The sequence below is a fragment of the Phoenix dactylifera genome, chromosome 7 (genome assembly GCF_051530095.1).
Source record: "Phoenix dactylifera cultivar Ajwa chromosome 7, Ajwa_hap1_PhDact_Kaust_v1.1, whole genome shotgun sequence".
Classification (NCBI taxonomy): domain Eukaryota; kingdom Viridiplantae; phylum Streptophyta; class Magnoliopsida; order Arecales; family Arecaceae; genus Phoenix; species Phoenix dactylifera.
Window position 1 is genome coordinate 30,525,749 of NC_143196.1, and position 51,327 is coordinate 30,577,075.

Genomic DNA, 51,327 nt, shown 5'->3' on the forward strand with positions numbered 1-51,327 from the left:
AGAAAAGGGTTAGTCATCATCTCCATATTGGCTCTGGGCTCGACATTCCTCTCTCTCAAGGGTTCAATCTTGGTATTCATCTTCTTGATCTTGCAATTGAGGTCGGCCTCCCTCCTAGGGTGCCTCTCTAGTTGGAGGGATGAAGAGCCATGCAGGCTAGTGCTCTTCTTAGCATTGAGTTTTTAGGGCAATGGTCAATGTTTTGCTCTAGACCATCTTGGCAACTCTGTTGACCGATTGACTACCTGGCATTCAGTTGTTGCATGTTCTACACATGGCCGTTAAGGTCTACACTTGCCATATCAGCAAATTGAGTTGCTTAGCAGTGACAACCTCAAAGGTCCATTGAGGGGCATAAGATCTCCAGAGGTTTTGCTGGTAGCTATTAGACTCCTATTGAACTTGATTGGTGGTAGACTGATGATTGTTTCTTCTGCACTTCATCTCATTAGATCTTCAGTAAATCTTAGTCCCCTTTCTCTAGTACCAATCAGTTGTTGCCCAAAATCTGACCTAGAGGAGTTGGCGTTCTAGCAGAGACTAGCTACGCCACTCATCTAGAGCTAGGCTGCATGGTACAAGAGCCAACCTGTTACGGGGGAACTTAGCCACCATGCCCCACGTGACCGGCACGCGCGCCCAGGAAGACTACGGCAGCCCCTTGATCCAGCAATCCGACCCCGAGTCGGACATCTTCGGCTCCGCAGCCCGACCCCGAGTCGGCAGCCCCTTGATCCAGCAATCCGACCCCGAGTCGGACATCTTCGGCTCCGCAGCCCGACCCCGAGTCGGCAGCCCCTTGATCCAGCAATCCGACCCCGAGTCGGACATCTTCGGCTCCGCAGCCCGACCCCGAGTCGGACATCTCTCGACAACGACAGGCTATTCCCCAGAGGCACGCCGCGGCCCTCTGCTCCACTACACCCAGCAACAGTCGTATCCGGCGCTGCTCCACGATCCCCTGTAACAGCCGTACAAAGCGGAGCTCCACTACGCCCTGTCATGGCCGTACCCAGCGCTGCCCCACGACGCCCTGTAACGGCCATGTCAGTGGCAGCTCCATCGTGCTACACGATGACCAACCCCCCAAAAGGACCCCCCAGCCTGGTATATATGCGGCTGGGGGGAGAAGGGGGGGGTAAGCAAGAACTTCCAGAGCATTCTCTTACTTGCTACTATTATCTCTCCTTCTCCTCCAATCTCCTCTGACTTGATCGTCGGAGGGCCCCCACTACCCCAGTGGTGGTGCGAGGCTTGCTTGCAGGTTTTCCGGTGGAAGGTGGAGCGCAATCAACACCAACCAAGGCAACTCAAACGGAACCCCGTTCACACCGCTGTGCCAATCGTTCTCGGTTTGGACCACCAGCAACAGTTGGCGCTAGAAGGAGGGCCGAATCTCAGAGCGATCGTAATGGCACGGCGAGGTGGTCGTGGAGCTTCCAATGCCTCTGGTCGCGAGGCCTCTCGCGCCTCCGGCCGGGAGGCCGCTGCGTCTCCAACACATTCTCAGCAACACTCCACCGCTCCACCTCCCATTCAGATGGTCGAAGCCGCTCAGTTCGACCAGTTAGCCCAGCAGGTTCGCACCCTCGCGGAGGCAGTGCAGAACCTGCAGGGTGTGATGTCTCGGGCGCCGCAGCGGGCCCAGGAGCCGCTGCTCCCTGAGCGCTCACCTGTCCTCCTCAACCCGCGCTCCTTCCTCTCCCATGGGGAGGAGCGCCGGTGCGAGGAAGATTCTCGAGCACGGTCCATTCTGCCGGGACCTTCCCATCGGAGCTGCGCGGGGTACGAGAGGCGGGCCCGGGCGCGTTCCCAGACCCCCCAGTCCTCAAGGAACCCGTGCTCCAGTCGGTCCCCCTCTCGGTGCTCCTTGTCTCCCACCCATCGGTCGCGCTCCCTGGACCGGCGGGTGGACGATCTCCACCGACAACTCCAGGTCCTGAAGGGCCACTCCAAAGATCCCTTCGCCGACTTGGAGATCTCCTCCCAGCCGGCGCTTGCCTCGAGGATCCTGCGGACCCCGAATCCGCCGGAGTTTAAAATGCCGGCGATCGAGCCCTATGACGGGGCGGCGGACCCGCGGGATCACGTCGAGAGTTTCAGGACCCTTATGCTCCTCCACGGAGCATCAGATCCTCTCCTCTGCAAGGCCTTCCCGGCGACCCTCCGTGGCCCGGCAAGGGCGTGGTTCGCCGGCTTGGAGGCTAACTCAATCCAGTCCTTCGACCAGTTTACTCGCCTCTTCATCACCCGTTTCGCCGTCAGTAACCGGCGGCGACTGGTCTCCGACTCCCTCTTTGATGTCCGGCAAAACGAGGGAGAAAGCTTGCGGGATTATCTTACCCGCTTCAACAAGGCTACGCTGGAAGTCCGGAACCTGAGCCAGGAGGTGGCTCTTTCAGCCCTGAAGCGTGGCTTCCGAAAGGGCAGACTCACCTTCTCCCTGGACAAACGCCTGCCGCGAAGCTTCCCGGAGCTGTTGTCCCGGGCGAACCAGTATGCGGACGCCGAGGAGGCGGCCGCCCACCGGAGCAAGGAGGCCGCCGAGATCCCTCCAAAGCTCGGGAAGAAAAGGCGAAAAGAGGCACGCCAGAGGAGGAGCCCGACGCCTCAACGTCGGCGCAGAAGCCTGTCGCCGGCGAGGAACCACGGCGCCCTACGCCCTCGTTCTCCGCCCCGACATTTAACCGGTACACTCCTCTCCTGACTCCCCGGGCCCAGATCCTCATGGAAATCAAGGGGCGGGAGGACCTCCCGATCCCGAGACAGATGAAGAAGATTCCTGGGAGGAGGCCCTCTCGGGCGTACTGTGAGTACCACCGGGACCACGGCCACGACACCGAAGACTGCTTCCAGCTTCGGGACGAGATCGAGGCTCTCATCCGCCGGGGGCGTCTCGGACGATATGTGAACGACCGACGTCCCCCCGCGGACCCGCGTCCAGCCGACCCGGCTCCTCCGGAGCCTCGGGAGCAGAATCGACCCGTTGCGGGCGTGATCCACACTATCACTGGGGGCTGCTCACGGCCCGTGAGGAACGCAGGGGGCTAGGTCCTTAGCGCACAAGATCATGAGGCAAGGCTATTATTGGCCTACCTTGTTGGAGGACTCGAAGGATCACGTGCGGAAATGCGGCGCCTGCCAGCGCCACGCCAACGTCCAGAGAGTCCCTTCTGTCCCCTTGGCCCCGATCACCGCACCCTGGCCCTTCGCACAGTGGGGAATGGATATCCTCGAACCATTCCCCGTCGCTTCAGCCCAGCGGAAATTTTTGATTGTTGCAATCGACTACTTCACCAAGTGGGTAGAAGCAGAGCCGCTGGCCACTATCACGGAGGCGCAAGTCCGGAAGTTCGTGAAGAAGAACATCATTGTCCGATTTGGGGTACCTCGGGTCCTCATCTCGGATAATGGTCGACAGTTCGACAACAAGCATTTCCGTGACTTCTGCGAGGAGTTCGGGATCGAGCATCGGTTCACATCTGTGTCGCATGCCCAAACCAACGGTGAGGCCGAGGTCACAAATCGGACGATCCTCCAAGGAATTAAGGCGCGAATCGGTCGGACAGGGCAAGCTTGGGTCGAAGAACTCGAGAATGTCCTATTGGGCGTATCGGACCACACATCGGACCCCTACCGGGGAGACGCCATTCAGCCTAACCTATGGCACGGAAGCGGTCGTCCCCGTGGAGCTCGGACTCCCCTCACCTCGGGTCGCCGCGCACCGACCCGAGGTCAATTCGGAGCAGCTCCGAGGGAACCTGGACCTCTTGGAAGAAGCAAGGAAAATGGCGCAGGTTCGGATGGCGATGTATCAGCGGAGGGTGGCCCGATATTACAACTCCAAGGTCCGACCGAAGCTTTTCAGAATCGGAGATCTGGTGCTAAGGCGAGCTAAAGCATCTCAACCTGCGGAAGGTGGGAAGCTAGCGCCAAATTGGGAAGGCCCGTATAGGGTTCGCTGGGTAAACCGACCTGGCTCCTACCAGTTGGAGGCCCTAGATGGTCGAGAAATTCCAAGGAGCTGGAATTCCGCTAACCTGCGGATGTATTACCAGTAGAACGACAATGCCAGAAAGACAGTTCAAAAATGTATAACACTTTTTATTTCAATAATTTCTGGTTACAATGGCGTGCTCGTGTGATTACAAGGAATTCCCAGAGGAAAATTAGGGTGTAAAGAAAGTAAAGAAGAGGTGGAGACTCCGAGGAGCTGAAGATCTGGGATCCCGAAACCTCCATCCGAAGCGGCTGCAATCCCACCGGAAGTGGGTGCTTCCAACCGGAGGCGCCATCGACGTCTCACGAAAAAGACGAAGAGCCGGCGCGGATGAAGAAGAAGTGGACGAAGGAGAAGTCCACACTGCTCCTACCCAGAGGCGCCATCCACGCTTCACGAAAAAGACGAGGAGCCGCCGCAGAAGAAGCTCCCGCTGCCTCCAGGGGAACGCCACCTCCAAGGGATATTCCGGTCCTCCCCAGTGTTAGGGGAGAGAAGGGATACAAGGGAGAAGAGCATATGGAGGCGCGATCCCGGATGGAGCGTCTGGCGCAGAGCTCAATCGGGAGGGGGGACTGAAAGGAGGGGGGATGTGATCCCGGATGAAACGCCTAGAACGGAGTTCCGCCGGGGAGAACCTCCTTGTTGATCCCAAATGAAATGGCGGAAGTCGCGAAGGGCGCGCCTCCCGTTCCTTCGGTAGGGGTCTCTCAACCATGCGCCGGAGAGGAGGCCCACGATCCATGGCAACCTGAACAGCTCCGGCTTGGCAGGCTCCATCGCACCTGCACTTATATTTATAGCCAAACTGCGGCCCCCCGGTCGTTCCGATGCGGGTGGCTCCAATAAAGGCGGGCGCACCGAATCCGGAGCCGTTCCGGCTCTCGAGGCGTATTCTCCCACGATCTCCTAAGCGTCGTTCTCCTTAATTGCATTCTTTGTGCAGGACACTCCGGGCGGCATGTATCCCTCGGTCCACGTATCTCCGCTCGCGCCCAGGCCGCATCCGCCTCGAAAAACGCGCGTATCGCGGCCGCTTAACTGACACTCCTTGCAAGCAGCAACTGGCGGTCCGATTTCCCAGGTAACGCTTCAATTAGCATTTAATGCCCTTTTGGTGTTCCCCAAGCGACGCTTGGAGAGGAGGAGAAACACGATCGTAGCTGGACACGGAGAAATCCCGTCGAGTGGCAAGCGACAGGCGCGTGGCCAACGAGCGGAATTTCCCGAGGCTCGGCCCTCGGATGCCAGGCTAACCCGATGACCATCCCGGGAGCAGACTAGCCTGAAGCCCCGACCGGTCGCCTCGGCTTGCGCCAGCCTTGGCCGACCAACGAGCGGAATTTCCCGAGGCTCGGCCCTCGGATGCCAGGCTAACCCGATGATCATCCCGGGAGCAGACTAGCCTGAAGCCCCGACCGGTCGCCTCGGCTTGCGCCAGCCTTGGTCGACCAACGAGCGGAATTTCCTGAGGCCTGACAACCCTCAGATGCCAGGCTAACCCGATGATCATCCCGGGAGCAGACTAGCCTGAAGCCCCGACCGGTCGCCTCGGCTTGCGCCAGCCTTGGCCGACCAACGAGCGGAATTTCCTGAGGCCTGACAACCCTCAGATGCCAGGCTAACCCGATGATCATCCCGGGAGCAGACTAGCCTGAAGCCCCGACCGGTCGCCTCGGCTTGCGCCAGCCTTGGCCGACCAACGAGCGGAATTTCCCGAGGCTCGGCCCTCGGATGCCAGGCTAACCCGATGATCATCCCGGGAGCAGACTAGCCTGAAGCCCCGACCGGTCGCCTCGGCTTGCGCCAGCCTTGGTCGACCAACGAGCGGAATTTCCTGAGGCCTGACAACCCTCAGATGTCAGGCTAACCCGATGATCATCCCGGGAGCAAACTAGCCTGAAGCCCCGACCGGTCGCCTCGGCTTGCGCCAGCCTTGGCCGACCAACGAGCGGAATTTCCTGAGGCCTGACAACCCTCAGATGCCAGGCTAACCCGATGATCATCCCGGGAGCAGACTAGCCTGAAGCCCCGACCGGTCGCCTCGGCTTGCGCCAGCCTTGGCCGACCAACGAGCGGAATTTCCCGAGGCTCGGCCCTCGGATGCCAGGCTAACCCGATGATCATCCCGGGAGCAGACTAGCCTGAAGCCCCGACCGGTCGCCTCGGCTTGCGCCAGCCTTGGCCGACCAACGAGCGGAATTTCCTGAGGCCTAACCCTCGGATGCCTGGCTTAGCGCCGGAAGAAGTTCCTGAGGCCTAACCCTTGGATGCCTGGCCTAGCGCCAGAAGAATTTCCTGAGGCCTAACCCTCGGATGCCTGGCTTAGCGCCGGAAGAAGTTCCTGAGGCCTAACCCTCGGATGCCTGGCTTAGCGCCGGAAGAAGTTCCTGAGGCCTAACCCTCGGATGCCTGGCTTAGCGCCGGAAGAATTTCCTGAGGCCTAACCCTCGGATGCCTGGCTTAGTGCCGGAAGAATTTTCTGAGGCCCAACCCTCGGATGCCTGGCTTAGCGCCGGAAGAATTTCCTGAGGCCTAACCCTCGGATGCCTGGCTTAGTGCCGGAAGAATTTCCTGAGGCCTAACCCTCGGATGCCCGGCTTAGCGCCGGAAGAAGTTCCTGAGGCCTAACCCTCGGATGCCTGGCTTAGCGCCGGAAGAATTCCCTGAGGCCTAACCCTCAGATACCTGGCCTAGCGCCAGAAGAATTTCAAGAGTCAGGAGTCAGCGAGACGCTACCAAGAGTTAAAAAGAGGAAGGATGTCCGCCGAAATCCGCAGACTGCCAGATCAGCGACAACCGCTATACGCCATAAAAGAGGCGGGGAGCTCGAGGTGCGCGCGCCTTTCCGAGGGATGGCGGCAATCTCGAAGCATCACTCCCTTCACCCGTTCCCCTTCTGGTTCCAGGCTCGGAAGTGGGGGGCTACTGTTACGGGGGAACTTAGCCACCATGCCCCACGTGACCGGCACGCGCGCCCAGGAAGACTACGGCAGCCCCTTGATCCAGCAATCCGACCCCGAGTCGGACATCTTCGGCTCCGCAGCCCGACCCCGAGTCGGCAGCCCCTTGATCCAGCAATCCGACCCCGAGTCGGACATCTTCGGCTCCGCAGCCCGACCCCGAGTCGGCAGCCCCTTGATCCAGCAATCCGACCCCGAGTCGGACATCTTCGGCTCCGCAGCCCGACCCCGAGTCGGACATCTCTCGACAACGACAGGCTATTCCCCAGAGGCACGCCGCGGCCCTCTGCTCCACTACACCCAGCAACGGTCGTATCCGGCGCTGCTCCACGATCCCCTGTAACAGCCGTACAAAGCGAAGCTCCACTACGCCCTGTCATGGCCGTACCCAGCGCTGCCCCACGACGCCCTGTAACGGCCATGTCAGTGGCAGCTCCATCGTGCTACACGATGACCAACCCCCCAAAAGGACCCCCCAGCCTGGTATATATGCGGCTGGGGGGAGAAGGGGGGGTAAGCAAGAACTTCCAGAGCATTCTCTTACTTGCTACTATTATCTCTCCTTCTCCTCCAATCTCCTCTGACTTGATCGTCGGAGGTCCCCCACTACCCCAGTGGTGGTGCGAGGCTTGCTTGCAGGTTTTCCGGTGGAAGGTGGAGCGCAATCAACACCAACCAAGGCAACTCAAACGGAACCCCGTTCACACCGCTGTGCCAATCGTTCTCGATTTGGACCACCAGCAACACAACCTATAACCAAAGTAAAGAGATCAGAGGTTGCTGAAACGGTGAAATATATCCAATAGAGATCGTCTGATGCTTAAGTTGGGCAAAGTTTTAAGAAGTAACAATAGGAATCTGAGAAGAATGACAAGGTGAGAGCAAGGAGAAAAGTCTCATACTTGAAGTCCTCTGGTTTGGTTTATATAGAAAGAAGGGTGAGAATCGTCACAATTTTGGTCACGCATGCTGGCCGAATAGTGCCTAGGAATTGTTATGTTGCAATTTTAGATTTTCCAAAATAATGTTGTAAATAAAAAATCCATAAAAAGAAAACTAGAAGATTGAAAAAGCCTTGCCTAGATCGAGCCATATGGTGAACACTACCCTAAGAATATCATTCACCCTCTTCATGTGAGTTAGTGGCGATATCGTCCCCAAGGTGCAGCAAACCGGCTCAGCTCGATCCTTTTCTAGATGAGCATGATCACTGTGAAGCTAGACCTATATAACTCTTTCAGTTGCCTAGAAAATGAAAAAAAAAAGTGGAAGAAAATTAGAAGAAGAAAAGCAGAAAGCAGTGGAAATAGTCTCTATCTCGGAACAGTCTCAGATTACAACAGAGAGCATAAAGATAATAGCAGTGAAAACAGAGTCCTAGAGAGCACAGAGATAGTGGAGGTGTGTTAGGATATCTTAGGGCGTTCGACCCAGAATTTATTTATAGGCTCTATTCGGATGATCGACAAGATACTAAAAATATGAGGTTTTGAATTGTTTTACAAACATTGTAACCTAATCCAACAGCGCACCTCGCCTCACCCGATCCAATTACGCCTTGCTTTCACGTATCCGATGTAGAACTAAAACAAAAAAAAAAAAAATATGATAAAGCATGTCAACCAACTAAAATATAGAAGCTAAGGTTAGTTTTATTTTTATAAATTAAAAACTTCAATTGTACGGTCTCAGGATGGGCCGTTATTTTCTTTTCTTGTCTGCTGCTCTGCATAGTTAAATTCTTTCTTTTTTCTTGATATGCCGACTTGTAACCGTCTGGATTATTTGCTCGGCTGTTACCCGTCTATTTTCAGCGGGCGGCGAATCCGAGCCGTATCATGCGGGATTCGAACGAGAGTAATGGTGGTGATGACGTGGCATCTCCATGAGCTTCACCTCCCGGCGCTCTCCTCCTCTGGGGTTAGCTGGCTCTAGGGTGTGGGTTTGGGGTGCGCGGTCGAGTGCTTGTTCCCTCGGATTGGAGCGGATTTGGGGCCGCCGGCGGCGGTGGACGGGGCGATGCTGCGGTTTTGGTACCAGTACCAATCCCACAAGGGCGGCGCGTTCGCTGCCCTTCTGGTAGTCCTTCTCCCGGTGTTCTGCCCTTCTCTTTTCTTCCCTCTCGGCCACGCCTCTCCTTCCATCTTCTCGGTGAGTTATGCCCTTTATCGCCCTCTTTCTCCCATCTGGAATCGTTGTGATTGAAGTAATTCAGAAATTTAGTGGATAGTGGTCTTTATTATTACAAATCTGATGTGATTTCTTCGTTTTTGGAGTTGTGAACGATTCTATCGTCATACAGGTTCTATTGTCATACAGGTTTTAAATTTGTCTCAGTCACTAGCCACAGGATGCATTTATAATATTTTATATTACTAATAATTGTACTTGTCACGCCCCCGCCTCTGCGAGGCACGTGAGGCACCTAGTGCCCACGTGGGGGCCACATGAGGGGGGAACACGGGGCTCCCCTGCTAGATATTGTCCGGTTCTGGGGCTTCACGCAAGCGTCCTTCACCCCTCCCCGGTTTTGTTTTCCACCCAAAACGCGTCTGCAGGATTTGGAGACACCCGCCTCATATGCCCAGGCTCTAGAACGAGTCTTTCCGATGTGGGACTATTGGGCCTCACACCCTTCCCACCATCGGACAAGAGCCGTCCTCGGCTCTGATACCAAATGTCACGCCCCCGCCTCTGCGAGGCACGTGAGGCACCTAGTGCCCACGTGGGGGCCACATGAGGGGGGAACACGGGGCTCCTCTGCCAGATATTGTCCGGTTCTGGGGCTTCACGCAAGCGTCCTTCACCCCTCCCCGGTTTTGTTTTCCACCCAAAATGCATCTGCAGGATTTGGAGACACCCGCCTCATATGCCTAGGCTCTGGAACGAATCTTTCCGATGTGGGACTATTGGGCCTCACACCCCAAATCCGAAATTCTACTTTGTGAGTAAGCACTCTCTGAGCGAGACTACTTTGGAGCTCGAGAATGATATTATGGTTACATACCTTCAAAGTTTGAAGGTTCAAGTAAGTTAATTTCGAGGACGAAATTTCTTTTAAGGGGGAAAGAATGTGAGAGCCCAGTTCATTAACCGGCCCGCATACAGCTAAACCAGTGGGCCAGGCCTATTGGCCGTTGCGGCCTCTAACTCTTCGGGGGCTATAAAAGCTTCGAACGTCCTTCCTCAGCGATAGGGTTTTCTGAACCTACGTTGATGCCGCCGGAGAGGGGCGTCATAGTTCATCCCCGAAGCCAGGTAAGCCCCTGACCACCTTGTTTTCTTTCCTGCATTTCCTCCTCCCGATCCACATGGGAGGATAGATCAATTACAAAAAAAAAAAGAAAGAAAAGAAAAGAAAAGAAGAAGAAGAAGAAGAAGAAGAAGAGGAAGGGAAGGGGAAGGGCTTTACCTGTGGTCTTCGACGGCGGATCCATCGCGGGAAGCGGTCGCAGGCTCAGCCACAGCCGTCCTGCGGGCGCTGCTGGCCGGTCGCGGGCGTCGTCGGCCTCGGCCGATCACCTCCCAAGCGATCCGGCATGGAGGTCTTCCCCTTTTGCTTCGCGGGAAAAGAGGGGAGATCTAATGAATCGTGAAAGGAAAAGAAGAGAAGAAGAAAAAGGGAAGAAGGAGAAGGCCAACCGTCGCGGCTTTTCTTCTTCTCCCGTGCGCATCTCCTCCGCGGGAAGAAGGAGAGGGCCGATCGCCATGGACGCCGCCGGCCATGGTTCAGCTCCTGCAGACCTCGCCCTCCTCCCTTCGTGGGAGAAGAATGGAGAAGAGAGGAAGGAGGAGTCGGGAGAAGAGAAGAGGAGGAGAAGAAAAAGAAAGAAGAAAGCAAGGGAGAAGCTTCGGGAAGAAACAGGAAGAGAAGAAAAGAAAAGGAAAGAAAAAGAAAAAGAAGGAAAAAGAAAAGAAAAAGAAAAGAAAAGAAAAGAAAATAAAAAAAAAGATAAAGGAAAGAAAAAAAAAGAAAAGAAAAGAAAAGAAATAAAATAATAATAAATAAATATAATAAAATAAAATAAAATAAATAGTAAAGTTGAGAATAGCAAATAATTGATTTTATATGATATTAATAGGTACAGTGGAGTTGCCCAACTGTACTTAGGGATTCGTGAGCGAATCAATGTAAGTAATCTTGGCACTGATCTTAAAGTTTTTAAATTACTGTTTATTCATCATTATGAAAATGTATTGCTTATGATATATTTTTCTCAAAACTAGGATCAAGTATATGATTGCATGTAATTCATGAATTTGATTAAAGAGCATCCTTCATGAATATTTGATGGTGTATGAGTTATGAAATTATGATTATGTTAGACTGTATGAAAAATGATATTTGAGGCATGTTTATGCATTTTAAATTATATAATGCCATTTATCATTTTCAAACCTATTTATGATGATTATGATTTATGAAAGAAAAAGAATATGATTTATGAACTCTCAGATAGCTATGACCACCTCTAGAAATAGAGGCCAGTCGACACCCTGGAGCTAGCATCCAAAGAATAACAGGCCCTCTGCTAACGGGTTAAAGTTGGTAACGAATAACAGAATTAGTCGACTAAGATTAACAGGCCCTGTCACGGGATTATAGTGACCATAGCAGCACATCCGTCTGAGAGTATGTTTTATAAAGTATGGATAAATGGCAATATTTTTATATGACTTGCATTATCATGATTATGAACTTTTATGGATAGAACATGCATTGCTTTATGACCTGATTTGTGTATATCATCTATAAAATGTTTTATTTTACATCAACTGTTGGCTTTTTAATCACTGCATTGGCATAATTGTACTTGATCCAATAAGATAGTACCTGGTTACTTACTGAGCTGTGTAGCTCATACCTTTTTATCTACTTTTTTTCCTACAGATGATTAAGACCACTAGAAGCAGGGAGCTTGATGTTATTCAGGGTTGGGGTAATTGAAAATGTTATGTAATAATCAGATTTTAGAAGCTCTGTACTGTTCCAACTTCTTCACTAATGTTATGACATTAGTAAATGAAACTATTTATTTTTATTATGAAATTTTATGTGGCTTCGTGTTATTGTGTGCATAAGATAGCAATAGCACGGCCGTGTCATGATCCGGATTTGGGGCGTGACCGTACTTTTGGCTTCGGCTTTGAGTTTGGGAAGTATTAGTAGTGTGCCACGAAAGCATCACTTTCGCAATTCTAGTGTGGTGGAGTATTTTAGTCAGTAGAGAATAGTAACATGGTTAAATCTTAGATGCTTACATCCTATGGGGTCACATAACTATCAGTTGGCTTGTTTGTGCAAGAATAATAGCGCTAAAGTTTGATGTGGTAACTTGCTATTAGGTTATATAACCATCAATTAGCTTTTATGCACCCTAAAACTTTGTTTTGTAGTATCTGGGCCTGGTTGGTTGTTAATCAGTCGTTAGCAAGAGGAGCCAGAGAGCTGGATGGTCTGAGGAAAGAATTTCTTTGGGCTACATTTGATCTGTTTGATGTACGGTCTTCCCATGAATTTACTGTACTTGAGAAGGATTTGATTTGGTTGTGGGCACGTTAATTGAATGAGTTACTTTGTGAAGAGGTCGAAGTTCTTAGAGTGTAGACTATTGTTAATTAGTTATTTTGTATAGGGAACTATTTGATTGTGGGTGCCATCAAGGGCACATTCCAAACCTGATTAGCATTCAATTTTGGATATTTGGTTCTACATATCACGCTTATTTTTAGATTAAGGTTTGGTAGGTCCCCTTTTTCATTTAAACATATTAAGCAAACCGGCTTTAAATCCACGCTCTCAGGTATTGACTTGATATGAGAGATTGCAGTTTGTTCATACACTGGTCTACATGTATTTTTGGTCCAGACCCAGCTCCAGGAAACATAGAGCTAGTTGACTGTGTGATCCCAACCCTGGCTTATGTTGTGCTTTCAGTTTGTTGTTTAATTTGCTAAGATGTCTGGAAACACACACAGAGGAAGCAAAAATGAATTTCAGGGATTCTCATGTATGCTGCAGGCTTAATGTATGTATGGTTGGTTTTGTAAATTTTGAAGATTGTGTGGACCATATACTTAAATGACTAAATATCTAGTTTCAGTGGTTTGAGTTGGTTAACTCTTTTTTCCAATGTTTTAGTAGTTTGTTTCGCAAGCAATGAACTGCAGACAGTTTTAATGCATATAGCTTTTGTTTGCAATTGTAATTTGTATGCATGTTTTCTTGCTCAATGGTATTTATGGTTCTTCCACTTATGATTCTCGTATAATGGAGGAAATTCTTTATTCCAGGAGTGGAATGCCCCTAAACCTAGGCAGATGTCTCTTCTGATGGGTGCTTTACAACGCCAAATAGTGAGTAAGCTGTTGAATTAGCAGTAAAATTCTTTCATTGAGCTTATACATCACTTTGCATCCATGGCTCTGATTTTTTTTTTCCTTTTTTTCCTATAGTCGGATGAGCAGAATTCTGAGCTCTGGCCCCCCTTGGCACACAAAAGATGGGGACCATGTATTGAAACTGAAAACAACCCTGGTAAGTACCTGATAACAGCAAGAGCTCAATCACTTTCCCAACTTAAGTGGTAAGTTAAAAAAGAGGTAGTTTTAGGTACTTTTTTGCTTTTAAGCAATATTTGTTTGATCTTCATGAAATGCTTATCTTTCTACAGACATTTTATTTTATTTTTAAATTGATTTGCAGTATTGATACCTACTAAGTCATCTGATATATTCAAGTATTCCTTGATGGCGGGTTGAACCAACAGAGAATGGGGTAGGCTATTTACATCATCTGAGTCATCTGAGTGGACATCTGATATATGAACATATGTTTATGGATAAGAGAAGCCATATTTGTTCATTTTCTGGGAAAGCAAGCCATGGTTTACGTATCGAATATTTTTGTCTTATAGATTTGTGACGCAGTTGCTGTTGCTAAAATTTTAAATGCAACCCTTGTGATACCTCACCTTGAAGTGAATCCTGTTTGGAAAGACTCAAGGTACCTCTAAGTAACATCTTGTTCTTGTTGTTCTTTCAGTTGCTAAGTAGGGCATTTGGACTACAAGCATTTAAATTAACTTGCATTTGCTGCTGCAGCTCCTTTGAAGATATTTATGATGTGGATCACTTTATTAATGTGTTGAAAGATGAGATATCAATAGTTAGAGAATTGCCTCAAGAATTCTCATGCAGCACAAGAGAGTATTATGCTTTGGTTATTCGAGCTACTAGAGTTAAAACTGCATCAGTTGATGCTTCAGCGAAATGGTATATTGAGAATGTTGCTCCCCTTCTTCAGAGGTTCGTAAAAATGATGAATATTATATTGGTAGCTGACAAATAAGTTACTGATAAAACTTTTACAGTTATCTAAAATTTTATGTTTGTTCTCATTTCGTTTTATTATTGTCTTGATCATTCTTGATGTTAACTCCTGTATTGCCAGATATAGTAGGTTACCATTTTTATTACTGTTTGGTTGGTGATGGAAATGATGAAAATTGCTATTCTGAATTATTTGGGCCATCTGATTTTGGAAGTTAGCAGCTTTGTCATACCTGTATTGCAGGTTGCAACATCTTTATTCATCAAGAAGAAGATTTAGTTCTTGATAAGATGGCTCATGTTTGCATGAAGGGTTAGGTTTGAAACAATTTGATCTTAGTCTGTATCTATCCGAGTTAGTGAACTTTAGTGAACTCTGTGAGAGGAAGTCTAAAGCTTGACCTTTAGACAACATTGGCTTTGGTTTTCTAGAACTACCTAATATGGTTTTCTTTTCTTCCTTTTTCATGGTTTTTTCTTGCTGGTTCTGTTGTTGTTTTCATCCTCTATTGACACCCATCCCAAACATGACCACATTGAGTATTGAGAATGCTCTCGGTAGTTCATCTTTGCTTGTCATGGGCATCAAAAGTCAATCGTTCTGTTGAAGAAATGCTCTATGACATTGTTTCATACAATTTTCTTCTGGGTTTGCTTGGACACATTTCTTCCCTTATGTTGATTATTCTTCTCTATTGTTGAGTTGCAGAAATTGGCTAATCTTCATCAGTCTTCTTTTCACGTGACTGAACCATTTCAACAAATTTTGGTTCCCTTCACTTAAAGTGATGCAGCTGATCAGCTCCTGTCATGGATTCTTTTCTAAATTTCCTCTTTATAAGCATCCAACTCGACATTCTCATCTAATTTTTGCATTGCATATGCACCATTTTTTGCCCCCTAGCATAGTGAATGATGACCCTGGGTTGACTACAGGTTCTTGCCATTCTTAAACCCGAAATTCAGGATAAAGCTTTCCTTCCATTGTCTAAGTACATCCAAACGAAGAGAGATTGGACCTCCAGCCTACCCATGGAATTGTATATTTACACGAGGCTGTATTGGCTTTTAGGACAATGGATTACAGTGGAGGCTGACAATAAATCTTCAGTTAATAACAATGGTATATTTGTAAGTTGTAACCTTTCTTATAGAATGGTATCACCATACAGATTCATTCATTTGGCATCACTTTATTCTGAAATTATATCATCTATGTCATTTGCCCTCATATTTTCATAATTTCTTGTACTTATTCTATTCCATTTAGTATCCATGCCTTGTCCTTGTGGATCCTTTCATAGCTTTATCTACTTATTCTATCCCATTTCATTTGCTATATACATGTGACACCAAATGTCCATTTTATTACTAATATGTGGTTTTTTTCTTTTACTTTTCCTTTTTTTGGTGGTTAGAAACTGTTCCGCAGATATTTCTGTTCAAGGCTTTTCTAGATACTTTAGAACAGGGAAGCAAAACAAAGTCTGATAGACAAATCAATGATGATACATTGAATCAGTTGGGCCAGAATGCATGCTTGGGACTTCAGCTGGCAGGCCACAACCAATATCAGTCGGATGGTCTGAATTTGATTTGTGAAAAGAAGTTCAAACCTCGAGCTGAAGTTAAACTACAAGAAGCAAACCTAGATTTCCAAATGAATGGCTTTGAGCTGCCCAGGCCCAGATATGATGCCAGTATTCAGATATGGACTTCTACCTGTGGTCCGTGTGGTCTTCCTGTATTTGCTAAGAACTCTTACCCCCAAGTAAGTTCTTGTGGATTTACTTTATAATTTTGTTTATGTCAATCATTTGCTAAGATCATTTGATATTGGTAATATGAACAACTAAAATGGGGGAGCTATGCAAGGTGACAACAGTAAGCATAAGAAATAATATGGCATCACGAGTAACCAAAGCTTTTGAATACTTGAAGTACATGAAGTAGCAAGTACAACTGAAGTAATTCGTACAAAGTATATGCTTTTCAACCTTTTTTTGATGTTAAACTCAGCAAGCATGGTTTTGCTGGTGACTGGCGTTGGCAAAAGTTACACTTCAGCTGCTGGCACAGATGCAGTGCTTTATTCCCTTTTCCTGCTGAAGCCAATTTTAGTTGCAGTCACATGGGCATGACTATGAATTGCCAAGCATTTCTGCCAGACATTCCTTGTCATATGATCATATTGATGTTTTTCAATATGACACCCCTTTTAATGATAAACTGGGAAAATGGCATATGACTGAATCAATCAATTTCAGAATCTACATGCTTAAGCCTTCATTTAACATTGGGCATATATTTGCAATCTCAGCATGCATGCATACATTGTTGAGTTCTTAATACTGCATTTTTCATGTCTTCATGTTACTTCCTTGGCTTATTTTTTCTTGTAAGGGTGTTCCCCTAGTATCTTAGGTCCCAGTTAAATTATCATCATAAGAAACATGAAATGCAAAACAAAGTTCCAAGCTGGACGCATAACATCTAATGTTCTGACGTATTAGGGAAGAAACTGAATATATTTATGTGTTCCATTTGCTTCAATTAATATTTTTCAGTGATCGTGTAGTATAAAGTTACTGTGACTCTCCGACACATAATTTTGACAGGTACCAAGCTGCTTCCTAGGAATGCATGCACAGGTGGATTGCTAGGACTATGGTTTCTGAAAAGCTCTTTATCTGGATGTGAATGGCCTTGTCTTCCTGTTGCTGATGATTACTTAATCTACAAATTGGTCTCCAATTTCAGTTTCTATTGAGGTTCGTATTACTTTCCTTGCAGCAACCAATAGGACTTCATGACTTGTAGCATAGTTGCATTGCGAACTTGGTACAAGCAGGTTTGACGGCATTTACTGCTGCTGATTGGCACAACTCTCCAGCTGTTGTCAAGATTTTTCCCCTTCTCTCTTTTTTCATACAATCATCGGAAAAAAGGGTACATATACTAATGGTAATTATGTTCTCATTGTTATGCTTGTTCAGCAACCTGGCCAGCATCAAAAAAAAAAAAAATTACATACTGCTTCTCGGATCGTCTTAGTTATCATACCTCTTATCTGGAAAGATCCTTGTAAATTATATTATAATTGTCTCCTCTTGGCCTGCTTACATGGCCAGAAAGTTTTTGTTCTTGTAAATTATACACAAGCAGAAAAGCTTCAAAGCCTGTAATACATGTAAAAAGAGATGCCCCGACAAACTGACCGGAGCTGTAAACTAAATTCAGGTGTAACTGAAATTTATATATCCAATTCTCTTTCAATACTTTAAATGTAAGGATGCTTCCTGTGAATCTTAATGCTTTAAGAGGATCGATGGTCTCTCCTTGCAATTCCACGCTCTGCATGATCAGTTTTTCCTCATTTCTTGATCAATGAATATCCACTGCAATCCTGTATTTGCTTCTTATTCTCTTAACTATAGTTTGTCATTTGAGAAGAACATCGAATAAATTTATCCTCAATAAGCGCAACTAAAGGTGAAAATAGAGAAGAAGATGTAGATGGCATTACAATAATATTCAATATCCCCTGTACATGGCAGTTTTTTTTTTCTTTTGTTTTACATAGTGGCCCTTCTGACTCAAAAAGGCCATCTTACCCTTCTGTTACACAAGACAAGAACCTAGCCCCGGAGTGTTTGAATAATGGTGTTGTGCCATGGGTCAGAAAGGTGTTGCAGGAGGTTGTCAAAGGGACCTTGACCAGTAACATTGTGCTGAATAATAAACCCCAGGAACGCCAGCATCGCCAATCTCCCTGCAGATCAGTCAACCCAGGACTTAGCAATCCACACTATAAAGAAAGCTTTTAATGGGTGCTTTGATGCTGAGAGGTTACCATTTGCGAGCTCCTTCTCCTTGGCCTCAACCGTGGGGTCGAAGTTGAGGGGGTTGAAGATTATGCCCCCAGGATAGCCTACCTCATTGGGTGGCAAGCTGTAGTTCTTGAAGATGGGGTCCTGGTTGACGCAGCCTGGGTTCTTGATGTCCTGCCACCTTCTGATCTCCACGTAGTGGAACAGGATGAATTCGATCACGAAGAGGGTGGAAGATGATGCGAAGTATTCAGCCTTGCCGGCGTCATACCACTTGGGCACGTTGATGATCCCGATCTTCGTGAAGACCTCCGGGAGGAGCATCCCGACGACGCCCAGCATCGCCCACCGGCTATTGACGAGCTCCGCCTGCACGTACCACTTCAGGTTCTCTGGATCCTCAGCTAGTCCAAGTGGGTCGAATCCATTGTCCCCGGGGAGGCTGCAACAAAAATTACAAGACAGCTTTGAGAAGATCGTTAACGGACCAAGTAACGGTAATGTTGGTCGAACTCGCAATTGGATTTGAGACATGGTATTGACCTGCCATTTAGGTAGGCAGGTGAAGGCAGGCCCGGGAGCCACTCGCCCTTCTTTGCCTCCACCTTGAGTGAGGTGGTGGTCTTGGAGCGTGCTGTTTTGGTGGCGAAGTCTCGGGCGAGTTTGCCGGAAGAGCCTGTGAGAAACCTGGCTTTTGATGCCTGGGGCCGGAAGACGGCAGCCGAAGCCTGAGTTGTGACCGTCGCCATCTTTCCGACCAACCGACCGATGAGTTCCGGCGAGGGATCAGAACTGCCTGATGATGGTGTTTTAGTCCCTCTTCATTCCTTTGTATTTCGCTGGAGAGGAAGCTTTGTGGTCTGGATTCATGGATAGGACGCACGGTTGATGGTATGAAGTTTGGGAGATCGAACGGGTAGGATCTGCATGGGTTTTAAGGGAGCCAATGAGAACTTTTGGTCCTTATCCCTTCTTATCTGAATGCAAGATCCCAAGTATTAGTTGAAGCCCTGCTATTGGCCAGAGAAAGCCTCGTGGGACAACTCTGATGGCGATTCCTCTTTCGATGCATAACAAGCGACTGACTGGTTCTGGTTGTTCTTGCTGAAGGGTTGGGCTAGAAAAATCTTGTGGGCCTACCAGTTCCGTGGCGTAATGCTATTGGTGGCAGATAATGGACGGCACTCAACCAGGAGGTGCAGCTAATTGTTGTCTAGGGTGTTCATGATCTGGTTTGGATGGTTGTGATCTTACGAACCCACAATGGGTTGGGATAAGGTAATCTGGCCTTAGAAGTCATGGTCCGGCCCAGCCCATGAAACATCCACAAGTTCCCAATTTTCTATTATTGCTAACCTGAGCCCAGCCCAGAAATTTTATGTTAACGTAGTCCGCAGAAAAAGATTAGGGTCAAGGTTTAGTAAACTGTATGGAAGTAGCCCAGTCTGCTAAGACGCTGGCCCAGTCCACCAAGCACCTGGGCTCTCCGGAAGCGGAATCCCCCGGCAAGCGTTCATCTCCTACGGGGACCGTTGAAGCCGAATCAGGTGTAAGCTATCAAGGTTTGAAAACACTGCATAACATAATCAAAAAAAGGAAACACTGTATAACTGCAATGAGAACCGCACATCATTTTTTTTGGAATTAGCTATGGTGCTTCTTAAAATCTTTGCAAGATAATTTTATAGGATTAGGGCTACGCTGGGATTAGGGCTCCATAAAAATTTCCCCTGATACCCACTAATAATCAGCGGTTAGGATGAGTCTCCACTTCTTAATAAAAATTAAAGTAAATTATAAAAACTTTTCTGAGATTAGGGGTAAATTATATTTACACCCAATAGTATGAAAACCTAGGCTTACTCCCTTGAGGTTTATTTTTATCCAATACTTTAGCCGATAATTTAATGGAATGCTAGTCAAAATCATTAACTTTTAATGGGACCCAAGTGCCACATTAGGAACAGTTTTAAAATGACAAATTATATTACAAAAAAACTCCTAAGGTTTATATTTATTACACTTATACCTAATATTTGTAAAACCTCCCGTTACACCCAGTTAAATTGATAGCATAAATGAAACCATTTATTGATTGTAAAAAATTAAAATTACCCCTATAAGAAAATAAAGCTCCTCTTTCACCATCCTGATTCTCCGATCTCTTTGAAATCTTCCATCTTTAAGAATCTTCTTCTCTTCAAGATTGAGTGGCTAGAATTTTTTTCTCGCTTCACCACCCCACCATGAGCGTTCCTTTCCAACGAGCGACGTACAACAAGCTTCCTTTCTAACCAGCATCCGATGATAAGCATATTTTCTGATTAGGTTTTGTTCTCGCTTCTTCGCCCAATATGTCATAGAGATCAGAGATGTTGGTGTATCATTTATTGATTATGAGTTCTACTTGTCCAATACGTATATATAATTCCTTACTATTGTCGTTGTGGATGAGGATTCCTATGTCTGTATATAAAATTATGATAGCTCTGGCAGCCTATAATCAAAAGGATCCAAATCCATACATGTGCGAAAACTCTTTTTTCTTGGAAGGTGCATCGATTATGTTTCCATAGTCTGGCTTGGACCATGAACAGACTGGCTTAAGCAACAAAACTTTTGATACTAGTTTCTTGCAACAAAAAATTTTAGACGCATCCACTTGCCTGAGAGATCTAGATTGCTTTTTTTTGGTACATAGCTCTTTTTGATAATTCATCAAGATCAAGCTTCAGACCCATGGCGACTTATGGTTGTTTTTCTTCTTGGATGGTTGTTATATTACTTTCAAAAGTATATTTTATTTCTAATCTCAAGAGGTTTTTTGTAATTTACTCACCAATCAGAGGTAGTTTTGACTTTTTACATGAGGTAAATGAATTTACTAACACCTTTAATTTAACTGAGTATAAGTGTAGATTTTACAAACTATTGGATGTAAGTGTAATAAATATACACTTTAAAGAATTTTTTTTGTAATTTACTCTAAAATTATAAAAAACATTGTAGCAATCTCCTAATTTTTTTTTATCGTTGCAAAAAAAAAACTTTTTCTTTTGAATCATAGATGAGCTCTTGATTGTTGGATTAAAGAACGGATATGACATACCTTCAACATGCATTGGATCATTTGATCGCTAGCACAAGATCAGCTGCATATTGTGCCTCAAGGTATGTGATCAAGTAAAGTTCATACATGCATTGTGGGAAAAAGCTGTGTGCATCATGGATCCACAGCACATGATGTGTGAGAGATCAAGAATTGCAGCACGTATAGAACCTGCCTACCAACTAAAACTGAAATGAAATCATATTGACTTCAGACTGGTAGAGAGAACAGCTTGTATGATAGGTTTCCAAGTGGTTCTTCGAGCCTTTGGAAGAAAACCTGTTGGCGGAATATATATGACTGTTTGATTCAAAGGATCATATCTGTCTTCCAAGTCTGAATTTGATTGCTATTGATGCTGCACCAACCATAGTGCTGATGCTTTGGCCTGTTTGTTTACTCATTTGTAATTAGACGGGATTCTTCTTTGAGTGGAAAAAAATTATTGTTAAGAAAAGACAGCCCTGAGAAAAAGAAAAATGAACAAAATGCTGCAAGCTATGCTGCTTGCCATGTTGTCAAAACTGTATTGCAATTTATATAGGCCAAATATTTAAGATAAGATTCGCTGGCATGACCATCTTAATAAATTTGGCTCGTGCTAATGCCCTTTTTCAAGGAAAAAAAAGTAGAAGAAGAAAAGAATTTATTGCCACGATCATTAGCATCAAATTAACATTTGAGAGTAGTAAGAAGACCAAACAATCTTGTCATTCAAAATAACTCATGGAATCCAAGTAAACAAGAGAAAGGGCAAAAATAACGAAGAAAGAAAGAAAGAAATCTTGAGGTAATCTCCCCCCCCCTCGTTTTTTTTTTTTTTGGAAAGATAGATGGCACTTTTTTGGTGGTTGTGAGCCCAGTTTCTTGGATATCTTCAGGACAGACAAACCAGTGGTCTTGAATGAATCAATCAAAGGTACTATTAGTTTTGATATTTCATCCCCTGCAAGATACTCGTGCAAATAATCAGAAGCTGGTACAGATGTTAGAAAGAAGGGTGCTTCCATCACCGCAAGTACCCACAAGCAGACGAGAAAAGAAGAGGCCAGGAAGGTCCCTTCCGGGCCCCTCTCCCTTCACAAGCTGCACCTTTTCAATTTTTTAGAAGTACTAGCAGTCCAATTGCATTGAAGGATCAAAGTACGTAAAGTGACCCAGAAGAAATACATCAAGAAACTTCATTAAAATTTTAACACACCCAAGGATCATTTCTTTACTTTTTACCATGAGAGAGAAATGGTAGGAATTTAACCTGCGTTCAGAATAAATTCCAACAGGGTCCAAAGCGGCAGCCTGGGTTAGACCGAGGAATCCATTATCCTCTTGGGAGGACCAAACAGAAGCGTTGCCTTCAATGGAGGCGGGGAAGCTTCCCGGAAGGCTACGTTTGAATGAACTTCGCTCCCTTGAAGGCCGTTCTTGTAACATTTCGAAGTGGTCACATCTCGTTAATAAAATTCTACAGCCGCCGTCCTTCGTCCAGTCCAATCGTACTCGTTACTGCATCTCTATAGCTCTGTTGGGTTTAATTTCGAAGACTGGATTAAGAATGTGAATACCAAAACTTTCACATATTAATTTATTCTGTCTATAAGTAATTTCTGGCTAGAAAACATAGCCCTGTTTACGGGAAACTAATTAAAGTTTAGGAATTACAAGCAAAACTCCTTCGAACTGTTTAAACTCATATTTATTTTATTTGGCGACCCTTCTTTTTGCTGTAACTATTTTTTTTTTAACTTTTTTTTCCTTTAAAGGAGATGCAAAGCTCCCATAAACTTCATTAAGAGAATAAAGGCGTACAGAAGGATTTGAGTGTGTTCAGCTGAAGCAAAAGCAGAAAAATAAAGCAGCATGGATTGAGAGAAGTTAAAAAGAAAAAAACAAGAAGAAAAACTACATCATGGGATGAAGTGTGAGATAGCTGTTTGTTTGTTTGTTTTTTTTTTTTTTTTTTTTTTTTGTAAAGATCATTAGGTGGTTCCTAAGGATCTTTTTTATTTTTTAATCAATAATTCTATCATTTCAATCAATTTAAGAAAATTGTCTGAAGAACTACACATATTAAATACTAGAAATAAACAACTCTCAAGTAAAAGTAAAAAAACAAAACATCCTATAGAACAGCAAAACCATTCGATAATGGTTCTAGGTGCAGCTGCTTATCTTTCATCAAATAATGCAACATCAGTGATATTGGAACTTAAATTTCTCATGTGAAGCAGTAGCATAATTTTTCATTCATTAAAAGAGCATGTACCTCTTTGCTAGCTAATTATTTATACATATTTCACATTCAGTCCAATGCAACTTAAACATGAAGTCCTAGAGAATATCATTCATTTCCCTGGCAGTTGATTAGTGCATTCTGTTATCTATGGATTCCGGGCTAACTACATCGGCCGGTTTTATTCCTGAGTGTTGATTGGATTAGACTAAGTACAGTCATGGGACCCACTAAAATGGTTCGAGGTTCCTGACACCAGCATTTTTGCACTTAAAACCTCGACAGGGATTTTAAATATATTGGCCATGGAATCCATAGGATAAGATAACAAAGGCACCATCAAAGTACTTTCTCACTCTAATAGCATAACCTCCCAGCAAAATTTTGAGGTAGGGGAGAAAATATCTTTTTCTGAACTGAGTTTATGGAAACATATCAAGCAAAAAAATTTGATTTTCTGAACTGATTTTTTTTTTTTTTTTTTTTTTGACGCATAGGTGGGATAATTTCACCAGATCAAACACCTCAAGAGATAACATCTCCCTCTAGTTTTCTTGTTTAGGGTTTTCGCGGCTTAGGAAAGGTTAAATTTTTTGGTCTGCTGTTTTATTCAGGAAATTCTCAAAAGAAGATTAATGTGATGATTACCAAGCAGAAACATCAAAACAGAGTGAAGGTAGCCAGTTGGTAATTCTTAATTACATTTGACACGGAAAATTTTATACTTTTATGATTTGAATGAGAATCATCTTATAATTAACTGACTAGAAAGTGTTGAACCCCACCTTGACTAGATCTGAAGTCTTCCACTTCTTAACAAGTCAGTTCTTTGGATCATGCTTATCAAAGCAGCCTTCTGAGAGTCATTGTAAATAGACCTTATGTATAATTAGACAGAGCGCTCCAAACAAGTGCAACTTGGAAATGATGAAGAGGTAGAACAAAAACATCATAAACACCAAAGAATCCACTTGCATTTCTTAAATATAAAATTTAAGATTACTCTCATTAACACGGCTCAGTATAACAGGTACATACTCAGCTAGAAGCTGATTACAATGACCACTTGTAAAACTTCAGCAAGCTTCCAGATAATGAAACACAAACACAATAAGATAAGTAAAAGGAACGATGCCTCAGAGCTCTTCCTATGTGCCTACTGGCGGGTGGTGAAGGCTCCACCTCTGCCATTCTTCCACACTCAACATGAGACAAAGGCCCGCAAAAAAGGCCTTTTGCAATGGAAGAAATCCCACAATCCAATTATATAATATGATAAGAAGGGCCACTCTTAAAATAGACGCTTCTCATCCTGTCCTTTTAGTATACACTACTAAGACACCAGATTACTCTCAATAAATAGACTTAGGACATATCAAATCCGTATAACCTACTACTACCATACCCCCAAGGACAGAGGGTTCAGCGGAATTGGCCACCAGCGAAGGTTTGGCCGAAGGACCAGCTAGCAGGAGCCGCATTGTAGGAGACCACCGAGCGGCCATCACTTGTGGTGACTTTGAAGGAGAGAGCCTGGCCATTGAGGTAGCTGTTGCTCTGCCAGTTCTGGCCCCAGTTCCTGGACATGGGCTGCCACCCAGTCCTGGACCCTTTGATGGACACTGCATGCACATCCCCAGCCCCTCCCACATTGGTGATGAGCACCAGGTTGAAGTAGGAGTGGCCATTGATGGTGAACCTGATTCCCCCCTTCTTCCTGCATGGAACCCTGCAATATAGACCAAAAAGAAGGGCCAAAAGAGAGATGCAAGACCTTAGTGCTCAGAAGGAACAAGTCGTAGGACCAAGCTAATGAAGGGAGGTTGAAGATAATGATAGAAGAAGACCTCACATGTGAAGAAAAGTAGAGTCACAGAATAGAAGCAGGAAAAGGAAAAAGAGAGGGCATGGTGACCCACAAGATTCTTATGGGCAGTATTGGTACTTTATAAAACATGAAGTAAAAACAAAATAAATGGCTACAGAATTTACTAAAGTAAATGAGGCCCTAACGTTTCCAACATAGAGCAGGGGTTTTTTTATTCCTTTTAATCACTAAATGACTGAAAGGAAAAAAAAAATAGTTATTGCTTCAAAAGGGGCAGATGAGTATTGTCAGTACTTAAGCTGACCATGATTAAAAAATGATTAGAAATCGTTTCCAGTCTTAATGAAGAATTTTAACAGAGCACATGGCTTTCTTTTCTTCCAGCCTACCTGAAAGAAGTTAGTTTATGGCTTCAAAAGGATCATATGAACATTAGCAACACAACAGAGTCCACAGAACCACATAGCATCCAAATAGAACAATAAAAGTATAAAAAAATTGCTGGCATGGTAGTAGTTGTTTCCTAAACGCAGGAACAGTATCACAAAGGAGAAGAAGATACGTGGTAGGACAAGAGAGAGAGAGAGAGAGAGATAAATGAAAGATCCAGTATAGGCACCTTCTGTAAGCAACAGGGACAATTCCAGCCCTATACTGAGCAATGCGCTGGAAGACAGGCTGAGAAAGGTCAAAGTGCTGCAGTGGAGCGTTGCACCACCCCCCAGCATCGTTAGGAAGGGCATTGTTAGGAGGGCAGAAGTTGGTGGCAGTGACCACAATGGAACCAGGAAGGCACCACCTGGAGTCATCCACACAACTTATCTCATAACAAGCCCCACAGCTCAGCCCATTGTTAAACAGGGCAGTGCTCAGGGCTGCAGTGCTAGTTCCATATCCCTGGCTGTACAAATTTCCATAGCCACAAGCCCCACCTACAAAGGATTAAATGAAAAAGGAAACACATTACATTCAATGGGAATGAAATAGTTCGAACCTGATGGATTACCACGTTGGCTTACCCATTGTCCCAGAAGCATCACCACCTCCATAGAAGGTGGCATGGGCTCTAGACCAACCCCATCCATGTCCATATCCATGGGCTGGAGAGAACAGTGGAAGGAGACTCAGCAAAAGAAAGCCAAGATAGGCCATCTGCCTGCGAAAACAGAGGTGGTGTTAAAGTTAAGCCGTTATAGCTATGCGGGAATCAAAGGAGGGAAGAGAGATGATTACTTGGAATGGAGTTTTGAGAAGAGGAAGAAGGTGGGGAAGACAGGTGTGGGGAGGGGGCAGGAGAGAATGGTTTGTGTTTTGAGGGAAAGGGAGGGAGGGTTTGGGGGGCAATAAATAGATGTTTGCAGAGTGAGGGCAGTCCTTTAACCCACATTTGCAACTGGCTCGGTGGGGACTGTTCTGGGTAAACAGGAGAGCTATGTGAAAGTGCTGGGAGTATTTTGATTTTGGAAGAACCATGTGAAGGCAAAGACTCAAGTAGACTTCCAAAACAAGGGACATTGTTCATAAAGGACTACTTAGGCAAGGAAGCAAGAGAGATGATGATGGTAATGAAGCTTTTTGAGGGACTGAAATGTCCTCAAGACATAATAGCATTAGCTTTAGCAGGAAGTGCCATATTTCTTTGTGACACAGCCTTCTCATTAAATACAATATCTGTGCTTGCAGGCCCACCTATCTGTGCTTTAGCATTAGCTTTTTAGCAGCCTCCCCCAGAGAAAAAGAAGACCATCCATCCCATTTATTATAAGCCTTCAAGTCCACCAGTTAACTCTCCAGTCAGGTGAATCCGAAAGAGCAGTAGACTCTAGCCTGCTGGTTGCAATGTGGAAATTAAAAGAACAAAGACCATGCGTTGCGACTCCCTCCTCTCCCAGAAATAACTTACTGCTATTGTGCAAGAACTTGTTCTCTAGTTCTCCTTTAATTCTATGATGTGGTCAGAGAACACCCGAATATTTTTCGGGTTACACTTATGATTATTCTTATTCCCCCACAAAAAATAAGAAAAAACAAAGGAAATCTTGATATAAGCATTTGCGTTTCCTATGCTCTCGACTCAGCTCAAAAGACAGCATGTATTGGTTGGTACCTACCATTAACAACTTCCAGCAAGTTTCCCGGTGCAGGTACGTTGTTTTCAGATGAGATCAAATCCAAGGATTAATGCACGAAAATTTTTACCAATGCATGTTTCCCATTGTTATGAGGATATAGGAATTACAAGATCTCACCAAGGATATATGTGCTTCTCCTTTCTGAGATATGTGGGATCATGAAAGTGACGAGAGGAGCTACTCGGCAGCCACTCGCGAAAAGAACACATGCAACCTGTTGGCCCTTTTCTGGTCTCCAAACACCTCTTGGCTCGTACCATTTTGTAGCTTACCACGAGCTTGTTCGATTACATTCGCAGATTCTTGCACACCAAATTTTTTTTTTTTTTTTTTTTTGCTAAAGACGAATTTTTATACAATACGTGTACGAATACATCCAATAAAATCAAAAAATACTAACTCACGGAGAGCCAGTGACAGCTTCCCCTCCCTCATCCAAAGGGTGTATCTTGAATGATGAGCCACGAAGGCAGCTACTCAATCGGCTGCCCCATTGGCTTCTCTAAATACATGCTTGGCCTGAACGGTCACCCCAACCCCACACATCATCTCTATATCCCGAACTAAGGGGTGGTCTGTGCCCTCGCCCCTCGGCCCCTTCTGGATCCAACTGATAACTGTAGCCGAGTTGCCCTTCAAAATAATCGAACCAGCCTGCAAAACCTGCCTCGCATATCGTACACACCAAAATCAATGAAAGAAAAACAATCAGAAGAAGTCTAGTGAAAGCAACAAGTAACCTACAAGCTGAGAACTCTACTTTATCCTGTCCACATCCATCGTAACTTTCAAGTGATGTTGCTAACTTTCACCATCCAGGGCTAAACGGCTTTCGCCTTGGCCCAAAGGACTAGCTAACTGCTCTGTAGCTCTACAGTGATTCAGACTTTGGTGGTAAAAAGAACAATTCTCCCCTCTTACTTGGACTAGATTAAGAAGGATAGGTTTTTCCTTTTCCTTTTTTTTTTTTTTTGGAAGAAAATGCGTTTCTTGGGGATGCACCACTCATTCAAAAGGCTCAGGTCTCAAATCATTTTAGATCAGGCATGGTGGGCTGTCACAGTGTGACGGTGGATTTATCAAAAAGAAAAAGGTGAAAGTTGCCACACATACAGGGAGGTTGTGGCCACTTGCAGTCCATCCTTTTTGTATCTTGGGAATTTAATGGACCGTGCTGTAACCACCTCCCCTTTTTTATCCATTTCCCTTTCCCAAGTTCTTATTTTGTGTGCTTTATAATGGACGCTTGATGCTTGTAATATGTTTTTGGATCTTTTCTTTTAAAAAAGCTTTCTTGCTGCCCTTTGCATTATATTCTTTGCTTCAGAATAAGTAGATAGGTTAACCAACATCTTATTCCATATGCAGGAAACTAAAAATGAGAGAGAGAGAGAGAGAGAGAGAGAGAGATGTCCTGTAATCTAAGCATTAGGGAAGTGATCTGGTCAAAGATTGGCGGACTTGCATGGTGTTCTTATATACAAAATGCCATATGCTGGTTATTTTATTTCAAGTCCTCTGGCCAATTGTAGCAACCCAAGATCTCACCTAAAATAGCTAGTCAAAAAGTATTTTTTAGGTTTCTTAGTTCTATATAAGTACCTAAAATCTCTTCGACAAATAACTGATGTGGGACTGAACACATGTCATGGGTCCTTACATACTTTTAAGCTCTGACATCCTCGTCGAGCTAAAGGTTTAAATCCATTGAAATCTAATCATAAGCACCACGATTGGCCCATAGTCAGCCCTAATACATCGATACCCTACTTGAAAACACTATTGAAGAATTATGAGATATCATATGATATATCACTCTTGAGGTGCTGAATTTTTATTGATATCTGATGTATATAAGTCTATTGTTTATTCGAGTACTATTAATAGTTAGTTTGTGATTTCATGTTGTATGTGACGATTTCTTGCTATTTTCAAACTTATATTATGGTATTGGTGTAGATGTGCGGGGATTCTTAGTGGACTGTAAAACTCACATCATCTCTCCTTTTTTTCAGAGTTGCAGGATGCATAATTTGGGATAGGTTGGGTACAAAATTCGAGTATCAGAGTTATCAGTTAGTTAATTATTTTTTTTTTTGATACCGATGAACATTTGAAGATTTTGTAACTGAACCAGTTTGATTATGTGGACACGATGAATTTATTTATTTAGGTTAATTGATTAATTGTAGAGTTATTAGATTTTTTGTTCATCTTTGGTCTTGCATGATCTTTAGGACACTGCTCTAGGGCTCATGCGAGCCGTGTTATGTGGTCGACCCAAATAATGGGTTCGGGGCGTGACACCAATCGTATAAAACTTTTCTATGATTGGATACATGTTTAAAGAGATTTAGTTTCGTCTGCATAGTTATATCATGGGACCGTACGTACTGGTTTCTTTAGTCTAGTTTCACTGGCTTCTATTGTAAGTTTCATACAATTAGCGCAAACTCTGCGGTTTTGTAAGAAGTCGAGTTTATTATTTGGTTCATCATCTCTTTATGAAGGTCATGATCAACACACAAGACTAATTAGGGTATGCTAGACTTGACTAGCTAGAAGGTTTTAAGCTAGGAAGGTAGATGTTGTAGTTATGTTAGCGAACAAAGCCTACTAATATTTACAACAAAAAAAAAAACAAAGCCTACTAATTAATGTTCCATGGAAAAGTTAAGATCATGGCTTTGAAATGGTATCATTTCACTCCACCAAATCTTGACAAGAAGAATCGATACATGATCTCTACATAAGAGAGTAAAAGAGGGCCATTCTTTGGGAAAGCATGGCTTGGCCTTGATTGGGGCTACATTGGCCTAATAGTATGTACTTTTTGAAAAGATGGGTGGGTCTCAACTTCCCAACTGCCACCCCTATGAGTTCAAGTTAGTAGTGACTAACCGTTTAATTTGGTGAAACACTATGGGCTATCATTTCAAGTAAAAATTTCAAATCTGCAATTCAAGCTTCCAGTAGAAATCCCTTCAACTCAAACTAATGGAAAAGCAAAGAGAATAAAGTGCGCCTCCCCAAAAACCCACCTCAACTGCAATGTGTGAGTTCGAAAGTTGCCAAGGGTAGAATCATAGGAAAAAGGATATGGCAATGGCCCAATTCGATTTTGAATGGAAAAGAATACCATATCATTTGCCGCAATGCGAAATCAATCATGTGATGATTACCTTAAAGCAAGGTAACTAAAAGGATAACGTATCCACTTCTTTTTTCGAATAATTTCTCTAACTTCAAATCTTAAATCATGAACTTCTTTTCCCTTCATCTTCTCCCAATGTGCTAGGTATCCTTCACTCATCTATTCAATCTAGAATGGGAGCAAGTGCATGTGTGCTAATTAAGTAAATGCAATGACTGAAGTTATTAGTCCAGGTATCTTGGTTCGTGAGGATTGTTCATCTCTTCCAGAGATTATAAGTTAAGAATGCTCTAAGGACTCGTTCGGTTCGCGAAATATTGTTTTTGAAAAGTTGATACCTGGAAAAGTAGTTTTTACATATTTGGTTGAACATGAAAAAATGACACATTGCAGAATAGCCTATATTTGATTGAGTAGCTACTTTTTTAAAAAAGTTATGTAAAGTACTGGTTATGCCTTTAATAAAAAAATTTACTCTATTCTATCTAAAAGCTTAAGAATATTTTTTAAAAAAAAATTACTCCAATTTCCAGCCAATAGAAATTAGATTTTTCATGTCTAATATGTTTTTTTAATAAAATATAAAAACCTTATTTCTATATAAAAACAACCAAACATGAGGCATTCATTAATTTTTCCATCGGCCACATTTTCCCTCCTCCTCTTCCTACAAACCAAAACGAGTCCTAAGATTCCCATAGTTTTACTTTAATCACTAATGGGACCAAAATAGGATAAAGGGGTATATCAAGGATAGATTTAGCTTTTTCTTTTCTATTTTTTCGGGCGGATCTTGGGGAGACGATGCGCTTCGACAAATTAAGGTAAAGATGATTCTCTACGCAAGGATGAATTCTGATCTTTTCGTAGAGTATAAGATTCCAATGGGGGACATGCCAAGCTAAAGACGCTCGCTAGATTTGACATGCATGACGGTCTACGTCGATGGGTAACATGGCTTGTAGTTTTACTTTAATCACAAAGTGCTTGTTTCATAAGCAAGAGAAGGCTTGTCACAAAGTGCAAGCCATGACAAAGTGCTCCTGGATCATGACTCAGTCCACGTAAAATTGTAGGACGAATTGGATGTGCACTTTTCTGTCCCATCTCACTCAACTTGATGTCAATTGTCATGTGAATCAGCACACAGACACATCGTATGACAAAGAAAAAAAAAGGGAAGCAAAAGTAATAAAATTCTAGATGAAATAGCAATTACTCTGTTTAAAATGATCTTCTAAACAAGCAAGTCAAGAAGGTTAGTGCTGAAAATATTGGAGTGATTGTTTTGATAGGATTCTCAGCCATCTTAGTAGAAGATCGGAAACGGCGAAGCATCTCCATGAACCGATAGTTAAAATGTCATTATGACTCACCGTGTCTCGAAGCATCATATTGGAAACTCAAAGCTGGAATCGCTGGGTAATGCGTGTTCCCTCTAAGAAGACTTGTACGTATATGACAACTGGTAAGTAATTGTCCTGCTTCAACACCCAAATCAAGTATCCAATCTTCACTATAAGCGTGCGTAATAGTTTCTTTGGTAATTGACACCTTGTGTATAGCTATAACAATCCAGAATCTTGTCCAAGAAGACTAACCGGAAGGTATTTTTTAGGCTTCTTAGTCCTATGTAAGTAGCCAACATCTCCTCGACGAATAACCAACGTAGGACTAAATCCGTACGAGTCCTCACATACTCCCCTCATTTAAGTCTCGACATTTTTATTAGGCTAAGAGTCCAGGTTCATTCAAATCTAATCACAAACACCACAATCGGCCTATGGTCAACCCCAATAAGCCTGTGCTATAGTATCTCCTAGTTCGCATGGGTTATATGTGAATGCCTGGCCCGTCTACTTGATTGACCTAAGCTTGGACCAAAACTAGTTGGTCGTGCATGCTCGGCACGTGATCAACCGAGGAAGACTCCTAAGGTCACTAGAGACGCTAAGGCTCCTCTATAAAAGGTACCCCCTTCCCTCTATAGCCCTCTACCAACGAACTTTAAATGATTTATTGATGCATATAAAAACTTATGCTTGATCCGTTAAGTTAGTAAAAAGATTACTTATTGAGTTGTATTGCTCACATATCTTTATTCTTTTCTTTTCAAACTAGTAGGATCGTTAGGATTGAAGGATAGAGATGAAGAATGATTCAGGCTTGGAATTCACGCTAGCAAGTTTAACAATTTTGTAGTAGAATTTTAGTTTTTTAATTGACTATGAAATTTGTAGTTAATGAATGACTTTTTGAATTTTGAGATTATGAATTTTGGGTATTTAAATTTGGATTTAGTTGCCCTGAACCTGCTCTTATTTATTTATTTAATGGATGATGGATTTGGATTATTTTGTTATATTTTTATTTGAAGTAGATTTGTTTACTAATTATGATTGTTGGCTTCGTATTATCGGGAGTAGTACCCCTCGATAGCATAGTCTATATTTCGAATTTGGGGTATGACACTATGGATCGGTGTGCTCTAATAGCATTTGTAACAATTCAAGACTTTACTTAAAAAAGCTATTTGGAAGATATTTTTTTGGGTTCTTTAGTAGTATATAAGTACCCAAAATATTTCTAACAAATAATCGATGCAGAATTAAACACATGTCCGCATGGGTTCTCACAATAGCACACCGCAAACAAAAAGAGAGCGATGTAATCTCAAGTCTTGGATGCCCGTATGCAGTAGGGCTTCTTCTAAATGAAACCACCAAGATATCAAAAGAACACAAAACTAACCCTAGGAAAAAAAGGTATCAAAAACATTTTCTCAAAAGGAAATGTCATTGGAAAACAGAGAGAGAGAGAGAGGGAGGACCGTGACAAGTAAAGCCATAAGTGCATGAACTTGGTAGGTCTTGACAGCAGATACGCTTCCATGTGGCCAATTGCATCCAGCTACTCACACCAACCTAACTCCTATTTGATATTGGTGGAGGAAAGGTGGCATGGTCTTGTGATAGAGATGTGATAAGGTAGGGATAGCGCGCATAGTCCAATTCAAACCCCACTTTAAATGAAAGCGGTAGTTTTCTCATTTTCTGTTCCTGACTCATTAATCCAGCCAATATAACCTTCTTTCTTTTTTCGTGTCAAAACGTTTCTCTTAATCATAAGATTTTGGTGATTCTTTCCCGTACTCAGAAAGCTTATGACATCTACAGCGTACCGTCCGAAGAGTTCTTTGCGCAGTGTGAACCGAGAAGAAAGTGTTTTACTTAGAAGACATTGGATACCAAACATGAGCCAAATAAGGTCCTATGGAAAGGGCGGAAATGTTTGAAAATAATCCGCGCGCAGGCAAAAGCCATGAAACGCGTGGAACCGCTGCTACTCGTCACCAAGCTAGTCCCGCTCCCACACCAAACATTAGATCGGATAGTATATCCCGTAGGTGAGAGCATCAATTCGCATGAGCTGGCTCCTTGTACCACCATCCTGTGCGAGGAGACAGCTCTTGATAGGTATCTATCGCTGGTCTGAGCCTTGTCAAGCGTTCAACTCCGTTAAGCCAGCGGCATTAAATGGTGATGTAGTTGTCTCACCGGCTCCATCACCACATTACTGTGACAATTTGACGGAATGTATCCATTCTGACACTGTCGGCATGAAGATCGTAGCGTACCAAGTTGTGAAGGGGGAGGAGTTCATAACACCAGCTAGGTCCAGCGCTGCATATTAATTGCCGAGCATTGGCAGGTCAAATTTGAGACTGGCAGCGAGTCATGCGGCACGCGAAACGTGCGCTTGTACGGTGTTATATCAAGAGCACACGTGGGCGGAGGACCGTCGTCGCCCTTTTGCCTTGGGCAGGCCCCGGAGCAAAGCTTTCGGTGCATGGCTTTTGCCTGAACAAGGACAGCAATGGCGGTCCGAAGTCTGCATGGGAGACGCTAGGACAGGCTCCTCTCTGCCTTCCTTGGCGAGGAAAGAGTGTGTTCACCCGAAGTACCCCACGGCGACTTCATCAAAACTAATTTAAAAAATAATTAGAAAAATAATTTTGATGACAACATGTCCACAGATAAAGACCGAGAAGGCATAGACTTTATGATTAAAGTTCATGGTTCCAAACTGATTACAGCTAAAGACGGCGTGCTTTTGATATAATAGTTATAGAGGCAGAGCTCAGAGCATCATGAGAGGACATCACTTACACAAAATGTATTTTAGAAGCTGGCAACATTTATCTTGAAGAAGATTCAGCTATGATGATTGAGTGAATAAAGAATGAGATCCGATGGAGGATGGACACCTGCTGCTTGGTGACATTCATAGGCTGGTGAAAGATTGTGGCTCTTTTCAAATTGTTCATGTGTATCGAAAAGCGAATAGAGTCGCAAATGGTCACCTCCTTTGTTTGCTGCTCAGTTTTCGGAAGAGATCTTCTGGACATGTTATGTAACTGCCTCTTCATCTTTGCGCCATCTCATTTTCTCTTGATGCTTTCTTTCGTAAATTAAGAGTAGCAGCTTGCTCATTCCCACCCACTCTCTTGAACAACTAATCGTAGTTCCAACTTGGTTTTGCCAAAGCTATAAAACATTCCAGTTCACTGAAGCCACAGATTAAACGATTCGCTTCTATGATAACAGTAGGCAGCTGTTGTAAGTCTTCCAATGATTAATTCCTTCTTAAACTTCGTTTGACGAGTTGGAAATCTATATTGACTGCATCAACCACTATTTACTAGTAACCAGTGATTTTTTGGCTGCATACCGGTAACCAGCGACGAAGTGTTATGTTTGAGAACCGGCCAATTTCGGTTGGATAGGCAGCCGACCAGATTGTATTCTATTATAAAAGAAAAACAAAAAAAAGTTACTTCAGGTGAAATAAAACCATCAAACGGATTTCCATCAAAAAAAAATCCAACAAAAAATTGTACAACAGATCACTCAGATGAAAACGGTGAGAAGAAGGCGAAGATGACTGAAGCACTCGGTTTTGACTAATCTTTTTTTTTTTTTTGGTTCAAAGTCTTGACTGATCTTTGATGACAAAAGATGCCTCTCCATTTGACGACTGTCCCCATCCAGCAGTAATACTATTCTCTCGAAAAAAGCCTCAAATCGCAGTAGATACATTTTTTCACTTTGGAAAAATGGCTTCCCAAATTACTCTTAGTAAGTGAACTTATCAAAACTTATTCAAACTGATTATTAACTTTGTGCTTAGATTTCAAAATAGCAATGATATTTTAGCTATTGTTTATTATTCTTAGTTACGTCTTATTTCTTTTCAAGAAGTATTTCAATAAATTCATATCCACAAGTTTTGTTTTCCCCCGACCTTGGGTAATCCATGGTCTTTCCATCTTTTCGTTAAAAAATTCCACATTTTTTCCAAATTCCAAATCTTTGCCTCACGCCAAATCATTTCCAAACGTCACACTACACACTCGGCAGCTAGGAAACTCCAGCGGTGAGCACGTCAACAATATGCAAGATTTCCTCGGGACCCTCGACGACTAAAATCGCCGGCGAAAATCTGCCTCCCAGGCCCAGCAGCGGATTCCGATATAACACTTTTTAGTGCAGTCACCACATATGCAAGGCTCCGATTGGATATTTACCAAAAAAAAAAGGCTACGATTGGATTAGACAACCCACATAATCTTCGAGATTCAAATCAAAGGGACGGCATAAGGACCCGTTACGGCTGTCTTCCTCCATTCCGGGTCTCTTCCTGATGTCTCTGAGGCAGTTTACAGCTCACAATGGAGATTTAAGTCAATAAATAGGGAGTGCAAACGAGTTCCACGAAACCTGTAGGGTATGGCTCCATTGATTGGTTGAACGCGTCTCTCAGCAATGTCCCGGGCATTTGTTGGAGACCTGCTGTTTCGTCGTCATCAGAGATTCCTACGTCCCAAGAGGTAGCCATGAATCTAGAGACATTCATCTTTCCCCTTTTTCTTTGTTGCAAAATTTCGTGGTCATGCTAGCTAACATAGAGAAAAAATTGCTTCAAGCATTCCAGGATGGAAAAACTTACAGCGTTTCCACCTTCAAATGGCGTTTAGACTGCAGAACATAATGAAGAGATTGGACAAATATGAATGTCAATGCTTCCAAATCACGAATTTATTCAAATATGATCATTATAAAGCCTAGTTCCAACCCTTGTAAGGCCAGAATAAACACTTGATAATGCAATCTGTAACTCGCTATCCCATGCCAACAATGAAAGACTCCACCACATTTTCCAAGAAAAGAAGATAGGATAAATTGGGATAAGGCAACATCTAATAAGGGCAATTTGTTTCCAGGCTACACAAAGCATCTCCGTTCAACACCATCAACATACAGAGAAAAGGGTCATTACAAAGTACCATCAGATCGTTGATAGAATATACTCATTGAATACTTGCAACAACAGATGCGAAGGAAGCAAAAAGAAGTCAGAGGAGATGCAGCTTACGAAGGGTAATACAGAGGCTGCCCAGCTGATGCAGAAGTAGGTGGCCGTGCATTTGGCAGCATACCATACTGAGCCATTGGTTGTGAAGCTTGAAGTGATTCAGCAGGAGCACTAGAGATGGCTGCCGAGGCAGGGTAATGGGAAACAGGGGGCGGTGCAAATGTTTGACCCGGATATGTGCTTGGAGCTGCGACATAGGCCCCTCCCCGCATGCTAGGATCCCAAGTTGGCATTTGCCTATTGGGACCTGGTGCTTGTGCACCAACCGCATACTCGTTACCCGCATACATAGATGCAGACTGGGGATTAGCCTGCCAACCAGCAGCAGCAGTTGGCAAACCGGGAGCTTGAGGTATCGTAAGCATACCTGTGTCTGGAATCGTGTAGTCTCTGCTTCTATCATTATGTGCCTGAAAACACAATGGTGTATGATCAACCACAAGAAGAGCAATATATAAATAAAATAAGGTGTCAAGAAACATACGCAGATGGACAGTCAACAAATGGACATCAAGAACCCAACCGTTTTCTTTTTCCTGATGCCTACCAGAGGTTTCTTCCTCTAAAACCACTTTTTAGCTTGTTTTAACAGTTCTTACTACTTTATGTAACCCAAAAAATCATATTTATACCTTTACATTGAGATCAGTATGACGAGAGTATGACAGATGAAGCTTACAATAACCACCCTCATAGATGCAGTGTCCCTCCAAAGACTCTTTGGCAACTGCTGCGGTTGCTACATCTGAAAGGACAGAGACTCAGAATCATAAGCGTACCATTTACTTGGAAGAATAAGCACACATGACTCTTCTCACCATAATGAAATACTAAACAGTTAAGATTTTTCATTATAAAAAAATTGTTTAAAATAGGAGGGCGCCAATTCACATGTCTGATCACAGGGGTTGGCCATTTTATGGAGAAAGAACTTTCAAGCTGAGGCAATTGCCATGATGCTTTCAGCGTGACATTTAGAATCTCAGCACAAAAAAGAAAATAAAAACACATAACTATGTGGATACAAATTTGAACAATATGAATGCATTAATGGAAATAAAAGACTAAAACACAAAAAATCATAGAATATACTCAGTTTATTCGAAAGTAGTCAAAATTTAGCAGTTATAGATTAAAAACTCCAATTCATTGATCATCGTACAAACCACCTCTTCAATCCCCCAACATTTTTTCCCTGGTCTAGTATCAGTACACCCTTTAAATGATTAGTTGAACTAATGACCACGTTAACTATTTATATGAACATCTGAACAGCTAAACAGATGTAATGGCTTATTTAATCTTGACGCCACCACCATCTGATCAGTCCAATGCATAAATGTGAAAACAGAATTCAGATTCTGGCATGTGATGATAAGATTTGGCTTCAAAGTAAGAATTTAGTAAAAGCATAGGAGTTCCAGAAGGATAAAATGGTAGAATCAATTAATATGTATGTGAAAATCTGGAGGGACTTCGCATGATCTTGTTTGTGTAGGAGGGTCCAGAAAGAGACGGATCAAAAGATGAGACCAGGTACCAAGGATTCCAAAATGCTTGTACAGATGGAGGACAAAGCCCTCGAGTAATAGCAGATACATTCTTAGAACATTTGGCATAGCGTCTCTTAAGCATGTGAACAAGCATGGTACATTTCCACTATAATGGCCAATTCTGAATTGGTTTTGATCGTTTCACCAAAAAAAAAAGAAATGTCGTTATGCATAGTTACACATACATAAATACACTTTATCATCTTATGGAAATCGCAAAGGATTTCAAGCTTATATTAGGCACTTGAGGAGACCTCCAAACCTTTGGATGGAGTCCTTATAGCATGTCAGATGCATCACTAAACATCACCGGACCATCTGGACGGTGTCCTTATAGCATGTCAGATGCATCAACAAACCTCAACGGAGCACAACTTTGGAGTCCCAATGAAGTTACTGAGTCTTCACTACATGTTTTAGTTTATTTTTCTGTTTAGTCCCTTCTTTTAGTTTTAGTGTGAAATAAGTTGTGAATAATTTAGTCAGCATGCTTAAGAAGCACAAGGGAAATTTGAGCATTAGAAAAGGAATAGCCCTTCATATGGGTTGGCTTGTTCCCCTATTTCCATTTTATATCATGTGCATACTTTCCTCTCAATGAAGCTATGTTCTTTTCCGTGTGTAGTTGTGTGTTTGAGTGTAGTTGTGTGTGAAACGTGGATGCAGGTGTGAAGCCCTGGGAGTTAGTCCCCAGCCACCAATGTGAGATCGGAGACCATAGCTTTCTTCATGTAGCTTTTCATTGCATTCTTGTTATTGTTTTCAGTTGTCCTTGTTTTCAGCAGCCTCATCCATCGAAAACAGGCTTTATTGGAGTACCTGCCTGGCTGGAACCAGTCTCTACAGGGTCTGGCCAGGTCTGCTGTTCCAAAGGACCTCCTTGTTCCTTTCTTGAAGCCTTAAAAGTTCCTTTATTCCTCCGCTGAACCTCCAGAAGTGCAACCAAATGGTGATGCAAATTTATCACCTTGTGATCCTTTTGATTGCATTAAGCTACGCAATTTTCTGATCTGCTTTGTTCTGATAACTTTGAAATTAATCTTTGAGATTCTTATTCATATTAACCCTAAATTAGTTCCTGAAAGTCCTTGTTGTAAGCAACACCCTCAACACAAGGGAAGCATTCAGCTGCAGGGCAGCCATACATGCTCCAACAGCAAGGAACAGGAACAAGCTTGGACCATTGCGATAGTTGTTATCAGCTCACGCTGAAAGAATGGACAACAATCATCATAAATTACTGTAATTAATGAAAATTTACATTATATTTGTTCATGGACTGTGTTTAGTTGTCTACTAACCATCATCTGATGTTTATTTTCAGCAACCTGTATACATGGCATGACTTTCATAAATCCTCTTTGCATCTAAATTAACTTCTAGTTTATGTACTGGGAATAGGAGTCCCTGAATTTAACTTCCAGATCACTAAATTAACTATCATATTGGAATCAGTTTCACATCATTATAAAAGCTTGGATTTCATTGAAAGTGTGTGACATTGCATATCAGGTTCCGAAGGGTTGTCCTGCATTAACAACCCTTCTTTTTTTTCAAAATTTTGGCTAAAGTAAAATCCCTTTCCATTCTTCACCTTGTTATCCGTAGCAAACAAATGTTTCTATGTCATGGATTTCTCGAAACCCAGAATGGCAGCATGCTTTAACAAGTAAGCACATATCAGCCCCTCATTTCTTGGAAACTTAAAGAAAGAGAAATTTGTCACAGATAGCAAGATTTTAAAGAATGTGTAACATCCTGGGGCAAATAAACCAATCACACAACCCAAATGCCGCTTTTTTTTCCCAAAAGAGAACAGTTAAAATTTAACGGTGAAAAACTTCTGAGAAAGGCTAATAAGATGTTATTCAGACTCTAAACAAACATAAAGAGTTTTAGACCAAACAAATAGACAAAGGAATATCATGCAAACATTACATGTCTTACCATGGCTTGAAAAAACAGACCAACAGAAGCATGACTCAACAAAATTTACCCATACAAGTATATCAGCATATCAGAATCATCTGTTATCATGCATGCGTGCATGCCTTCCTGCAAGCATGAGCATGAGCACATGCATGTCCAATTACAACCACACACAGTTATTAGCTCATACCTTACTACAGCATGTGCTTAATATCAGTTTAATTATCAAGTAGAAACCTCAAAAAAAAAAAAAAAAACTATCATAAGGAACATGCTTCTCGTCCTACAGAAGCCTAGTATCTGCAATTATTGTATGAAATTGATACCAGATATATTAAATACTATGCAAATAACATCCCTACCAGGATATTGAATTAAAGCCTGCATTCCACCATTCTTCTCAAAAATTGCAATTTTCTGCACGGTACCAAATGTCGAGAACACCTGAAAAAGAAGTGTCAAATTTATTATTTGTCTGTACTTCGATATAGAACTGAAAATTCATATTTAAAAAATATATTAAACATCTTACCTTATGAAGAACATCAACCGTCACTGCATATTGCATATTCTCAATAGAAGCTAAAAGTACATTACTCTCAGGCTCCTTTTTCCTTCCATCTGGACCCAATGTAGGCTGCAAATAACTACTCATGAGTAGACCACAAAAATTAAACAAAGGAAAATGTGGCGAAATCATTCTAATATATAGAAGTCACCTGTAAAGTTCCCTCAATCGCTGAGGGGTTTACAGGAAGATAAGGGTTTGTGTAATCCCTGCACAATCAGCCAAAAACTTAGGACAATCTAACCAGCTAACAATTTAAATGGCAGTGCTAGTTTGAAACAAAACTAAACACATGCAAATGCAGAAAATAGAACAGTTAAGAAAGTAAAATGTTAATGTAAAAAAGAAGGCAGAGGATGTGTAACAGTATAGTGCATTATAAGCCAATATAATCACCATATGCAACATAAAATAGTGATATAACTTTTATACAGGTGGTTCATTTAAAATCCCTTCTTTTTCATTGTTCCCTTCGAGGCCAAGGCATCAGTAAATGTAAGATTATTGAGATGCTATTGCAACATCCATCTCCGAAATCTTCCATTCTTCCTGATCCTTCGACACAAAACCCAATTCCTTCCGCACAACAGGTCTCCTCTGGTATTTACAAGCACATAGCATCACAACCAGCATCATCATTTGAAACTCCAGAAGCATCATTTATATAAAAGAAAAAAAAATAGATCTGGCCATAAAAGGATTATTATTGCTCAAAAACATGGTCTGCACCACTTCATTAGCAGCAAATTACAAGATCCATATACATTCAACTTGCCAAAGGTGAAATTTCCATCACTAACATGACTTCCATGCTTTTAAGAAGTGAGATCTATTTTATGCTTCATACCCGTTGTTCCTTCAGTTTTCCTTGACTTTACCACCACCATTCAGAAACATGTTTAAGATATAAAGAGGACAGGAAGGCTTTAGCATTTAGAAATCCCCCGGAAAACTTATATAAACAAAAACATTTTATGTATCCAAAGTCGTATTTTTTCCCGCACATCATGGCCCCACCAGTAATATATGCTAGGCTTGTAATTGGTGAGATCAAACTTGAAAGACTTGTTACATGAAAGCTGATTTGCATAGGTGACTTCATCATGTAAGAAGATGAGGGTAAGTAGATCACATCTGTCTACTTAAAATGTATTATACAAGTTCTATAGGTCATGCCTCCCAATATCAGAAAGTCCAAAAGCTGTGGGCATAGAAAAAGAAATTAAAAGCCATAACATGCACCAAGTATATGAAGGGTGCTGCCTAAAGGTCCCTCAGTCTACATGCCTAAATGAGCCATATGTTCACATTCAAAAAGAGATTTCTTTTTTTGTTTGTTGTGTGTGTGGTTGTTGTGTTTTTCGTGTGTGTGTGTGTGTGTTTTTTTTTTTTGGGGGGGGGGGGGGGGGGGGGGGGGCGCTTCTAGCCTACATATTAAAGATTGTCAATCATTCCTCAAAAATACTCATTGGCCCCAGCCTTCTAACATTAAAACTAATATTCTTTGATGACTCAATGGGCAGGTATTTGCTACAACTCTCGTCAGAAATCTATAAAGATCTAAAAGAGCCAATGTCATAGAGTTCAATCAAGTAGCAGTTGACATGAATCTCATGTAGCACAATTGACGCAACTGCATAGATATCCTTAAGATCTTTCGCATTGTAACCATGCGCTTAGGTATTACCAAATTAGCAAGGTTAAAGTGTACAATGGTATATGAGTACATTACTGAAACACTTGACTGATAATTAATAATTACAGAGGCTGCACCGTACTGCAAAATCAAGATGGAAGGAGGTGGGGTGTCCATATTCTAGACTTGGCCTGTTTGTACAATAAGGCCAATGTCAAAGTAACAAGGTTGTAGCAGCATTTGTAAGCACCGCACAGTCTGAACATAAATTAAGTTTTGTCCCAAGAAAAACACAGACACATATAACACAAGTAATTAAACAGAGAATGGTGATTTATCAATCAACATGAAACAGAATTTTTCCTTATAATTATTTATAACTACAAAATCATATTACATGTTTAATTATGGAAACACAAGTCGCACCATATGCACAATCTGGATGGAAGCAGGTGGGCTGCTGATATTCGAAAGGCTGTTGACATTCAAAAAGTTACACCCAACTGTGCAATAAGGCAATCTGAAAGTGACCAGGTTGTAGCAATAGTTGTATGCACAGAACTGTCTGAACATAATTTAATATATTTCTCAAAGCAGATCTAAAATGTTTCATTTATAGTTTCCAGCTAAATATGCTCTGTAATAATGCCTAGAACATGTTATGCAACAGTTCCTTGCAGGGACACATCACCTTCATGCTTGTGAGACAAGGAGAATTACAAAAAGAAAAATGACAAGCATTGATAGATTGGTTGCACTGATTTACCTGCTACGATGTGATTGGAACTTGATATTCAAATCTGTGTGTGCAGAAAATGAGATACGCAAGTGGCAAGAGGTAACATGCTCCGGAAGTAAGTATCTGGAAATATCAAGTTCAATCAGTATGTTTTTCGAGAAAGAAAATCGAATTTTGCAAAGATTTATATTTTAAATGGAAAATAAAGTGGAACCTTGGAATACTTCTTCCATCCAAGGCATTTCTTGCATTTGAAGCAGTTTCTGCATCACTGTACTGAATTAATGCCTGCGAAAAGTTCAAATATCAATGTAAGTGACCGCCTTTAGATCATATAAAAATAGTCTCCCCAGACAGCAATGTTTTTACCTGAAAACCAGCAGCCTTTTCAAAGGTAGCAATTTTGTGCACAAATCCAAAGGCAGAGAACACCTGAGATAAAGGTGGAATATGATTATTGCACAAAATATTTTTACAAAAATAACAACCCCCCCCCCCCCTCTCTCTTCTTCCTCCTCTCCCCAAAACAGAAAACTATTAATTGATCACATTTGAATAGCAGAGGGGAACCTGTAGGCAGAGCATCGCATTCATCAAAACTTCATAAGCATCATAGATACTGTGATCTATATTTAAAAGGATGGACATGATGCATGAGATATTTATTTTTGACACCTCCTCAAAATAAAAATTAAATGAGGAAAAAGATGGATCCCCACAATGAATATGCCTTTAAAGAGGGATATAGCCAAATCATGTTGGCCACCAGAAATTTAACCTGTACATTAAGTACTTCAGTTGCAAAGAAAAGAATCACAAAAAAACGTTTGACAAGTTACTGTCAAGCACAAAAAACTTGCAAGCCCACTGCACCATGTATTAAAAAAAAATTAAAATTATAACATTTATGAGCACTGTTAGATTCCTAGGTATTGAAAATTTGACTACAAAAACAGTCCATTCAGATCAACTTTGCCATAAAACTCCAATGAGGCATTATGATCAAGTACAGTTAGAGAGTACCATTCTGTCAAGTTTAGGTTCAAAAAGCTCTAAATGGATTGATCAAAAGAAAGAGATAGCAAGAAACGTTGTGTCACTCCCAATGCAGTAGGTTGACAACGAGGACATCTTCTTGTTAACATGGACCTGCTGATCCATGTAGAGAACATTACTAGAAGCCATAAAGATAAAGCAAGACCATCTCAGTTTCAAAAAATATATTTGACAAATTTCCACAAATTTTACTCGTTAATACAGTCCAATCAACCATAAGTGCACTTCTTAAAGATGATGACCATAATAGCCAAATGGGTCCCTTTATAGAGAAGAATCTTGGCAGATAGGACTTACCAAATGAATGACATCTATGCTAACATCGCCAGCTTCAACACCTTCAATAGTGACAAGCAAGACATTCCCAGCAACATCTCCAGAGCTCTTATTATTTGTAATTTCCTGCCTATTTGAATACTGGATATAAACAGTTTTACCACGAACTTGTGCAGGCTCAGATGAAGAAGCATAATATGAAACCATCGAAATTGCTTGATTAAGATCTGCCTGAGAGAGGGGAAAAGTTACTAAATGTAAATAAAGGTGAAGATCATGAGATTTTGAGTGAGAAATACAAAATAAAAGTTGAATTATAGAAAATAGTGAATTATGCATTATCTGAATGCAAAAGGCTTCATAAATAACAATATAAAGAGCTAAACTTCAAAACAACCTCAACGATATAGGGGTACAAGCTAGGAAGAGGAGGAAAACCATGAACAAGAACAAAAAGGAAAAGCAATAATTTATGATGTTACAGCAACCAATATAGAAAGGAATTAAAATGAAATTACAATCTGACAGCGAAAACACAGAAAATATATTTCCTCGCTTTGTCAGCTTTGTGCCTAGTGCAAAGTGAAATAAAAAGTTTAAGAAATGTTTGCATAAATATAAACTATACAGGTCTAAACATACATTAAAAAAGAAAACCAAAATTATAACTACGAATATCCAGGGAAGTATCCTGAGGTGGGTTCCCAGTATGATTGTATATTTGATAGATGACATGAACACCCCCCTTTTTACCTTTCGTCCTGCATTTAAGGCCTCCTAGCATCTGGGCTCACCTAAACATTTTATAATATTTTTCAAATTATAGCAGCACAAGTAAATTTAATAATTTGTCTGTAACAACTTATTTCCTCAAAAGTAATTTAGAAATAAAGAATTATGCGTGCAGTGTTTCTGTTTAGTGCACAGAGTTAGATTTTTCCATTTAAGAACTACGATTCAAATAAAGCCAGTCATATCAAACTAGATCCTAGTACGCAATAACTGACAAAAAATATAAGTTTTTACTCTTTTCATTTCAAATTTCTTGCATATGATCATGCTTATAAGCATAGCACGCTCGTGAAAGGTTTCTCACATAAGCATATTTCTCCCTCAAACATTTCCTTTAAGCTAATGCTAGGGAAAAAATTGAAAATCTTCTGGAAGATTACTTTTTTGAACCTTATAAAAGATCATATTTTGACCAAATATTTATTTGAGACTGACAATGCTGCCTGACAAGGTCCAGCAAAGATCCATTAATTTTACTATATGCCCTAGCATGTGGCTAGCACAACATGGTACCATATAATAACATTAACTTACCAAGCCAGCAAGTGATTAGAACAAGCACAGGCAAAGAACATGGTTCTCTAATCCTTGCCCATGGTGGAGAATGGAGATCGATCACTACCTCTTTAGTAATGGTTCAAATTTTTAATTTGTGGAGGTCACTTAACAACACAAACTTTAATAAATATTTAGCTCTGAATATCCAACCCTCATCAAATGTCAATTTTTGACTAGCTCCCAAAATACAAAATGCAAAATTATCTATAGTAAGATTCACCATACTAGTGTATACCGCCCCATATCAGGTGTACTATGCCATACCAGCACTGAACCAAGACTCGGTACATGCGCTCGAGGGGGGGGGGGGGGGTCCTTGTGTCTCAGTATGTCGAACCAACCCCTGCACCGACACTACATCAGCATTGTATCAGTAACAAGATTGTGAACCTTGATCTACAGAGGAACAAATAAAAACTATATTAAAAATCATTGCTAAACCATAGATTATGGGCTTTTGGGAACCTCAAAATCTTGAGGTCTAGTCCTAATTATAAACAATCGAGCAGTTATGGCTCAAATTTTACAAAAGAAAGACTCTAAAACCAGCTTAATGCAGAAAACCTGCATCAATGGTAAAAATAAATCATTATTTTTGGTAATTTGGGCAGCTCTTCTATAAAAAAGGCCATACTAGTTTACATGATCTGGAGCAACTGGAAAGCTCACCACTACACCTATTAGTGCTGATTTTAGATTCAAATTCTTTGTCGGTTGACTACAGCGAGGGCCTCTTCTGATGCTCTCTTGAAAGAATACTCCATATTCAATGTATTGCACTGCTAATCTAGTCAGCCTCAAGCACGCCCACTGTGCAAGTCTCATCAGCAATCATAGTACCCTTGTTAAAACTAAAAGACTGAAATCACTGGAATTAAACAGCATATTTAAGAAAATGAAAAAAATAAATGACTCAATCATGAATAAAAATGTAAACCTAGTAACACGCACAAGATCTATTTATTATTATCAGACAAGACAAGAAGCAGATTAGCAGAATGTCATGCATCTCAGTCATATCTATCTTTGTTAACCTTATGCCTATCATAAACAAGGCAATTATCGAGCTTCTGCATTTATCACATATCAATAGATCACACCTTCATGCCCCAAGATGCTAAGAAAGACAACAAAAATTAATGACCACAGTGCATGTTCATATTATAAACTTGAAAAACCTTGAGGTTCTCTTCCAAACTTACCTAATCCAGCTTACATCAGTTTTCAAATCTAAGAATATTTTTAAATCCAGATTTTTTGGCAAAAGAGTAGAACTCGTGCACCCCATGACCAATGAAAACATTCAACTCTGAGCTTTATAATTCATTTGGAGTAAAACAAAAAAAATTCCATAATTTCAATGAGGTATGCATAAAACTAAATGAAAAAGAAAAGATTTTACAAAAACTATGAAAATCAAACTAAGATTTAACACAAAGCCCTAAACTAGAACTTCTTTAATCTAGTTAGATTCTTATACTCTGAACTTATATTGAAGAAAAAGAATTGCAAGTACAAGATTATTATTGTCATGGGGCAGATCACATGTTTCTCATTCTCTTTCTCCCCATATAAATACCCTCCCACTCCACTTTTGCCCTGAATTTATTTCTTAACCTATCCAAAGACATTCTATGATACCCCCTTAACTAATTTATCTAGCTTGCTTCCTTAATAGCAATTGGAATCTTGATTTCATTGTCATCTCTCCGGCCCCAACTGACCACCTCGCATCCTCCCACCTGTAACCACAACCCCACATTTAGTCAGATTATCGCTCCTTCAGTCTTTTCCTTATAATCCCAGTCTATAACAAATGCCTGCTAAATTGCATCCTAGTGGCATGACAGTCAACAGATGACTGCTTCATTGCATCCTAGTGGCATGACAGTTAATGGATGACTGCTTCATTGCATGCACACGTGCACCCACGCATGCACACGCGCCCACGCGCGAGCGTGCGCGTGCATGTGTGGGCGCGCATGTGTGTGCGTGCGCATGGGTGTGTGTGGGTGTGTTTGCGTGTGGGCATGCGCGTGTGTGGGTGTGTTTGCGTGTGGGCATGTGCGCGTGTGCGGGTGTGTTTGCGTGTGTATATGTATATATGTATGTATATACATATATATATATATATACATATATATATATATTTATACATATATATATATATACATATATATATATACACATATATATATATAGCTGGACTTAGCTACACTGGAGTAGATCTTCACTCAGATCTGATCAGGTCTACATTGCACATTGAGGATCCCACATAGATGATCCAAGCCATTGGATGTAATCTGCTACTTCTAAACTACTTACACACCAAAAATTATGTAACTTAAAGCTCAACTTATGCATCAAGTGATCAAAAAACATAATTTAATTTTATTTAGACTGACCAAATTTTTGACTATTTATAGAGGGCTCTAAATCACACAATCTTTGGTATGTAAGTAATTTAGAGATATTAGATTGCATCCAATGGCTCGGATCATCAATGTGAGACCTCCATTGCCTAATGCAGCTCTGACCAGATTGGAGTGGAGATCCACTCAAGTGAAGCCAAGTCTCTATCTCTGTATATACACACGCACGCATATATATATATGTATGTATGTATGTATTACTTTCAGATTTCATATTCATTATCTAGTCCACTTTTTATAACTTTGTCATGCATTGCACATGTAGTTGTCCTATCCAAAACAAATCTATATAAATATTGCTAAAGCAACCCACTATTTTTGGCTGCAAAATTAGCAGGTCTCTCCTTTTTCTCTGCAAAAGCAAAAAGGAGAATTTTTCTAGTTTCAACACCCAAACTCTACACCTCTTCCCATGTTAGGCTATGCCTCATCTTTTTGATTGGGTATTTTAAGATTTAGATCGATAGTGATTTTTTCTAAAAACAAGTATAGATTAACTCTCTCGATAGCCAAAACTTGGGAGAAAGGCCAGACACACTTTTTTGCAGTCTCATGATTAACCAAGGAGGCAAAGTAGCGACCCTCTATTTGAACCACATTAGCATATAAAACTTTCTTTAGTTCTGATCTCTATCCAACTCTCAGTACCTTGCTCAAACCTTTTTGCTTGATGCTCCTCTCTTTTCTTCTAAATGTAACCTCAGAAATATTGAAAAATTAAGATCGATTAATGCAAAAGAGTAGGACTCAAACAAGCTGAGCTGAGTCAAGTAGTAGGTTGCTCATGTTTGGCTTGCTATATAAAAGGGTAATCAGCGTCAAGCCAAGCTTGATGACCCTTGCTCAAGCTCGGTTCATTTAACATTTGAACCAAAGATTAAACAAGCTTTTTATTATTATTATTGAGGCAGAGCCCCTGTTCACTTTGCTAGCCTAATGTGTTCAAGTTCAACTTGGCTATGAACCTATCTTTAAAAAATGTTTGAGCTCCATTCATTTTCTAGCTGAACTGAGCTCCAATGAGCCTATTATCAGGCCTAGCCCCAGCAACTTGATTTGTCTGCAGCCCTACAAAAAAGTAAACCTTCTTGGCAGCTTAGCAAGCAAAAAAATGTAAGTACAATGATTCTCTCTCTCTCTCTCTCTCTCTCTCTCTCTCTCTCTCTCTCTCTCAAAGCCAATAAATACAAGACGACCACCTAATCTTCCACTAGACTATCATAAAGCAGCACATTTATATTTATCAATCATCACACCATTGCCTACAGCAATACCAATAAAACATGGAATTTATATCTAAAGCTAATTGACTTCATTCCTGAAATATCCACCCTCACGAAAAACACCGATTCTTGATTTTCATGTTTCGCTGATCCCATCCAATGGGCTTACCGATGTTATGTCATCAAAGGCTACAGACAAAAACTATGGCCATCATGCAAATCCCTGATACCCCGATACAATCAGAGACATCAGATAAAATGTACAACCTAAAGAAGAATTCACGATACAAATCCAATTGGATCTTTGCATGGATAGCTCATAAAAAAGAAGCATATCTTTTCTTTTTTTGAGGAAATACTTACAAACTCGACAAAAGCCTGGTTTCGGTTGGCACCGACGTTGCTTTTGGTGTTGATGATCTTGCCGAAGGGGTTGCAGAGCTCGACGAGCTCCTCCTCCGTGCACTCCCACGGCAGGTTGCGGAGGTGGAGCACCTTGGACGGCGTCTGCGTGTACCGGAACTGCGGCTGCCCCGAGGACGAAGACATCTCCCCCTAGCTCCCGATACCTGGATCACCTTCCGCGGCTATGACGGACGAAGGAGAGAAAACAAGATAACGGCGTAAGATTTAGGGTTAGGGCTTGGAAAAAAAAAACTTTCCGAAACCCCACCTCCTCCTTCGGCTGCGATGAAAAAAGCGAGCCAAGGGCGGGAGGAGAAGAACTCTTGTTCTCTGTCGATGAAATTCTAGGGTTATGATTTCCGAGGGAAAAGAAATCTGGGGGCTTTGGAGCTTGGGGAGATGGGATTCGGATTAATTTTTTTCCTCGGAGGTTTCTTTGGCTGGGGTTTGAGAAGAGGATTGCCGTGCGACGGGGAGATCCAGCGGCTTCCTTTATGAAGGAGCAAGAACGAGATGAACGGTGGTTCGTACCACATCAAGACGTGATCTTGACCGTTGATGTTGGTTAAGATGGCTAACCCGATAACCGAGATCGAAGGTTAGCAAGAATTCGCCCGACCTGAAACCAGCCCGAACCAAACCTTTCCGTATTAATTTTGTTCGGGGTTTTTCCAAGCATGGGTCGAATGTTTTTCGCCACAAGCAAACCTTAAAACAAAAATAAATAAAATAAATAAAACAAATACATATGGTTCAGAATTTTGAGCGGACTCAAGTAGGTCGAACTAAGAATTTTTTGAGTAATGATATAAAGTTGTTCCAATGTTCGTACCTTTTTTGTTTTATTATTAAAGTTTTAAGTCTAAATCTTGGAGGGTGGATCTCAAGTATTGGGTCCTAAGTAATTATAATATAGAGGATCTTCCTCCCTTTCTCTCCCAAAAAATCAAAAAACTAAATACCAGCTGTTTGAATTAGGTTGAAATACAACTAAAACTTGTAATCTAGTTAAGCATGTTAAATGAGATCGGGTATAATTTGAGTCTCAAAAATAGATTAAGCTATGAGTCTAAAAGTTTCGACTGGATTACCGATATCGATTTGTATATGGGTATGGATCAAGAGATTGCCAAGTACTTGATTGGGT

At 42.1% G+C, this 51,327-nt stretch overlaps 3 protein-coding genes and 1 pseudogene across 11 annotated transcripts; 1 reads left to right on the forward strand and 3 right to left on the reverse strand.

Annotated features, from left to right (window-relative positions):
* Positions 1-8,743: 8,743 nt before the first annotated feature.
* On the forward strand, positions 8,744-17,649 carry LOC113462484 (O-fucosyltransferase 31-like; annotated as a pseudogene). The gene is made up of 8 exons (XR_015967483.2): positions 8,744-9,114; positions 13,258-13,320; positions 13,420-13,501; positions 13,670-13,741; positions 13,881-13,969; positions 14,068-14,271; positions 15,232-16,066; positions 16,914-17,649. The product of XR_015967483.2 is annotated as an O-fucosyltransferase 31-like (transcript).
* A 139-nt stretch (positions 17,650-17,788) lies between these two features.
* LOC103702942 (chlorophyll a-b binding protein 4, chloroplastic-like) lies at positions 17,789-19,036 on the reverse strand. Its single transcript, XM_008785593.5, has 3 exons — positions 18,669-19,036; positions 18,149-18,567; positions 17,789-18,067 (listed from the first exon to the last, which is right to left on the reverse strand). Exons 1-3 carry the CDS (start codon positions 18,872-18,874, stop codon positions 17,934-17,936), a joined length of 759 nt encoding a protein of 252 aa, XP_008783815.1. The 5' UTR covers positions 18,875-19,036; the 3' UTR covers positions 17,789-17,933.
* A 5,380-nt stretch (positions 19,037-24,416) lies between these two features.
* On the reverse strand, positions 24,417-26,784 carry LOC103702933 (expansin-A10). The gene is made up of 4 exons (XM_008785579.6): positions 26,526-26,784; positions 26,312-26,448; positions 25,912-26,224; positions 24,417-25,193 (listed from the first exon to the last, which is right to left on the reverse strand). The coding sequence occupies exons 2-4, from the start codon at positions 26,442-26,444 to the stop codon at positions 24,887-24,889; spliced, it is 753 nt and encodes a 250-aa protein (XP_008783801.2). The 5' UTR covers positions 26,445-26,448; positions 26,526-26,784; the 3' UTR covers positions 24,417-24,886.
* Positions 26,785-36,648: 9,864 nt separating this feature from the next.
* LOC103702907 (polypyrimidine tract-binding protein homolog 1-like) lies at positions 36,649-50,709 on the reverse strand. 8 transcript variants are annotated; one of them, XM_089924430.1, is made up of 14 exons: positions 50,449-50,674; positions 50,139-50,362; positions 46,790-46,930; positions 46,385-46,474; positions 44,792-45,001; positions 43,808-43,870; positions 43,653-43,726; positions 43,466-43,561; positions 41,215-41,272; positions 41,028-41,132; positions 40,858-40,939; positions 37,646-37,758; positions 37,014-37,423; positions 36,649-36,862 (listed from the first exon to the last, which is right to left on the reverse strand). In XM_089924430.1, the coding sequence occupies exons 2-14, from the start codon at positions 50,322-50,324 to the stop codon at positions 36,838-36,840; spliced, it is 1,653 nt and encodes a 550-aa protein (XP_089780556.1). In that variant the 5' UTR covers positions 50,325-50,362; positions 50,449-50,674; the 3' UTR covers positions 36,649-36,837. The 8 variants fall into 8 exon arrangements, with proteins under 8 accessions (XP_089780556.1, XP_089780557.1, XP_088557743.2 ...); XM_089924431.1 differs by having other exon boundaries at positions 36,649-36,875; positions 50,139-50,674; XM_088701617.2 differs by lacking the exons at positions 46,385-46,474; positions 46,790-46,930.
* Positions 50,710-51,327: the final 618 nt, after the last annotated feature.

Coding starts and splice junctions, on each gene's coding strand:
- LOC103702942 (XM_008785593.5), bottom strand. CDS start 18,874: ATGGCGACGGTCACAACTCAGGCTTCGGCTGCCGTCTTCCGGCCCCAG. Junction 18,568..18,668: donor CCTGCCTACCTAAATGGCAG/GTCAATACCATG, acceptor TTTTTGTTGCAG/CCTCCCCGGGGACAATGGAT. Junction 18,068..18,148: donor GGAGAAGGAGCTCGCAAATG/GTAACCTCTCAG, acceptor ACTGATCTGCAG/GGAGATTGGCGATGCTGGCG.
- LOC103702933 (XM_008785579.6), bottom strand. CDS start 26,444: ATGGCCTATCTTGGCTTTCTTTTGCTGAGTCTCCTTCCACTGTTCTCT. Junction 26,225..26,311: donor TGATGCTTCTGGGACAATGG/GTAAGCCAACGT, acceptor AATCCTTTGTAG/GTGGGGCTTGTGGCTATGGA. Junction 25,194..25,911: donor GTCCCTGTTGCTTACAGAAG/GTGCCTATACTG, acceptor TCTATATTGCAG/GGTTCCATGCAGGAAGAAGG.
- LOC103702907 (XM_089924430.1), bottom strand. CDS start 50,324: ATGTCTTCGTCCTCGGGGCAGCCGCAGTTCCGGTACACGCAGACGCCG. Junction 43,871..44,791: donor GCATAGATGTCATTCATTTG/GTAAGTCCTATC, acceptor CCTTTATCTCAG/GTGTTCTCTGCCTTTGGATT. Junction 43,727..43,807: donor AAAAGGCTGCTGGTTTTCAG/GTAAAAACATTG, acceptor AACTTTTCGCAG/GCATTAATTCAGTACAGTGA.